General features: G+C 37.2%; 3 protein-coding genes across 3 annotated transcripts in view; 1 reads left to right on the top strand and 2 right to left on the bottom strand.

The window, feature by feature from the left end:
- The window catches only part of LOC115928326 (fatty-acid amide hydrolase 2-like), a 12,569-nt gene extending 1,904 nt beyond the window's left edge, over nt 1-10,665 (top strand). The window contains exons 3-8 of the mRNA XM_030995468.1: nt 208-427; nt 1,107-1,316; nt 4,359-4,478; nt 5,856-6,115; nt 7,983-8,238; nt 9,936-10,665. Of these exons, the coding sequence (XP_030851328.1) occupies nt 208-427; nt 1,107-1,316; nt 4,359-4,478; nt 5,856-6,115; nt 7,983-8,238; nt 9,936-10,294 (1,425 nt within the window). The 3' untranslated portion in view covers nt 10,295-10,665. The remainder of the gene's footprint in view (nt 1-207; nt 428-1,106; nt 1,317-4,358; nt 4,479-5,855; nt 6,116-7,982; nt 8,239-9,935) is intronic.
- An 8,954-nt stretch (nt 10,666-19,619) lies between these two features.
- LOC764524 (epithelial cell-transforming sequence 2 oncogene-like) lies at nt 19,620-45,932 on the bottom strand. Its single transcript, XM_030995467.1, has 20 exons — nt 45,463-45,932; nt 44,374-44,409; nt 43,469-43,708; nt 42,082-42,219; nt 40,531-40,633; nt 39,945-40,147; nt 38,830-38,966; nt 37,249-37,381; nt 36,353-36,468; nt 34,641-34,819; nt 33,801-33,893; nt 31,708-31,899; nt 30,881-30,987; nt 29,260-29,451; nt 27,768-27,985; nt 26,849-26,996; nt 25,547-25,777; nt 23,209-23,369; nt 22,176-22,348; nt 19,620-21,586 (listed from the first exon to the last, which is right to left on the bottom strand). Exons 1-20 carry the CDS (start codon nt 45,751-45,753, stop codon nt 21,456-21,458), a joined length of 3,222 nt encoding a protein of 1,073 aa, XP_030851327.1. The 5' UTR covers nt 45,754-45,932; the 3' UTR covers nt 19,620-21,455.
- A 4,773-nt stretch (nt 45,933-50,705) lies between these two features.
- On the bottom strand, nt 50,706-70,889 carry LOC115918949 (solute carrier family 35 member F2-like). Its single transcript, XM_030995466.1, has 6 exons — nt 70,728-70,889; nt 64,288-64,594; nt 62,230-62,389; nt 55,729-55,894; nt 51,793-52,000; nt 50,706-51,391 (listed from the first exon to the last, which is right to left on the bottom strand). Exons 1-6 carry the CDS (start codon nt 70,826-70,828, stop codon nt 51,095-51,097), a joined length of 1,239 nt encoding a protein of 412 aa, XP_030851326.1. The 5' UTR covers nt 70,829-70,889; the 3' UTR covers nt 50,706-51,094.
- Nucleotides 70,890-72,089: the final 1,200 nt, after the last annotated feature.

Genomic DNA, 72,089 nt, shown 5'->3' with positions numbered 1-72,089 from the left:
GGTTCCACAACTTATTTAGGGAAGTGGGGCTAGAATTGTAACCTCACCAGCCCATACTTAACATATTCAATTGGTTTTCGACATTCGAACATTATTTTTGATGCTCTTTGGAAAATGAAGAAAAAATTGAGAAATTCCAAAAATAGATTTTTGATGACATCACACTTCCCCACGCTATACTGTATTTTGGTTCCACTTTATTTTCAGGTTACCTGCACCCAGGTTGTTGAGGCCTACATCGCACGAATCAAAGAGGTAAACGACCTTCTCAATGCCGTGATTGTTGAGCGCTTCAACGGTGCCCTTGCAGAAGCCAGGCAGGTCGATAAGATGCTGCAGTCGGGAGATGTACCTGAGAGATACTCTCAGAAAAATGCCCCATTTCTTGGTGTGCCTATATCTGTAAAGGAGGCATTCGAAGTTACAGGTAAATATTATCAATATAGGGCGCTAGTTCAGAAGTCTGTCCAGACTTTGCCCCAGAACTCCGGCGTGGAGATACCCTACTAAAACATACCGAAAATCAACTAAATCTTCATCAATCGTTCAAATTATGGTCATGATTTAAAATTTGTCATGTTTCTGACCTTGGAGTATTTTTTCTAAAAACAAAGACTTATTGTATACACTTTCTCACTGGATTCACTGCAAACTGCTGCACAATACAATTGCATACTGTACCAACGCTGAGGTTCGGGCGTGTGTTAAGTTAGTGACCGTATTGATGAATTGCTTAGATTACAGTCGCTAACACATGCGCGTGCGCCTGCACCCCATCGTCGGTACGGTACGCAGTTGTATTGTGCTGCAGTTTGCCGTGAATAGGCAATTTGATATGTATTGTCTAGGTGAATAGATTGCTATGTCCCATTCTTTATGACCTTCTATGCTTCAGTGACCGCTACAAAGATGAACTTGTTTTTTTCTTGTTAATATTGTTTCTTATTAAAATCTGTACTTTATGAGCCTGTACATGTAGACCACCTGTCTATGACGACCACTTTTCTTGTCTCCTTTGTGCAGTCTTTTCTTTTAAGGTTTCATTATGTGATAATTTGTTGAATTCTATGAAAATTTGAAAAATTTAATCTTATCTTTTAATATAGGTATGCCCAACACCAGTGGTCTCGTGAACCGAAAAGGTTTGACGGCCCCACGTGACGCCCCGCCCGTCGCTAATATGAAGCGGGCGGGGTGCATTGTACTGGGAATGACCAACTGCAGCGAGCTGTGCATGTGGTACGAGTCGGCTAACTACGTCTACGGGAGGACGTGCAATCCCTATGATATCAGGAGGATGGTTGGGGGCAGTTCAGGTATGGTAACTTTGTTTACGCTCTGTATGTATCTTACTATAATTATGGTCACTACCCCTGCAGTATGCACATCGTGTGCTCTCTCTCTCTCTCTCTCTCTCTCTCTCTCCTTGCTTCTCCTCTCCACCTCTCCTCTCTTTCTTTACTCTTCACATATGCAGCAACATTTTCTTTTTTCCATTTCTCTCTTTCCTTGCTTTATTTTCTTTTGTCTTATATAATATTGTTTTAATTATTATTATACATTTATGTCTTTATCTGTCAGTCGTCACTGTCTCTTTTGACCTTTCCAGTGTTCACTATACTATATACGTGCTGTAGCAAGTTTTCAAATTACGGATTTATAATTGTATTATTATTCTGCTACTTTTTGGTAATGTATATATTTTTTTTGTTTTCAAGTCATTATTTACATGTTACAAGAATTATGTTTGTCATTATTTAACCAGTTCTTCTTTCTAGTGGATCCCTCCATTTCCACAGGTCTTAAAACTCTAAAAAAAAACATTAAACTGGTTATTTATGAATAATTTCTGTTTCAGAACTTTAAACCATGTAGAATGAATTATGTTATTGAACGTTCAATTATTTATTGTCAAAATTACCGTTCTGTTGGAAATGAAAAATAAAACAAAATCTGTAACTGAAATGAACTTAACCTATAGCAATTCAGGTTTTTTAAAAAGATACTATGTCCCTTTTGCAGCCAACCTCAAATGCTGTAGAACTTTGCAGGAATTATGAATATGTCATGTATGTCCTATCTATGAAATTTAAACTTTAGCAGTGTCCTCATATTCAAATTATGCCAGGAAACCCGTTTACTTGCTAGACTTCACTGTCAGACACTATTGAGTGACTGACTGGCTTTTTTTCTTCTTTGGTAATAACATACATGAAAAGAGTTGTAAAGGGTACACTATGAGCATTTGTCTACATCAATAACCCACTTCTTGTGATGGCCAAGATTAAACTGGTTGAATCTTTGCGCAGCATAAAACGTATGACCATTCGGTACAATTGTCTGAAAATCAAGACTATTACTTTTGGGCTCTATAGCCCTAAAGTCGATTTGACAACTTATAGTTGTTATTTTCCCACTTGAAGACATTTTCAAGCCCCACCTTTCTTAGGGAAGTTCTAAATTAGTATTATCTTTCAAATGCAGTTGGAATTTAACTTTTTCATTTTTTTGGCCTGCAAATGGGACATAGTACCTTTAACCTATAGCAATTCAGTTCAGGTTTTTTTAAAGGTCTGAAATGAGTCTCCATTTCCTCCTCAAATTGGCAACAATTTTTTAGTGTTTTCCATTCTTTCACAGTTTTTAAAACGATATAAATGCATATTGGATAATTACAATTAATCAACAAAAAATTGGTAATTTGTACATGAAATTAGTGATTATAAATGTCACTCTGCATTGCTATCTTGGAGACTGTCACAATCTCGATCATTTTCCATGTTTCAGGGTCTCTTTTTATAGCCTAAGCCAGGACAGTCTTTGTTATGGTAATTATTATCCCTTTTTAAAGGTAAAGACCAGTAATGGTCATGCGATTGCATTGTGAAAGAAACGTTGTGGAATCGATCAGAAAAGGTTGATCATCTAGCATCTAGCATCTGCAAGGTTCTGGAATCATCAAAATGATAAGAATTTGGCCCATTCTTCGTAAAGTTACAAGCACTATACACATAAAGATGTATATGGGACTACCCTATCTCTCTCACACGACCATGAGAGAAATAAATTTACCAAATATATGAATTAGTAGGCGGTTTCCCGGCAAATTTTTTATCATCATGTATTAGTCAAAACATATTCTTTCACATGATTGGTAATGAGAGCTTCCATTTCATTTTTTGAAATTGGGGCGTTACCAATACTGGTCTTTACCTTTAAATGCTCTGTAGCCTAGTTCTTTTCTTGCTGCAATGTTAGGCATGCACACAGGTGCTAAATTCTTTTATGTTGTGGGCTGGGCTGGTTCAGTCATACAGTTTTGGAGTCAGTCTGCAGCCAGCTCTCACACTGAGAGGACCTCTTTTCACGAGCTGGGGTAGCTCTGGGTAGCCACACCCGTTTTTCCCTTTAGGTGTCAGCAATTTTTGCTAGCAACTGGCTCTTTTTCCAAGTTTTCCATCTTTCCATAAGACTGTTTCATCGAGTTCCCATATAGAGTTACAATTGTTGGAATTTCACGGAGAGAGTGGCATTAGTTGGCGTCTCATTTTTGTGGCAGCAGTCTCCCGTTTCCTTCCCGCTTTGTCTCATCTTCACCGTTCCAAAGCGTGACATACATGTATGTTCCTGGTTGTCTGTGATTTTGCGTAGCCGGTTACTTTACTTCAGTTTCTTCTGATTTTCTCCAGTGAGGGTGAAATGCTCTTACTCATGGGCGGCACAATGTATCGCAACAAAAATGAACTCAAACTTTCCTGTGATTTTTGCACTTTCAGCTCATGAACAATCTGCAATTCAAAGCATTCTGGATCAAAAGAAAATCAATAGAATGTCACTAAAAGGTAATGCTAAAGCTGTTGCTCCAGCAAACTGGCGTAGTTTGCTGTGCTGGGCCCTGTTTGATCAAACTTGTTATCGATAGTAAGTGCCATGCACAGATCTATGGCAAATCTGCTCATAGTCTATCAAGTGTTAACTTTTTTTATTAGCTTATAACAAGTATTGTATCTTGTTATTGATTGGCTCTGGATTTGTGTACCAAGTGAAAGGCAAGTAATTTTTCTCTCATCATGGTCTTTAAATCTTTGACTATTTAAGTGCTCATGATTCTTTTATAAAGCTGTGTCGTTATAACCGTTTACATGAGACAAATTAATGGTATTCATATGAGCCTATATGGGAGGTGGTTGTAGTGTCTTATTTTAGCACTCCCTCCCCTCCCATCTCTCTCTCTCTTTTATCCTCTTTTATCTCCCTAAATTTTTCTATTTAATTGGTAGGGACATGTCCTCCCCCCCCCCTACTCTCTCCCATAGCTACACCACTGGGAATTGACAAATTTTTGGATTTTCTAACAGGCGGTGAAGGATCGATCATAGGAGCCGGAGGTTCAGTGATGGGCATAGGAGCAGACATAGGCGGCAGCATTCGCATGCCAGCGTTCTTCAACGGCATTTTCGGTCACAAACCCAGCTGTGGTAATGTTTACTCTTTTGACTAACGCTGTAGTGTAAATGATCAATGGTAGTTCTATGATGATTGAATAGAGTCGAATTCAAATTTATTAAAATGGGATCCACACTTTTTCGATTATTTTCAATGTATAGGTACGTACAATCAATAAATATAATTTATGTATTATTTTCTACACATACATTTTTTCAAAACGCTATAGGTACCAATAAACGGAAGGTTTGCTTTTTGCAACTTTTATATAATGGCTTTGCAAAGTTACCCATTTTCTGGTCTCGATTAGCTCCATGACAACTCTTTTAAAACATGGAGACAGATATACAGTATCTGGCATTAGAAAACGTATTTCGCTCCATTCTTGTGTTGGCTTAACGGTCTGTTTTGCGAACAAAAGCCTGTACTGGAAACAATGATCCTGAACCTCTCAGCATGTTGCCAAGTCAAGAATTTTAGATATTATATTTCCTAGGGTCAAACGCAGTGTGGTCATACAACAAAAATGGTCACAATAATGTGCAGAAATATTTTTCGTATCTTTTCATGCATTCGGTATATTTTTCAAGGTTCTGAATCAAAAGTTACTGAGCCAAACCACAAAATGTTGAATGCTTGTCACAACTAGCCTTAAGGGCTCACTCGATGAATTTTATGCCACTTCTACACCTAATTATCTCCGGAAATTCAAAGTCGGAGGTAAAAAGAACGAAATAATAGCAAATATCTTACCAGAGCGACTTTACGATCTCTACACAATGGTGTTGACCTCTGACTGCCACTTCGTAAATTTGCTGCTGCCGTATAATGCGCTGAGTATAACTCATACAGCACACTATATGGAAGCAGCACATATACATGTTTACCCCCATGTTGTGTATCGGACAGGTTGGTTGTCTGGACAGATCATTTCAAAGAACATTATGAGCAAGCATTAATTCATACAAGGTTAACGTATTCAGGCTGAATATTGATGGTAGTAATGAGTGCTACTCGATTATATTTTTCAGAAAATCCAACACTTTACTTTTGTTTAGTGTCCGGAACACACAACTCCTGTCCTACTATTAAAGGAATAGGGTGATTCGTTTAAGTCCATGTTTACGGAACCAACTACCAGCTCTTATTGATTCCTTAGAAACTTTCAATTCCTTTTAGTCTATTAAACCTGAAGACAGTCCTTTTTTTCAAAAGCATACAGTACCTGAATGTCAGATAACACAATTTTTATTATTTTGTAGTCTTATTTTGTAATTTTCCCCTCTGACTTTCTTAATTTCATAATGCGTCTCAGAAAAGTTTTAGTAGATAAATGGCGCAATATAAATGCTTTGTGTTATTATCATTATTATTTAAAATGTGTGCTACATCTCCTCGTTTCGCTGTAGATGTGGTCACTAATGATGGTCAGTTCCCGACTGTCCACACTGCGAAGGGAAACGAGCTGATGGTGACCGGTCCCTTGTGCCGATTCTCTGTTGACCTCATCCCGCTCCTCAGGGTTATGGCAGGTCCGCATGGCACGGCCAAACTGAGACTGGACGAACATGTGGACCTGCGAACGCTCCAGTATTTCAGCATGGGCACAGACGACAGGAAGATGCTCGCTTCCGGTTTGGATCCGGAGCTCAGAGATGCCCAACTCAGAGTAAGGTGGTGTTTTAATCCCCCTTTTCATGGCACTAAGTTAACCTCCAAAAAAGATATGTTGATTATTGGATGGCTGATTTATTTATATTTACAATGCTGTGTTGTTACACAATATTACCCCATATTGAAACACTACTTTTCATTTTATGAGGCCATAATTATCAATTAAGGCCTTAATTTACCAATTAAGACCTTAATTTACCACACTCTAAGCGATAATCACCATCATCATGAGTCAGCCCCATCAGGGATGAAGTTCACAAGCAGGTTCATAAGCAAATAATTGATGTATTATAACAGAATTCAGCATTATATTCTAGTTTAATTGCATTGTAACAAGTTTCAGAAATTGAATGTTTTTCCTGCATGGACTTGGAATAAATCGTTGAAATCAGACATTGTCCGATCACCTCTTTAAATAGTGCAATCACAAGTATTAGCCTGTTTTTCTATGTAATATATTAAAGGTAAAGACCAGTATTGGAAACGCCCCTATTTCAAAAAATGAAGTGGAAGCTCTTATTACCAATCATGTGAAAGAATATGTTTTGAATAATACATGATGATAAAAATTTTGCCGGCAAACCGCCTACTAATTGATATATTTGGTAAATTAGTTTATCTATTGGTATGTGAGAGATAAAAACGCATGTGTCGCACACGTGTGCGTAGTCCCGTATACATCTTTCTGTGCACAGTGTAACTTTATGAAGACTTGGCCAAATTTCTTATCATTCTGATGATTCCAGAACCTTGCAGTACATCTATGCTAGATGATCAACCTTTTCTGATCGATTTCACATCGTTTCTTTCACAATGCAATCGCATGACCGTAACTGGTCTTTATCTTTAAAGGCACGCACTAACAGCCATGGGAATGAAATTCTTAATATTTGTTGCAGGCAGGACACTCTATGAAAATGACTGACAAAGAAAGCAGACAAAATATACAGTTCCTCAGGTAGACAAAGGAACATCCCTTCACTGCTATTATGTAAAAATAGAAAAACTAGAACAGGTGTCACATGCATATTTACCTTTTTACATAATAGCAGTGAAGAGATGTTCCTTTGTCTACCTGAGGAACTGTATATTTTGTCCGCTTTCTTTGTCCGTCATATTCATAGTGACAGGAACATGGAACACAATTTAAGTTCTTGTGTCTGGTTGACAGCTTACAGTAACTAAATGTTATCAATAATACTTTTTTTATTTAATTATTAGATTTATATAGTGGCATGTAGTGCCAATTAGGACTACAAAGTGCTGTAGTAGACACAAGATTTCTTTCCTGGTTGCAAACTAAATTAACATAGAGAACAAACAAGACTGTTTACCAATTCCATGTCCTGGTGGTATTGTTCTGGACGCATCTTTACACACCACCAACTTTCACATAGATATCGTTTAACAGTTATTCAGACAAAGAAGCCCAGACATGTTACAGAATAAGAGACCAAACAGGGCTCTAACGGTTAGCCTGAAATTTGGGAAGAGCCTAACAACTAATGTCCCTCCTGGAAGAAATTAGTACTAAAGAAAATACTCAATGGTTTATTAAGGTGACCCAACATTTGCTCCAGGCTTTATTTTTTCAAAAGTGTAGGGTTTAGGGTTAGGATTGCCATTGGATAGGTGAGATTTACGACTAGGGTTGGGTATTGTGTTAAGGCCAGGATTAAAATTTGGAAATGGGTCTGTGTAAGATATTTATTTTTGAGCAATTGTTGCTGGAACATGTGTCATGGAGAAAATTTTATAACTGCAATGGTAATGGAAATGAGCTGATCCACAATATCGATGAGCATAAAATATCACAGATGGTGCTAATTTCCTATTTTCATCAAGACCTCCTTTATTCCTAGGCTGCAAAATACCTCGAGGAGAAACTGGACATCAGGGTGACCCACACAACTAACCGCCGATTCTTCTACTCCATGGGTATGTGGACGGCGATGATGACCGCTTCGGACGAGGAGAGTTTCACCAGCCAGTTGGGTGACCACGGAGCCCCGGTCAGTCCCATCATCGAGCTCCTCAAACGCTGTCTCGGTCAGTCGGACCACACCCTTCCAGCAATCCTCCTTGGTTTGATAGAGAACATTGACCGTGTCATGCCAGGTAAGGCGTTGACTTTTCTACTTCGGGGGCATGGGCCCGTATTCAATTCCATACTTAAAGGTATAAACCAGTTTTGGAAACGCCTCCCTCTCAAAAAAATGAAATGGAAGCTCTTATTACCAATCATGTGCAAGAATATGTTTTGACTAATACGTGATGATACAAAATACAAAGTACATTTACAAAATTTAAGGTTTTTACTTAGGATTTGGCTTTGATAAAATACTTGGCCAATTTTGGTATTCAGTTCAAGCTTTTGGCTAAGTATTTTACCCTAGATTTATTAGACAGCTCCCTACCAGACTTTTAGGAGGCTTTGAATGGCAGGCATATGGTTTTCTAACGCAGTATCATAACCTGCCCACAATTATATTAGCGGGCATTTATTGCGACTCATTGATTGCGCATTACTTTTGATTGACCGTGTGATGTCACAATGCTTATCAGTAAGTATTTTACTTAGATTTTGTCTTGGGTAAAAGTCTAGAATGAAATTTGAATACAAGACAAAATTTCTAAGTATTGAATTGAATACCGGCCCTGTAGGTTAAATGATAACAATTTAGATATCAGTGTACTTAACCTCATTGTCGCACTATTACACTTGTTAAAACATGCTGCAGAACTCTTTGCTCCATATTCTTCTAATACAGTTCCACTCGACCCTGGGTATATAATGAGTTAACAAAAGGAAACCTTGGTTCTCAGACTGACTTCCTTTGTGAAACACCATTTTGAACGAAAGTCTAAATCCAGTTTTAGGTTTAAATTTTATGTTTCTTTAAAGGGACTTGGTAACATTGTTAAGATGAGAGAAAGTGGTGCTAAGGTATTGACTTCAATGCTAAATGTACAATTAAAGATAATCTGAAAATTTGAGTGAAAACGGACCATTATTCATGGTACAAATTGGGAAAAACTGATCTGATCGATTCCTCAATTCTCCCAACTATATTATTGCAATTTAATTACATTTTAGGTGAATGGAAATCGTCACAAAGCAATAAAATGGCTCTACATTCCATTCCAGACATTTAAGTGTTGACAGATTTTTTATAGCATGTTTTATGTCTTTTTTTCATCGAAAAACGGTTGGGGAAAATTCAAATATGGTTGTGAGAATTTACTGTTAATCACTGTTAGAGGGTGTCTTACATCCACGCCTTCAAAGAAAACCATAGATATCTTTGTGGTTTGAGAATTTTTTCAGGATTTTTTGCATGTCAGAGGGATATTACAGTAGAAGGAATATAGTAAGTAACATTTTATACAAAAATTAAGCAATTTTTTTCATCAACCTTCAACAATGTTACCAAGTCACTTTAAGTATCGTTTTTTGTGGAAATGCAAGACTATTTTGTATACTTTGTACGTGTTGTTCTTCATTTGACATTGAACAAATAAATTTGATTTCATCTCAAGTGACCATAATTTAATTTAATCTGAGAGAACATAATTCCATCAAGTGAAAGTGAGTTGAACAGAAATAAAAATAGATCAGATATAAACTGAACTGAACTCAATTGAATTAAAATGAAGGTAGTTGAATTGAGCTGAACTGTATCTGGTGTGAATTGAACAAATTGAACAGCACAGAACTTGATGAAACGGAACTGAACTGAACTGCACCGTACTGAAGTAAACTTAATTCAATGAAACTGAACACTAAGTAAACTGAATTAAATTCTATTAAACAGGTAACATGGAGAAGCTTCTCAAGGCCTGTCAGAAACTCCGCAACGAGATCTCCACCATGTTGGGCGACAACGGCGTCCTCCTCTACCCTTCTCACCCCAAGATGGCGCTCTTCCACAACGCACCCATCCTCTACCCGTTCAACGTCGCTTACACGGCTATCTTCAATGCTCTGGGCTTTCCCGTGACTCAGGTACCTCTGGGACTCAGCACCAACGGGTTACCGCTTGGGGTGCAGGTGGTGGGTAACAAGTATTGTGATCACCTGACGATCGCCGTAGCGAGAGAACTGGAGAAAGGTTTCGGGGGATGGACTACTCCCGTAGGTATTTCTCATTTACATGGTAAAACATTAGAATGAGGACATATAGTTTGAAGAGAAAGAATACCTGTCATTTATAGCCACACTGCACTACTTGTAGCTACTTGCTCCCTCTATATAGAAAACAATTGGTCCCCCGTGATCCTCTTTTCCTTATGTTCATTGAGAGCTGAGTTAATGAGTTAACCACCTGTCAGTGACCATGCTGGGTGCCTGGGTCTAATCCCTCCTGGCCAAACTAGTGCAGACAGGCTTTAATAGGTAGGTCTTTGCATAGCCCTACAGAAAGTGGTACTGAAATAGGGCAATCATTCTGCCCAATCAAATCAGTCTTCATTTAAGAATTTCAGATCCCAAAGTTGCAAAGTACTCTTTAATTTTATTGATGATATTCATTGACATAGTTTGAATAAATTTTTTATTACATCTTAAACACAAGTGTGAATATATCTTCTTTTTACACTAGAATTGTTATATATTTCATTTTACATTATATTATTCTATTTAATTTATTGATGTTTCATTTTAATTTACAATACCTTCTTATACATGTATCACTGATAAGAACGAAAAGTAAAATGTTGAACAAAGTGAAGAAGAAAAAAATATCAGCATTTTGGCCGAGGCTGCATTCGGCTAGTTCATCAATTTTGCGAGAAAAAACGCATCCAGCTGCTCACGTATAGAATGGCCTCACATGAAATAAGGTTGAGTTTGGACACTGTTTGTTTTCCCAAACTTGAAAAAACATGAGTCATGGGTCATGGGTCATGTAGGCAACTGGTACATGATGAATATTATTTTTTATAATAAGATACAGAAATGTGAGGCGCATTACGCTTTTGTCATCTTATTTTAAGTTAACTCTAAAAAAGGCTGGGTAATTTTGATGCTCTCTCAGCCTAATTGGGGGAGGGGGGGGGGGTCGAAGTCTGACCACCACCACCTCTTGCCGTGACTCTCTCTAGTACATGTTTTCTCATAATCGTCCACATGCTAAAGGAGACAAAGTAACAACTTCATTGATTTTATGCAGTTTTGGATTGGAAAGAAAATTGCAAATCAATCAAATCTAATTCAATCATTATCTTCATGTTAAAGGCATCGTTTAACAATGTTACATCTGAGATGAATGGCCCCGGCTGGTCTACGTGTTATCAGTGTCTGTGAAAAGGTGTAATATTGAAGCCCTAAAAAAATGTGCTTCAAAATGATCATGAAGTGCCTCAAAAAAGTAAATTTCTTTGAGTGACCTGTTTTACTATACTCATTTTCCCCAATAGACTTGATAATAGATAATGGACACGACTTTTACAAGCCGATTGCCTGCCATATTATCAAGATATTTCAAAAAACGATTTCCCAGTCTATTGGGGGTACATGATTATGGTAAAATTGGTCACTCAAAGATTTTATACTTTTTTGAGGCACTTCTTGATCATTTTGAAGCGCTATTTTGTTAGGGCTTTAATATTACACCATATCACACTGATAACACATACTGTAGGGCCATGCGAAACTGTCAACATTGTTAAACAATGCCTTTAATAATGATATGTGATGGATCATAATTTAGAGTACCCACCGTGATGATTTAATTTTATTTTTTATACGTGAAATGCAAGACCAAATATATATATATATATATATGATGATAAATATTTAGGTGAAATAATGATCTGTCTTGTGTAAAAGCAAAGCTAAAACTGTGTGAACATAGGTGCGTATATCATTGAATGCGGCAACATGCAACGATAAATCATTGTTATAATCACGTCAATGTAATGTAAAGATTTTACAAAAATCTCTTCATGTTTTTGTATAGGTGCAATGTTCATGTATGCATTTTTGTATATAATATCTTCATGAGGTCCTACCGAATCTTAGAGATGGTACCTGCTGTAATATGCAAACAATTTTAATGATTATGTAATTGTTGGAACATCAATACATGTAGATGGGACAACCGCAATTGCCAAAAGTGTATTCTAATGTAATTTTCTGATGTAGGCTTACATAATACATATGTTCTATTGATCTTGTCATGCCGTGCCAGTTGCCCGGCCACGAAAGCCAACCGCACACTATACGATCTGACTACGATCCAATTTTATTTGAAGAATGTGCAGAACATTCAAACATGCAAAAATCTTAATGATTGAGGATCTGATTACATGTAGCCATGTGATTTAGAAAATCTAGATTTCAAGGTAGTCCACGCTTTCATGGAAGAGGATAAGCTCAATCGGCTCAGAATCTAAGTGACGTCAGTGTGATCGTCTCGACTGGAAGCCGATTCGGCTTTTATTTCTTTATTCTGACAAGACTTCAAAGCACTCAAATTTTGGGTCTTAGTATTCTCATCATTATTTAGAACCTAAATAAAATCAGGAAGATTTCTTTTTTTAATACATGTGTTTCCATATATGTAATACAATTACCATTTCTTTGAAAATCGGATCGTAGAAAATTGTGTAGTGTGCGGGCTGAAGCTATATCAAGCATCTTGTGATTTGTTTTGTAAAAGGGAATCTATTATGTGTGTTTGTTTAATCTGATCTTACGACGTATGTTTTCAAATTTTATTGTTATGATTTTTTTAACACATGTCTATGGACAATAAACTATTTAAAACTGATTCATATACTGATACTCATTTCCGTGTTGCACAAATCCCCCTCAGGTCCTAAGACTTTGGTTCTTAGTATTCTTAGCATAATTCAGAACCTAAATCAGGAAGGTTTCTTTTTTTAATACATGTATTTCCATATGTAATACAATTTCCATTTATCAAAAAATCGGATCGTAGGAACATCGTGTAGTGTGCGTTGGGCTTGAGCCATATCGGGAATGTATTATGTGCATTTGTTAAATGTGATCTTACGACTTATGATTTCAATTTTATTGCTATGATTTTCTAACACATGTCTATGGACAATAAACTATTTAAGATGTGATTCATGTCGTAAACTGATTCATATACTGATACTTATTTTCATGTTGCACAAATCATCCTGTATCTCAGGTCCTTTCCTCTCTCCTTACTTTCTTTTTTTCCCCACTCATTTATTTTCAGTACTCTGTCTTAACATTTTACCCCTCCATCCTTTGTGTATGGTTTGTGTCTTCAAGTGTCTTATGTTGGGAGAAACGTGTTCAGAAAACTTGAAGAAGGTATTAAAGGGCAAGTCCACTCCAAAAAATCTTAATTTCAATAGTCAGACAAACCAATTAAAAAAAGTTTGAGCAAATCGGATAAGTAATAAGTTATGAATTTTTAATGACATGAAAACTTTGAAAATCACAAGACAAATTGGCAACTCACTCATGAGTCTGTGTCTCACTATCCACTAATTATTTTCTTTATATTGATGATATAAATTTCCAATTTTCCCATGTTTTTGTGTGGATGCACTAATATAAGAGTAATTTTTTCAGTTAAATCAAAATATATAAAGCAATTGGCAAATATTGAGGCAATGCCGTCACAAACTGATAACCAAATTGGCAATTGGTGCAGTGATTTTTTAAGTTCCATAGTTTTTTATTTTAAAAAATCATAACTTACTTATTAGTTATCCGATGTTTCTTGTTTTTCTGCATCTATAAAAGCAAATTATTTTTGGAGTGGACTTGGACCTTTAAGTGTGGGAGCGAGAGTGAAGATTGCAGAGGTGGAATATCAACCAGAGGGTACTTGGAAGAAGCAAAAAAAGAGGGAAAGTGAAATAAAAGAGAAATGAGAGAGGAGAGTAAAGAGAAAGCAATGTATAGTTTTTACCCAAAAATATACGTACAACTGTATTTAAGAATTTTGTGATGGCAGTTTTCTGCTTTTTCACTCAAACAAATGTTTCACAGATAAATAACGACAACGAAAATATGTTTGATGGAATGATACAATTTGAATATATTGATTTGATCACGATGTTTCAAATTACGAGGTACACAAAAAAGCAGCTAAATAACAATTATTTCATTTGATTAGGATGGCATCTGTAGAAAAGGCAAATAGTTAATACTGGAATGTTTTGCATAAATATATAGCACGCTTGAGTATATATATAATATCAATGAATTTTCAGACCTGGAAAAACTGTAAAGTACAAGGTTTGTTGATTCGTGTTCTAGACGGTACATTCAGATTGACCTTGGCAATATTTTTTTATTAGCATATGTGGAATATGTCATGTTGCTAATCTTAATCTAGGAAGCCTAAAACCATGGATAATACTACTTTTCAAGGTTTTTTTTTTATAAGGAATTTATTTGTGACACCAGTTTTTATTTTTAAGTAATGCAATTGTCTTAATTAAATATCATGAGCTAATCAGCATACCATATGTACGATATACTTCATTGTCATTGTTCATCTAGAACGCCTAAAAATGGTGCAATGCAACATTATAAATATCACCTTTTAAAAACAACACATTCGTAGATTAACATAATTAGTAATATGCATATTTTGATATAGGTCTAGTTTTATCAAGACATAACTGGAATGACAATTTTAATATGTATTTTTTTTATGACGAGGTCAATCGTATCGAACGAAAAATAATTAGCTTTACTAGCATAATTAACCTAATCATCGACAAGACAGAATACATAGGTATTCATTTTTAATTTCCCACTGTACCGGTGATAAGAGCAGAATAAACAGTCATGACAGAGACTCAGTAAGTTAGTAAAGATATAGAGAGAAACGGTTTGGGTCGACTGAAAGATGGTATATATGGTGGCAAAGTAAATTTAGAATGTTGTTCTTTTCTTCTTCGAGTTTAAGTATTGGGAACAGAATTAAGAGAATTCCTTGTACCTGTTATCTGGACATATTAGTACTTTGCAATCTAACAATGCTTATACTCAGATGCATAGGTAATGAATTACAAAGTTACAATCCTTGCCTATTTAATCTAACCTCAGCGGAACGATGGTTGCAAAGTGGAATTCACTCAAGTTCTTCTTCGTCTAGAGAGTCTTTGTTAATGTCTTCATCATCTCCTCCACCTTCTGACTTGTTTGGATTGCTACGGTTCACTTCTCACTTACACTTGCAGTACACAGAGCAAGACTATCTCTCACAATGACAGCATTCTCATCCTCTCAATGACCGCGGTGACTGCTTATACAACATTGTAACAGGACAAATTGCCTCCCTTGAAATTAATGTTGAAGAAGCACTTAGCATTGGCAGACAGATGAAGACCAAATTCATCTCAAACCTGCCTGAAAAATTTCACACCAGTGTAAGCAGTCCTGTCAAGACCATGGAGATGATGATGAAGAAGGGAACCAAAGTCGACGTGAAGACGATCTTTCCGAGGTTGATCACACTATGCCCCAAAAAAGGCCTCCCACAAGGAAGTGTACTTGCATCACTGCTTTTTAACTTGTACACGAACGACCAACCGATCTATCTATCCAAACACCTGGGGGGTGTTTCACAAAGATTCTAAGTCTTACTTAACTCTAAGTTGGACTTAAATATTATGGAGAGCCATTTGTAGCCTTATAATGAAATACATTCAAAAGCAAAATTGAAGTATTTTAGATTTTTCATAAATTCCACATCGAGAACATGAAATCTCCCAAGATAATAGAAAATATGAATGATGTGAATCAACATTTTATGCCTTATAAAATGATTTTTACAAAATATTTGTTATGCTAACAGCTTTCCATAATTGTTAAGTCAAAGTTAGAGATAAGTTCAACTTAGGATCTTTGTGAAACACCCCCCTGGAGTTTCATCTATGCTGATGATCTCTGCATCACCACCCAGAACCAGTCTTTCGTGAAGCTGGAGGAGTCCCTCAACGATGCACTGGCCCGACTCATCCCATACTATGCGACCAACCACCTGGGAGCTAACCCTGACAAAATTCAGATATTAAAGTGCATTCTACCTCAAGAACAGGGATGCCAACCCTCGGCTAAGGATCAGCTGATATGGGAATAGCTGAAGCAACTCACAACCAAGTCTACCTAGGCGTCACACTGGATCAATCCCTTACCTACAAGAGCTAGGCTACAAGAGGACTGATGTCAGGACATTCTGGACAACAGCCCTTGCTTTGCTTCTCCTGCTGCGGAGTATGCATCACCAGTATGGAATAGGTCTGCCCATGCACCCAAGATTAAACCAACTCTAAATTCATCCTGCAGAGCTTTCACTGGTTGCCTTAAGCTAACTAAAAAGTAAAAGACCTCTACCTGCTTTGCGGTATAGCTCCATCACACATCAGAAGGTTGGTCTTGTCCCAGAAAGAAAAGGACAAACAAGAAAAAGATCCGCTCCGCCAAATCTTCCAATAACAGCCAGTGGGCAAGCGGCTGAAAGCCAGACACAGTTGCCTGAACACTGTAGAGCCCCTTGAATACCAACCCTCACAACCAAAGGATGACCTATTGAGGTTGTTCTAACCACTTCCAGACCCCTCCACATAACCTCTCCCTCAACCCCAAGGAATCCCTCGCATCCGACTCCAGTGAGATTTGGCCTTTTTGGCTAGGCCTCAACCGTCTAAGAAGTGGTTACGGACGATGCAGAGTCCTGATGCAGAGTCCTGATGCAGTCCTAATGCAGAGGTGGAGTTTCAAGGACAAACAATACTAAGTGCTTCTTCAACATTAATTTCGAGGGAGGCAATTTGTCCAGTTACAAAGTTGTATAAGCAGTCACCGCGGTCGTTGAGAGGATGAGAATGCTGTCATTGTGAGAGATTGTCTTGCTCTGTGTACTGCAACTGCAAGTCAGGAGTGAACTGTTGCAATCCAAACAAGTCAGAAGGTGGAGGAGAAGATGAAGACATTAACAAAGACTCTCTAGACGAAGAAGAACTTGAGTGAATTCTACTTTGCAACCTTCGTTCCGCTGAGGTTAGATTAAATAGGCGAGGATTGTAACTTTGTAATTCATTACCTATGTATCTGAGTATAAGCACTGTTAGATTGCAAAGTACTAATATGTCCAGATAACAGAAACAAGAAATTCTCTTATTTTCTGTCCCCAATACCTAACTCAAAGAGGAAAAAGAACAAAAGAACAACAACCTAAATAAACTTTGCTACCATAACCATATTTCAGTCGACCCAAACCAATATCTTTCTATCTTTGATAACATACTGGTCTCTGTCATGACTGTTTATTCTGCTCTTATCACTGTCCAGCGGGAAATTTAAAATGAATACCTACCGTATTATGTCTCGACAGACAGAAATCCACAAGGCCATTAGGCAATTGCCTGATTAATTTGCTAATTATGCTAGTACAGCTAATTATTTTTTCGCTTCAACATGATTGACCTCTGAGATAAATTTTGGTTGTCATAAAAAAAATACACATTAAAATTGTCATACCAGATAAAACTAGACCTATATCAATAAATGCAAATGTACCAATTATGTTAATTAGGTTAATTATACTACATTTACATGGAACATCTTTTCATGAATCAATGTGTTGTCTTTAACAAGTGATTTACAATGTTGCATTGCACCATTTTCAGGCTTTCAAGATAAACAATGAAAATGAAGTCCATACATTGTACATATGGAAATTAGCTCATTATGCTAATTGTGCCATTAAAGACAATTGCATTACTTAAAAATAAAAAGTGGTGTCATAAATGAATTCTTTGTCATAGAAAATCCTTAAAAGAAAAAATTATCCATATTTTTAGGCTTCCTGGATTAAGATTAGCAACATATTACATATTGCACATATGCTAATTAGGCTAATATAACAAATTGTCCAAGGTTACCAAGATGGCAACCAATCTGAATTTACCTCAATACCCATCTAGAACATGAATCAACAAAAAAACCTTGTACTTAACAACTTTTCCAGGTCATGTACATCATATTTGGTACTGTCTACTGGGCTAATATGAATTCACAGCAAACTGATTTTATCTTCATAATACATGAAAATAAATCATTGATACACTATTGTCCATAAAGTTAGAATAATGTTTTTTAATTATTGTGACATGATTTATTCTTTTTAGATAAGGTTTATATCTAAAAAAACTAGATGGAACTTCGATGGACAGTCGAAAGTGATGCCTCCGTCATAGAGCAATTTTACAAACCAAAACGAAAGAAATTTTTCAAATTCAAGTTCGGTTGTAATCCATTAACAGGTTCTCAGAATATCGTGATTACAAGCTATTTTTCATATACATGTATGACCCTTTGATCTTTGACCTCATGACCCCAAATGCAAGATACATACATGTCTTGAGTTTGATGATAATCCATCCATCGGTTCTTATGATAATGCAATCACAAGCTATTTTTGCATACATAATGAGCCCCATGACCTTTAACCTTGACCTCATGACCCCAAAATCTAATCAGTTCATTGCCTCAGCAAGATACCTACATGTCCTTAGTTTCATGGTAATCTGTCCATCTGTTCTAATGATGCGATCACAAGCTATTTTTTAATACATAATGACCCCTGTGACCTTTGACCTCGTGACCCCAAAATCTAATCAGTGCATTGGCTCTGCAAGTTACATACATTATTAAAGTTTGGTAGGAATCCATCAATTGGTTCTTGAGATAACGCGAATCCGAGAACGGGACGTACGTACGTACGGACGGACGGACAACCCGAAAACATAATGCCTCCGGCTACTTCGTAACGAAGGCATACAAATTTAATTGATCAATCTCTATGACTCTTTAGATTAATCAATCAATTTCTGAGAATATAAATACATGTACTATCCAGAATATATCATATTGTCACTATCTAGACAAAATTTATTCTAACTTAATGGACAAGTGTAAATATCTATCTAGTACATGGCAATTCCATTGACATGTTATTTACAACAATTGTTTGCTAGTATGTAAGACAGTTTTAAACAAATTTAAGAGTTCTAAAACATATTTCAGTCAGTGATTGAGACACGTTCGACTATCAGCGAAATACCAATTTTTACAGTACGGAGGAACCTCATTATAACTAGCTCTTTGGGACCAAGGAAAATTACCTTGCTATATCAGGAATCTTGTTAGATCAGGGTTGAAAAAAATATATATGTATATATACATAGAGCTGGGACCAGCAAAATCGGCTCTTTAAGACGAGGTTCAATTGTATTCCACTAAATGATCAAAGAGAAAACAGACTTTGTAACAATTAACAGACGTTACACAAAATGGATGGTTTTAAGGTTGAAAAAAAGTGATTTGGGGTGTCAATGAATCTAGTTTAGGTATTAATAATAATTGATCATTTAGGAGCACTAAAAACAAAGTACCATAGTACTTACATAGAGTGAAGAAACATGAAATACATACCAGTAGCCTTATAAAAATAGTTAATTTTTTTTTTTTTTTTTTTTTTTTTTAAGTTACTAGAAATATGTTTAAAGTAGCCTTATAAAAATAGATCAATCATATTTAGTTACTAGAAATATGTTTTAAGCCTCTTTTGAATAGAAGCTTATAATATCATACTATAAACATCTATACATTGTACTGTACATGGTGTAAAATAATTTGATTACGCATTTCCTTGAAATAGCTCAAATGATCGAAGCATAACAGACACAACACTTGTATCCGCTTTTTATAAACCTCCATAACTTTGCTCTTACATGTTCAGGATATCATGAAAAGGTCGGATCGGTGATGTTCAATGCCTTTATCATAATTAACTACAAATGATTACAATCTGAGGTGGTTCTGGCGTGGAATACTGAAGATCAGATGTCTCGACTAACAATTTTGCACATTGTGCCCTAAAAAATTAGTGTCTTGAAGATAATTGTGTCTGAATGTACCTCACTTTGACTGATATACCACTCAAAGGGAAGAGCTTGTCAAGCTCATGTTTGATTATGGCTATTGAACACACATAAATGTTTCCTGTAATATGGTACATGTTACGTAATGTACCCTATTGTACAAAAGGCAGCCTCTGTTGAAAGTTGGAACAATACTAGGAATGCTAAAAGGCACATCCACTCTGGCACTCGATCTGCACAATTTTATCATCAGCAACTGTTATACATTGTATAATATAATAAATATCCATGCCTAGTTCAATAGAACCGTTTACTACTTTCATAGATGCGTTTCAAACAAAACTTTCTCTTGACGACTAAAATGCATTGCCTGACGCATGCCCGACATAGCAACAACTAATTACTACAGCATACCTCGGACTCAAGTCCGACTTGGGTTCCGTGCGAGCCCTACATCTGGGATTTTATGTTATCCTTATTTTCTTCAAACTCCTTAGCTGTTTAACTATAGAATGCCAGGTAAAATTTCCTTAGGTTGATTTTTAAAAATTCTAGATATACATCATTTATTTTTTCAAGAGATTGGTACACTTTAAGCCACAACATCAAAAAGATGCATCTAGTCCAAGAAGGTAATTAACGTACTTGCACAAAACAATGCAATGCAAGCATCAAGGAAATCATTCTTAAAGGCACGATACTGTTGACAATTCCCTTTACTGCAGTTGTCCCTCGGAGATGACCTAAAGCCGTCGGTCCTCTGGTTTCTTCCTTACAAGCATTCACGCTTTCTTAGCAGTCAGGTAAAATAACCACCACTTAATTTAATGCGTTTTACAATATTTGCAGATTTGCAACTCTAAATAATCAGCATCAAAGGCACTACTTGTATTGAGGATACCATCTAAGCAGTTTCATCAGTTGAAAAGGCACTACGGTATACTGTAGAGATATAATTGAGTGGTTTAACTCTGTATTCCCTGCAGAATGAAACCCTAGACACTATTTGGTGATTGTAAGACACGCACATTGATCTTTTGACAAAATTTGACAGTGGCAGTCCGCCGTTTGATCCTTTACATGGGCCAAGCGGGTGAAGAGTCGACTGGAGGTGCACTTAAGGCATTGCGGCACAAGGCACTTGATGTATATTGCTTCTCCCCACCCAGGTGTTTAATGGGTAGGATGTGAGCACCATAAGTTGTTGTTGGGTCAGCATTGTGTGCTCCTCTAAAAAGACAACTTGCTGGAATGCTCCCCAGGGAGCGGAGGGGTGAACACAAGGTGTACAGGAAACCCTGGATTCCCTGACCAGGGGTGGTGATGTGTCCATAAAAAGTTTACAAGCATTGAGGATGTACCAGGCTACACAGAATGTTGTTGTTCATGTTGCCGTTGTTGGCGTTGCCGTTGTCATTGTTGTTATTGTTTCAGTCCACATCTAAAGCAGCTCGAATCGTTTCCTCCAGTATGCTGAGGAGGGCCACCTTGGATGAGTAGTCTTCGGCTGAGCACAGCAGCCTCTTCTTCGGTGAAATCAACAGGATAGCATGCTGGACATCTGTACATTGTAGAGAGAAAAGGGCAGAAAAGGGCTGGATTATCACATCTAGCATACATGTACATGTAAACCAGTCTTCACAAAAGACAATACATACAACAACAAAAATTGGAAAGGGTATATGGCAAAGAATAAAATGAAATAAAGAATCTGTGTGGTATGGTACACATATTTGCTATGACATTTTGTATAGTATCTGGTACATTGGCCATAGCAGTATGGAATTTCTTAGGCAGGGATGAGCCTCCTCACCCCAATTATAATATTACATTTTAAAATCTCAAAAAGAGGCAAGTCTATTCATATGTCTTTTAACAGGCAAATTCAACTTTTTAAAATGAAAAATACATATACTTCCTGCAACTACATGTATTGACTCTAATTATACTGTTTGTGAGCAAATTTGACCCAGGAATGGACCAATCTGAATCTTCAACTGTACGATATTGAAATATGTCAGCTCCAAATATTTCTTCTGACAATAGAAATTGCAAGTTTAAAATCTTGAAATGAAAGTGCACAGGGTTTTTTCTGTAATCTGTTATTATCTTTATATTCCTTCATCATCACTTGTGTGTGGTAGACTTACATTTGGAATCTGGCACATCCTGAACCTGCAATCTTGTCAGACTCAGAGCCACCATGAACCTGTAGAAGGTCTCCGAGCGGCGGGTGTAAGGCACATGACGGGAGCCCTCGTGGGTGACGACAAGAGCATCGTTGAACAGAAACAGGCAAAGGTCATTCACATGCTTCATGGGCCTGCAAATGAAAATGTCAGAATAACGATGAAGTTATATTACTAATATATATTCAAATAATGTTACTTTCCTGGGATCTGGTGATGAGGTAAAACATTAACTTATTATTAAGTCTGCATACATTATTTGTTGATATATCAGGTAAGACTTGGGCAAGCTTTCAGGTTGTCTAGAACACTCTTTGTTTAGAAAGTATACATTAACTTTGAATATGTTATTAAACCCGTCTATTGCAACCCTAACCTATTTTGTCTGGTTGGTCAGTTCATGGTAAATTTCCTTCACTAACCAAAATTCTAACCCCAATCCTAAAACAAACCGAAACCCTAACCCCTAACAAAACCCTAACCCAAACCTCTAACCCTGATCCTAACCACTTCTAACTACAGCCCTGGATAAAACACTATACACTAACCTTAAAGGGATCCGATAACTTAGTCTTAGCTCATGCTGCAATAATAATTATATACCTTTAGGTCAGTCAGGAACCCCATGACTTTTACAAGCCCAACGTCTGTCTGATTATCAAGATATGTATGATTGACAATCAAATTCGAATTTTGAATTTGCTAAACGGATTTCATAACACTACAGTCTATTGGGAAAAACGATTATGGTAAAACTGGTTACTCAAAGGTTTTTAATTTTTTGAGGCACTTCTTGATCATTTTGAAGCGCAATATTTGTAGGGCTTTAATATAACACTATATCACAATCACTAATAACACGTAGGGCCGTGCATCTCAGATTTAACATTGTTAAACGATCCCTTTAACCCAAAACCCATCCCCAATTCTAACCCTAACCATAACCCCAACTTTCGCCAGAAAATGTAGGGTCACCCACAGAATACGTGCTCACCCTTTGGATTCACTGGTCTTGCCGTGGGTTACTGACTCCATCAGGGCAACCGTCTCTAATTGTTGGACCAGGAACCTGTTGGCCTCTAGAAGACTGGGGCAACCGACGATGCGCTTCTGAAGCCCTTTCAAGACACGCTCTCTTTCACCTCGCTGCTTGTTCTATGAGACAAGAGTTTGATAAACATGCAAAGAGAAAGCAAATCAAAATTAGTACATTGTCTGTGTAATACCACACCCTTTCTTTCGCCTTGCTGCTTGTTCTATAAGATAAGTTTTGTTTAACGAACAATCAAAGGGAAGGCAATTAAAACAGAATTAGTACATAATCTGTTTAAGACCAGACTACTTTCCCACCTAGTCGCTTGTCCTGTCAGACAGGTTTTTGATGAACAAGTACAGAGAAAACTAGATGGAATTTTGACTGCGCGCAGTCGAAAATGATGCCTCCGCCATAGAGCAATTTAAACAAGTTTGGAGTTTAAATCTCCAGTGGTTCTTGAGATATCATGATAACAATCTCAATGTATGGAATTTCATAAGTTGACCTCTGTGACCCTTGACCTTTGACCTACGTGCTCCAAAATCTAATCAGATTGTCTTCCTATGGTGATACACACTATCATTAAGTTTGAAGTATTATTGAAGTAAGCTTGAGATATTATGATACACACTATCATTAAGTTTGAAGTATTATTGAAGTAAGCTTGAGATATTATGATATGGTGATACATACTATCATTAAGTTTGAAGTGAAAATTCTCCAGTGGTTCTTGAGATATCGCGATAACAATCTCAATGTATGGAATTTCATAAGTTGACCTCTGTGACCCTTGACCTTTGACCTACGTGCTCCAAAATCTAATCAGATTGTCTTCCTATGGTGATACACACTATCATTAAGTTTGAAGTTTAAATCTCCAGTGGTTCTTGAGATATTATGATAACAATCTCAATGTATGGAATTTCATAAGTTGACCTCTATGACCCTTGACCTTTGACCTACGTGCTCCAAAATGTAATCAGATTGTTTTCCTATACACCGATTCGGTTTGGGGGTTTTATGTACCTGCCCGCCGGTGGCGGCGCTATAACTGGGGGGCTTCTCCGATCCAGCTGACAGTACAGAGAGCTCGAGAGCGGTTACTAGCTACGTCAGTGCTTAATTTTCTTGCATATATTTTCGCACGCTGCGCTTTTGCATGCGCTGCTATGCAATGTAAGCTAGCTAGCTGCAGTCAGACGCCCCCCAGTTATGGCGTCACCTTATGAGGGCGCACTTCGACCAGAAGTCGCCCGAATCGGTGTATAGTGATACACACTATCACTAAGTTTGAAGTTTAAATCTCCAGTGGTTCTTGAGATATCATGATAACAATCTTAATGTATGGAATTTCATAAGTTGACCTCTGTGACCCTTGACCTTTGACATACGTGCTCCAAAATCTAATCAGATCGTCTTCCTATGGTGATACATACTATCCTTAAGTTTGAAGTTTAAATCTCAAATGGTTCTTGAGATATCGCGCTAACAAACTCAATACAAGGAATTTCATAAGTTGACCTCTGTGACCTGTGACCTACGTACTCCAAAAATCTAATCAGATCGTCTTCCTATGGTGATAAATACTATTCCCGAGTCTTAAGTTTAAATCTTAAATGGTTCTTGAGATATTGTGATAACGGTCAAATGGGACGGACGTACGGACGGACAACCCGAAAACATGATGCCTCCGGCACCACCTTCGGTGGCGGAGGCATAAAAAGCAAATCAAAATAATTCAATTGTATTCTCTGTGTTGCACTCAACCCTTCTTTCACCTCACAAGTTGTTCTATATGACAATGCTATTGGTGTTCAATAAAAAAGGAGAGAAAAATAAAATCTGCATATGAAGATTTTGTACTTGAGAATAACCTAATCTGATACAAAGATATTGTTTACAATGCAACAGATGAACTTCAACCATTGTACTCCCAGTGGACCTTTCTAAAAGCAAGAGATGGCAATGCAGGTCCCCAGGACAAGCTTTCCATTTTGTACCAAGTACTGCATCTCTTTTCTTTAAATACCACATTTCACCCCAATTTCTTATTCTTCTATTCTTATCAGTAAGTACAGTCCATACCAGAGAGATAGTATTGCCTGGAGAGGCAAATAAGGATATCTTTATGCCTCAACATCAAAGTAAACATCAAAGTAAGTAAACATCAGAAGCCTGAGTGATATTATCCTCAAATTCCTTCTACATTAATTTCAATTATTCACGGATTAAGAAATCATTGGGACAGATGACATTGCAAGAAGATGTAGCACAACTTGCACAAGAAAACTTTTACCTGGTCGATAAGATCTTGCAGCTGCCGGAATGTATCAATGGCGGTCATCAAGTCCTCTTTGTCTGGGTGGTCGTCGGGTGTGGCATGATGAATGGCTAAGAGGAGGCGAGTGTAGTGGTGGATGTGATGGGCCACGCCTAGCAACAGCTCATCCATAGTCATCATCTCGGAAGAGGCTGAGCTGTCGTGCTGTTTGAGGAAGGCACGGAATGAAGGCTCTTGCTCTCGACACTGGAGATAAGAAACAAATAGTATTAACATTAACAGAACTAAAGTGTTGCCCCTACAAGTTTCAAAACCCCCTCAAAAATTTACCACTTATCAAAATTACTTTAAAGATATAGACCAGTAGCGGTAAAATTGCGGTTCAAGGGTTTTGGGTGCAAAATATCCATTCAATATTGTTTAAATATTGCCTTCAGAGGTTTAGATGGCAATACTTCAACCTAAATTTGCAAAGGGCAGAAATATATGCCCAAATATTCAATGTTGAAATGACCGTGGCGATATCTATCCAGGCCGGATTCGATATGTTCAACAAATATATCAATTAGTAGGCGGCTTCCCGGCAAAAGTTATACCATCATGTATTAGTCAAAACATATTCTTTCATATGATTCGTAATAAGAGCTTCCATTTCATTTTTTGAGAGGCGGGGGGGGGGGGCATTTCCGAAACTGGTCTACACCTAACAATGAATGGTAGGATATCCCTTGACTTTGACAATTTCTTTGGAACTACTCTTTAACAAAAAATAACAAGTGGGTCTTATTTACCCAGGATAGCCCCTGGGGCTCCGTTTCATAAAACTTGTTATCTATAACAACTGCTAAATTTCTATAACAAATTTGCTCTCAGCCAATCAGATGCCATGATTTCAGTAGCTTATAACAGTAGCTTGTAACTTGTTATTGATATCAAGTTGTATGAAACAGGGCCAAACACTAATACTGCTCTACCTGCAGGCCCTGCAATATTCATCCCATCAAATGTCAGGTACCCATTTACACCTGGGTGGAGAGTGGCAAATGTGGATTAATGTCTTGCCAATGGACATCAGTGCCTGGCTAGGATTCAAGCCTTCGACCCCTGGATTGAGAGGCAAGTGAATGCCATGACACCTGCCGGAACAAAGAGTTTATAACTTACTCTAAAGGGGTTAGAGGACAAGGGTTAGGGTTAGGATTATCAAGCATACCGTAACTATTGTGAAGAGGATAATAGGGTTAGGGTTAGGGTTGGGGTGAGAGTTAAGGGTTAGGTGATAGGGATAGGGTTAGGGGTTAGGGTTACCAAGCTTACCTTATCTATTGTGGAGAGGATAATTGCATAGTTGTTATGGAAGTTGGTATAGGCCTTGAGTTTTGATTGGAACTTGATAAAGCAGTCTCCTAGGCACATTTGGGCACTCCAACTCTCTACTCGTCCTTTCAATTCTTCAAAAAGACCCCTGTCAAACATAAGACATGGTTTACACAGGATTTAATGATTAGTTCCTTATAGTTGAAAGCATAGCAAAATACAAGTGGAAGCTTTCCCCTTGCACTTATCAGAATAAAACAAAATTAATGAACAGAAATTCTGATTGAGATAACAAGGTACATGTACTAGCCTCTGTTCACAGCTAAGCAACTGCATTGTAAGTACTTAGTTCAATAAAAATAAAATGGGTTAGACTTGATAATTCAAGTCTGACTTGAATTCTGTGGGCAGTGTTTTTATGTTATCTCCCAGTGATAAGTGATACATTACATCAACTGAGCAGCGTTGAACCAATCTGACCTTTTGGCCTATGTGGGACTCTCCTTTAATACAGGGACTGCAGGTATGACCATCTGTCCAATTATCTGTTGACACCTGGGGTCGTTTCACAAAACTTGTCATCAGTGGCAAATGACAGTTTTTGTTATAAGCTACTGAAATCCTTGCTTCTGATTGGTTATCAGAAGACTCTTTGTCATTTGTCATTGAAACAAAGCTTTGTGAAATGGGTTCCTGAACTCGCTATCGTTCACAATTGCACAATACATACAGTAACAACAACAACAACAAAATACTCTATATTCCTCATATACTTCACCTTTAGAATGCTGGGTAAAGTTTGGGGAGCTTAGGGGGTTGATTTTATACATACATGTACTAGTTGTAAAACTTTTTATTTTTTGAGGTAATTGTTAATTGGCCCTTTTATATAGAGACAATGGCATAGTGAATCACATACCTTGTTACATTAAGTATATTATTTGTATCGGTGAAGATGAGACTGATATTCGTCTGTCCAATGATTGCATGGTTCGATCGAAGAGCTGCCGCCAGTCTCTCAAAGTAGACATTGTGAATGATGTTGAGTCTTCGCAGGTAAACCCGCTCTGAATCAAGGATCTCATTGGCCAGCGCTCTCCTCCGCTCCGACTGGGTCTTCCCAGGGGGGGTGGTCAACTGAAAATGCCAGGATAATCATAATAATATTAATAATACAAAACATTTTTATAGCCCCTTTTTGTAAAGCAGGTACAAATTGCTTACAAAAACATTAAAGGTAAAGACCAGTATTGGAAACACCCCAATTTCAAAAAATGAAATGCAAGCTCTTATTACCAATCATGTGAAAGAATATGTTTTGAATAATACATAATGATAAAAATTTTGACGGGAAACTGCCTACTAATTGATATATTTGCTAAATTAGTGTATCTCTCGCCTGTTGAGAGATACAAATGCACGTGTCGCGCACGTGTGTGTAGTCCCATATACATCTTTCTGTGTACAGTGATTCTAACTTTATGAAGACTTGGCCAAATTTCTCATCATTTTGATGATTCCAGAACCTTGCAGCGGGCATTAACAGAACAGGGGCCTGTTTCATAACAATTAAGTTCTTTATTCTATGACAAATTGGCCCTAAGCCGATCAAATGCCCCGATTTCAGTAGTTTATAACATTTATTGTAACTTTTTATTGATAACAAGTTTTATGAAACAAGACCTAGAAGAATATTACAGAGACAGACCGAGGATAATACTCATTTCAGAAGAGAGATTATTTGTGATTAATAATCAACAGATACATGCAGATGATCAAAACTAGGTCTGTAGTGAAATCAATGCGACTTCTAGATTCATTGAAGAAGATTCAAGCGAAGTTCCCCATTTCACTGAATGCTTGAGTTAAAGCCTATCTGCACTAGTTTGACCAAGAGGGATTAGACCTCCCTGCTAGGTCACTGACAGGTGGCTATCTCATCAAATCAGCTCTCAATTAACATAAGAAAAAGGGGACCATGGGGGACATATGATCACCACTTAGGCATTGTTTGCTACTGTATATAGAGGGCGCAAGTACATGTAGCTATAATTACATGTAGTGCAGTGCAAATATACTGAAATATACTGCATCTGATACAGAGAAATGAAGTCTGGGAGTATATAAGCCTCCTTAGAGAATTTTGAAATAATTCAGGCATTTTTCATTTCATTTTTTTTTTGGGGGGGGGGGGGGGGAGGGGGGCTGTCGACTGATAATTTATTCTTGTCCACAAATATGGAAATATGCTTCCACCAGCAATACAGTAATCAAGATAACAAAATAACAAGCACAGCTGGATGTGAAAAATGGGCACCCACAATTTGAAGAAAAAAAAATATTGTTCCTTTGATTTCAGGGGTGTTGGGGCCGATATTCACACATCTAGAGGCTAGTAAAACACAACTCACCTGCATAGATTGAAATGTCTGTTTCATAGTACTTGGTTTGGAATGTGTCCGTAAGAATGTTTTTGATTGGATGGGTTCAGAACGGGACTTAGTGGGTTTGATCAGCTCCTGCTCGCTCCCCTCATCGTACTCCTCCTCGATCTCCTCCTCAATGTCTTCTCCTATGGACAGATCATCTTGACTTTCACTTGCCTAGCGCGAAAGAAAAAAGGGAAAAGAAAAGGAAAGGATGTTTAGGTACAACGCGGGGAAGAGGGAAGCGTAGGTAGCACTAGAAGCCCCTTTTATTACTAACACTGATTGACATCCTTGCACGGATCCATGCAATAGTATACAAATAATACACAGCAGTCAGGGCATTAGTAAGAATTACCCACACAAGGTACCTTAGGAAGAGTCTAGTAACACACCCAAGGCGATAGCCGAGGGTGTTTGGACTGTTTCTAATTTTACTAATGCCCAAACAAAATGAGGTGAATTATTTGTTTTATAAGATGAGGTTTTATTTGTTTTATAAAATGATGTTTTATAACATGATTTTACTAATGACCAGTCATAAGTATTTTCTTATGACCGGTTATTAGTAAAATTACTTGTTAGGCAAAATAAATGCCTGGTCACATGTACACTCTCAACCAATCAATTGATTAGGATCTGCTTCATCATCTTATCCAGTAGTTTAATACCATATTCAAACTTATGGATGTTTCTGTCCCTTGGGCCTAGTGACAAGGTATTCCATTCAGCTGTTGAACTAATGAACAAACTACAATACTTGGAATCCAGTCTGCATACATTACTTGTTGCTTTCAGGTAAGCCTCTGGCAAGTTTTCAGACTGTCAAGAACAGCAACCTTTGTTTATAAAGTATGCATAAAATGGGCACTAAGCTCACTAGTCTCCTCATATTGACTTTGAGTACACATCGTAACCTATTTAAACACCTGGGTAGAGAGAAGCGGTATTGATCAAATGCCTTGCTTACGAGTTTCAAGCCAGACATCTTCTTGGACTGCCTCGTTGCTCCATCTGACACGCCATTGGTCATCCCTCGAGGCGGCACAGGTTGACCGGACACTTTCAGAAGAGTTTCTCCAAGGAAAGCTGCTGGATTAGGCTGGAAGCGGACAAGAAAAGGAGAGAAATATTAAAGGGATTGGGTATCTTTCTAAACAAAATCCTGGATTTAGCCCATGCTGCAATCATAAATTATAAACTTTTAGGTCAGTCAGGAATCCCATGATTGGAAATCGAAATTTTAAAAAAACTTTTGCACCACTAACTTATCTATTAAAGGTCTTCAGGAGACTGTGTAAGACTCACTTATTTGGTCAGGGTGCATGGCTAGTTCCCCCGAGCTTCTCTGAGTCTCTACTCTGACTGAATAGCATACACCTAGTCCATCCTATCTGATATCCTACATCACATTACCTCTAAGAATTTTTTTAGGAAACTGAGTGGGACTCATTTGTTGAAGGTACCACGGTCTGGCTAGTTTCTCAACAGTCCCTCATAGTGTAACCCTATCCTGGCCACATATCTTTGAGCTATCCTCCTAAAGATCTTGTACTACCAACTTATCCATTATAAAATGAGTTTTAAGAGACTGTGTGAGACTCACTTGATCAGGGTGTCTGGCTAGTTCCTCCAGGGCTTCTCTCAGTGCTTCCATGATCTGATCACATACGCTTAGTCCATCCTCTCCCAACTCCTGCAGAACTACATCACCTACAAATCACAGAGATAGGGGAATTAATCAAATAATAATACACTGCCATATACATTCACAGAGTCTGGTACATCTAATGACAAAATATTCAGTTTTACAAAAAAGAAATCAATCTCACAAACTTGAATGCGTTTGATATATTAGCAGACTAGCAGCTGCTATATTTTTGAAAATTTGTACGATGGCACCTTTTTTTTTATTAGGCATTCTTTCATTCATTCAATTTGATAAAATAGAAAAATTACCCTCTATGAAAAATGGTTAGGAAGCTAAAGAAATACAAAACACAAAATATAGACTCAACTTTGCACACGGATACTAAAATAAAATGAATTATTATCTATATAAGGCCTCCAGCTGGTACAATGAATCAGTGTATTCCATATCTTTAGCGCAGTACCTGGATGACTGACCAATATTATTTTTGTATTGCTCAGTCATCCGGGTACTTCAACTATTGACATCAATATCACACACAAAAATCCATATTTACAGAGGTAAGTTAAATTTTGTTATTTCGCTAGTCAATATTGGACTCGTCTCTGACTCGTTCAATATTGTCGCAGCTCGAGCAATATATTCTTGTATCACACTCAAAGCCATCCAATAAGTATCCAGATTTCAAAATTGAATAAAAAGAAGACAATGCCGATAGCAGCTGTGCAATGCCCTCTCTTTTTGTTCACATAAATAATCTTCAGCTGTTTAGTCCCACCAACCTGTTACCCTGTGGAGTAGTTGCTCTCTCCTCTGGACGAAGAATCCCCTGAGGTCTTCACTGCATCGCGTGGTTGCCTCGGCCACTCGACCAGCAAGAGCCTGCCAGGCCTGCAGGGGACCCGCTTGGAAGTAGAGGGAGTGGGGCGAAGGGTTGGGCCGCGTGTGGGCGGTGTCCAGCCATTCACCTGTGACTGTTGGACAAATGAGTCAATGTCCATTAAAGGCATCGTTTAACAATGTTAAATCTGAGATGCACGGCCCTACGTGTTATCAATGTCTATGATATGGTGTAATATTGAAGCCCTAAAAAAATTGCACTTCAAAATGATCAAGAAGTGCCTCAAAAAAGTAAAAATCTTTGAATGACTGGTTTTACCATACTCGTTTTCCCCAATAGACTGAAGTTTTATGAAAACTGTTAGGAAAAAGCAAAATTTGGTTTCAATTTACAATCATAAATATCTTGATAATCAGACAGGCGATCAGCTTGTGAAAGTCATGGGGTTCCTGACTGACCTAAAGGTTTATAATTATCATTGAAGCATGAGCTAAATCCAGGATTTTGTTTCAGAATCTGAGGCAATATTACCTAGTCACTTTAATTACAATATCTATAAGGGTGACCCGGAATGTTTTCTCAGTGTATACCCATCAGTTGAGAGCCAGAAGGATGTTCACCAAAATACTTTAACACAATATTAACACCTTTCTATCTCTCAACACCCTTTTATCTCTTAACACACGATACGATGGCTTTGTCTATGTCTACATAGCTTCAACTACATTTAACACCAATGGAAAACAAATTTCTGTAAATACATATCAACAATGTAATCTTGAATCTTGTACGTAATAACTATTGTTTATATAGCACCTTACCAATAGGAAGTAACCCTACTTATAAGCACTTAGTCTTTCTACAATATGTAACACTCAATTTAGATGAAAGGAAATGCAAAGGAAAAAAATGTTTGCTTAGAGCAATATAATTCTCTTTTGCTTTGAACAATATTTTAAATTTCCTAAAGCATGCACAAATGACTGTATCATATATTCTTTAAAAATGTAAAAGTAGAGCATTACAAGGAACCATCAATGTTAAGAAAACAGCATGATAATAGCGATTTTAACAATTAGGACACACTGCCTTTTTCATAGAAAAAAACCTTCCTCATATAATTTTGTTCTAGGACATTATGTTTGTACAGAGGGGACTGACGTCCAGACCGTGAAAGACTTCAGCCTGAACGCTAATTGACCTCCATGAAGTGATCTCTCACACACAGCATTATCAACCTTCACATTGGGTTTGACAAGGCCGACACAAATAAGCTGGTGTGCATAACTATACCTTGTGATTAGTTACCGGATCCCTTTAACAAAAATATATGTATATTAATTTGATTTATATGGGCATAAGCTGTGTATGGGAAGGGATACTGTGAGTGACCGGAGTCACTCGAATAACAATATTACCTACAGTGTATGGTTATATGCAGTTATACAGAAACAGTTCCTTAGCAAAAGCTGCACCTGTCTTCTAGAACTCACTTCCTTTGTATCTGAGACAGTTAGATTCAACAAAGCAATTCAAAACACATATCTGTTTATCTAAAATTTGAGTTTCACAGCCTGTAGATTACCTGTTGAGCTATTTCTTATGTATATTGCTTTATATTCATCATTGCTGCACCTTGATATGTGTGTGTGTTATAAATTCCTAAATAACGTTATCAATATGCATTCTTGTATAGCGCATATATCACATGCTGATAAAATATCTATATGCACTTCCAAAGGACTTTGGATATCTGTGTCAGCTCTGAACAGCTATCATTATTATTATCGTTATTTTGGCGTCACCTGTGCCTGGGAGGCGAAAAGCGAACTGAATCACTGTAACCCTGGGGTCTCTCCTCCTGGTATAACTGATTGGGGGTGTGCAGGTGGACCACTACACCGGAGTTCCCACTACTGTTATACGAATAGTGCAGTGGGTTCTTAACGTGCAAAGGTGGTAACTCTCCTCTACACGGGACCTCCATTTAACGTCCTATCCGAGGGATATGGTTGAAACTAGACTGAAACTTACCATAATCAAATCGAGTGGGTGAGAGAGTGGCGGGGCTGGACAAGCGGAGACCCAGCAGAGACGATAGACGGGACATCATCTCGTGGCCTCCAGCTGGATGTGAAAAATTGTAAATAAATCAGTTCAAAATGTGTTACGTGGACAGCAAAAAAATGTTTAAAATCTAGAGAAAAATTACTACATGTACCGTAAAGTGAAATATTTAAAGAAAAATAAGGAGATAATGAAAAATTTGAAATGCTTGTGAACTTGTCATAAATAATAGTAACAATGTCTTTTTTAAAACTTAAGATGACAGACAAATTTTCCTTCGAGTCCAAACATAAACTTAGACATGCAGGCTAGTTTTTGAGTGGTGAATCGATATCCCGTGTGAATGAGCTACAAGATACGGCTGTGTGAGCTGAAGGGACAGGTGAGCTTCTGCCGGCAAAGTGCTATGTGAAGAGGCATAATTTATCAAGACTGAAAAAACTCTCTTCCCTTCAAATTAGGAACGTAGGTTAACTTCAAATAGTAGATCCTATTCTTTATTGGCATTATGTGATTTATGTTGAGATACAGAGGTTTTCGAAAACCACTATAAAGTAGCATTTTGAGGACTCAAATATCCTGTACCTGTCTTATACACAGAGATTTACGGTATTGACCGGTAAGCCGGCATGGCTAAAATCCCGACTACAATTTTGACCAATCAGATCAGATGGCTAGATTTCTAAAGAGAGGTATATAATGTAGGACATTGACAGAGTGGCAATTTTCACCGGAGCATCTTTGTAGGACCACCCTGGTGAACCGGTGGACATGTACCGGTAGGTTACTGTGAAAAGGTGACCTCACCTGTAGCCTCGAGCGGGGCAAAGAAATCCATGGATCCGCCCTCTTTGGCCGACTCGATGCACTGAGAGAAAGACTCCCAGAAGTTCTTGATGTCCGGATGTTCTATCATCTTGGCCGTGATGGCCATCTCTCTGATGATTCGCACCGAGTCCTCTCCAAGAGTGAATAAACCAATGCTCCTACAAATAATGAAAACAATGATTTTTTTTTAATAAAAAAAACGCAGAAGGAAGTTACTCTGTATAAATTATAATAGCCATCTCTAAGATCCAATGTATAAAGTTTGCTGCAAGAACACATAGACACATTGATGCTCATATGGCCAACAAATGTCACATTAGCTGCTAAAACCGGTGTGTTGGCTCAGTCAGTAGAGCGTTCGCCTCACAACCGGGAGGTCGTGGGTTTGAACCCCGGCCGCATCATACCAAAAGACGTTAAAAGATGGGAGTTGCTGCTACCTTGTTTAGCGTTCAACAATAAGGGATAGAGCAACGTCGATCTGGCGCTGCTCAGTGGCTGCCGGGCTCACGATCAATTGGGCAAAAAGAATTTCCATTTTCGGTTTAACTTAATAAAATTTGGAGTGGACTTTAAAAAGATTATTATTATTATTATTATTATTATTATTATTAAAAGTGGCATTACAGCCAGTCAAAAATGACATTATGTAATATGTACAGAAGCTTTAATCTCTTCAAATTTGTTGTTACATCGCAAATAAAAAAAAACCTATAGAGATAAGTAAATAGTATAAGCAAATCAATTCAAGTTCATAATTGAAATGAAATAGATTCAACTGCAGTACGCTGGTAACCGCAATGTTTATTATATTTTCATTTTGTTCTCTCGGCGATACCATAGTACTGTTGCTTCCAGCTAGCTAGATGGGCAATTTCACGTTACTCGTTTGTAAATTTCGCACCGCATCAAAGATTGAGTTTTCTTCTTCACTTTTCAGGTCAGTAAATAATATTTCTGTACAATTAATAGAAAAATTTGTAACCTCTTGTCACGTTTAAGACTATATTGGGGAATATAGCTTCGACCTAAACACCCCGAGTGATTTCATTCCGTTCATGCTACAGCAAACGGCATAACCTCCTGCTATACGCTGGCATCAGGCCACTCCAGCAAAGCATAGAGAGTCAATGCTAATGCATATTGACCTCTAGCGCTGTACTACATGCTAATAATAATAATAATAATAATAATAATAGCCTAATAGTCCACTCCAAATTTTATTAAACCGAAACGGAAATTCTTTTTGCCCAATTGATCGTGAGCCCGGCAGCCACTGAGCAGCGCCAGATCGACGTTGCTCTATCCCTTACTGTTGAACGCCTAACAAGGTAGCAACAACTCCCATCTTTTAACGTCTTTTGGTATGACGCGGCCGGGGTTCGAACCCACGACCTCCCAGCAATTGCACACATGAATAATCAATACACACATTACACACAAATGCACACAATGAAGTTTGACAGTAGACTCACAATTTGAATTTTCAAATTATTCTTTCTAACATCAGTAAGGTGAAAAGATTGTATTTTACTGCTATTTAGGTGTCATCAATTGTCACTTAAGTACCGATTTTGAGTGTAATCAGTTGAGATTTGTACAGTGGTGTTTGAAATGTTGAGAATCAATAGAACAGGTTTTACTACACAGCCAGGATAGTAATGCAGCTATGTTTGACATGAATAACTTACCTGGCTTGATGTGACCCTACAGTAGCTTGTAACATCTCCAGGAGGGACTCTATGGTGCTGCCATTATACTCATACACTATGGGTAACACGTCTGGTTTGGCCGCTGACACAAGGAGCTTTAATTGAAAGGACGATGGAATAGAAAGGGTTTCTTAGGTTGCTTTAAAAGAGAAATGAAGTGGCACAAAAGAGATGTATCCAGGGCCCTGTTTCTTAAAACTGGTTATTAATGACAAGTTACAATAGCTGTTATAAGCTACTGAAATCGTGACATCTGATTGGCTGGGAGCAAATTTGTCATAGAAATTTCGCATTTGTTATTGATAACAAGTTTTATGAAACATGGCCTTTAATGCAAAAAGCATAATAGCTAATGATGCTTGTTATTATATGTTCTTTGTTGACATATCTGAATGATATATATTTTGAATAATATTCATTTTGCATTCTGGAAGCTTCTTCTAAACGCTTCCTAACGTATCAATCAGGAAAGGACCTGCCAAATCTTGCTTTTTTATTTTTTTTTGGGGGGGATCATTTATCAAGGAATGAAAAATGTTAATGAAAATATGAGGCCCTTTGTGTCATGGAAGATATATGATTCATTGTATGAAATGATTACATATAGACAAATGAGAGCGCAAGTTAGCATCAGCAACATTAAAAGCATTTTTTTTTCTGCATTGCACAAGACATCCTCAAAGTTTTTTACAGTGCATATTCATTTTGATTAATTTGAAAGAGCAACCCATTTTCGCAAAGCTTTTTTCAGTGTCATTTTCATGTAAGACATCATTCCATACACATAGTTCTTGACATACAATACCGTAGACACCTATAATTGATTTTTCAGAGTACAGAGAGAAAGAAGAAAATGTCAATGCTTGAACACTTACTTGATAAGCTGGTACTTCACTAGATATAAGCAGAATCCTGAAAGGGGAATCCCCTCTGATGACCTTTGACCCTACATCATGTTTGGACGTTTCCTTGAATGCAGAGTAGTCTCCACCTCTAGATAGATCAGGTCTGTAAAACAAAAAGGTCAAAGTGGTTTCAAAGTGCCTGAAATAGTGACCGGTGTTTGCTTCTGCGTCAATCGCTCCAGGCTTTATTTTGTCAGGGGGGATGTTTCACAAAGACTAAGATCGACTTTAAGTTGGACTTAACTATGGCAGGACATTCATGCCACTGTCTGCTCTCACCATTGGTCTCTCAATTATGATCTCTAGATTTGTGACCATGATTTGTAATTTCCTTGAGAGACCGATGCCAGTAAATGGTCAGAGTAAACAGTGGCATGAACGGCCTGCCATAGTTAAGTACAACTTAAAGTTGATCTTAGTCTTTGTGAAACACTCCCCTGGATATAAGATTAGGGTTAGGATTTAGAACAAGAGGTCTCTAGACATGAACAGTCACTAATGTTGAGGCAGGGGCATGCAAATCGACCAGTGATGAAATACGCGGATGTGCGACAGTGTTTGAAGCACAAAAGAAAACCCCTTAGGTCACTCAATTCCAAGGCAACTTTATGAAACAAAAATTGTTGTTCATAACATTCACACAACAAACATCACATTAGGGAAGTGAACTCGATCCTCCCCACACACACAGCAAAGTAGTCATTTCACTATTAAAAGAAAGAGCCGATATGAGCCTGTCATGGTCATTGTTTCACAAGATCATCATAAATACAGTGTGTCCTCCCTTGATCTTAAATCAAATTCTTCTACCTGTATCTCCACTCACTATGAACATGACTGACAAAGCAAGCGGACAAAATATACAGCTCCTCAGGTAGACAAAAGAAGATCCCTTCACTGCTATTATGTAAAAATGTGTAGAACAGGTGTCACATGCATATTCACCTTTTTACATAATGGCAGTGAAGGGATGTTCCTTTGTCTACCTGACGAACTGTATATTTAGTCCGCTTTCTTTGTCTGTCATGTTCATTGTGACTTGAGTCCAGGGCAAGTCCAAGTATTTTTAATATGCAATACTATGTTGCTGGCTTACAAGTGTCCTGAATATCTTAACTTGACTGACTGCTTGGACAAAACAACATCACATACCTCATGCACTTGCAAGCTACTTTCATTTTCATCTTCAATCAAGTCACATTCCACTTCCATTATAATGTCAAATCAATAGACTGGTTTATTAACATTGGTATTCAAGTTTATGGATGTTTCTTTCCTGGGGACCTAGAGACAAGTTATTCCATTGACCTGTTATTCATGAATGAACTACCATACTTGGAATCCAGTCTGCATTCATTACTTCTTGCTATGCAGGACACGCCTCAGGCAAGCTTCCCTACTCTATTGCAGGTCCTCTCAGGACCTAGCCTATACAATAGGGAATAAATTGTTGGCCTTTTTTTAAAGGAGACAAAAGTCATGGTCTTAATAGACAGGTGGTATTTCTATACAGATGGGAATTCACTAAAAGGCAGGTTTGAATGTCAATACCTTCTAGAGACTGGCTGAACTTGAGGTTTCGCCCAGGCCTTGTTGATCTTGTCTGGGCTCTCACTCAGTTCTATTGCTATACAGGCTGATAGCGAGGTGGCTAGACTCCTGCCGTTGCCTATCGTTTCTTCTACATCCTGCAAAAAGGACGATAAAAAAAAAATCAGAAAACAAAACTAATACAATTAATAATAAACTAATACGTATTTATGTAAACAATATACAGCGGTTGTAAAGTAAACAAAAATAATGAACTGTTTTTGTATTGTGCAAAAAAATATCATGTAACATACCTAAGTCTGCACTTCTACAGTTTTGATATCATTACCCTAGCTTATAAGCACCTGTAGTTCATTTTTTTAATTCTGTCAGGTGTCCATTTCAAACCTGGGTGGAGAGAGAACATCCATCGATAAAAATGCCTTGTCTAAGGACACATGCAATGAGCTGAGATACGAACCCGTAAACATTATATTGAGAGTCATGTCAATGGATGGCTATCTAACAATACTCCCATGTGTGAAATCTTAAAACACTAGATGGCAAACAATATCAATGAAACAATATCAGGTGTGCTTTGGGGGCTTTGGAAAATGTGAAAGGTGGCAAAAGGGGGACTTGAATTTAATTTTGTAAGCCAGACCTCATTAATACCAAAAGTACTTCCTCATGATTCAAATTTTATTCTTAATGATAAATAGTAATAATAATAATAATAGGTCCATTTTATACACAGCCTAGCTACTATATGAATATATATTACTGCACTTAATACAAGGTATCACATTATTATCCCGGCTATAATGAGCCGCCATAATAAGGCGTTAAAGCATTCAAGGAATTTCTTCTTACCGGATACCTTTTTACTTAATATCCTGGATTGAGAGTGGCAAATCTAGATTTTAGTTTTACCGAAGGACATTAGTGTTGCGGCGGGACTCTATTGCCATAAATTACGGTGTATTATACAAGGCAACCTTGGCTAGCTCTTGCTATTTGTTAGCTCCATTTATCAAATTTATAATGACTGCTATGCTGTAAAACAATGTAAATTCAGACAAAGATACCCAATCCCTTATAGAACTTAGAAGACCAAAATCTGCAGCTCAGGGTACCTGGTTCACTCTATGCTGTTTCTTTCTATCGCCGGACTCCAGGCCATATTCAAAGTTGCGGGCAGGTTCAGTCCATGATCGCTGGTGCGCCTTGGATAGGCCAAAGGTCGGGTTGGCCGAGTCCGCCATGCTCTTGAAAGCCTTCTCAGTGTCCTGGGGTCGTGGATCAGGGTCAAGCCATGGCCCCCTCTCAGCATAGGGATCTGGGATTGAAAGAATGATAATATCAGGTGCATTTACTTTAATTCCATCTTTCATTTCATAACTATAAGTTACAGATTATGATGGTGCCTATGTACATTGTAGATCTCATCAAATCATAGGGGAGTTCATGAAACCTGACCAATAGCTTAGTAAAATATAAGGAATTAGTTGACACTGCTGTACATTCTCTATGGAAGCCAATATTGTATCTGCATGTGTGCTGACCTGCGCAGTATGGGAGGAAGGTCGCTATCTACTGTCATACATTGTATTTGTGGTAGGGTTGATTCTTTACACAACCTTTATTTATACAATTTCATATATATTTCCTATAGTATGATGAACAGGCAATTAGATACTTGAGGAAAGTGGATTGACTCACGTGGATTAAGAGGTGGTTCCTTGGTCCTGCCCGCTTTCAATCTCCTTAAATACTCCTTCTCCGCTAGTGTTGAACCGTCCCCCAGCTTGCCATATCTGTCAGACTGGAAGAAAATAGAAAAAATTATACAACACCTACGTGGATCCTGTCATTTGATTGGAGGATTGTTGGTCACATGATATTCAATAGATGTTCTATTGCACGGGCGTGCATTTTTGGTTATATTCGCCGAGCATTTTTGGTTATATGCAGACTGCGTACCTGCGTACTCTGCTATGCGCGTATCCCTGCGTGTATCTGACGCGAAGGCAATCTTAATGTAATCGAGGAGGCTTGACTCCAACTTTAATTTATCTTTAATATAAGGAGTAAAGTATAATTTGTTGATTAAAGTTCTATTAGATCTTCTTCGATGTTGTATTAAACAAATAATGAATGTTTTTCATTCGTTCAATAGTGTGAATATTTTCATGAGTTGAAAGACTAACATTCTATTCAACGAGGCGTCAGCCGAGTTGGATAGAATTAACGTTAATCTTTCAACGAATGAAAATATTAGCACTATCGAACTCATTACCATTATTTGTATACTATTTCATGGACATCGAGCCTTATGATATATCCTCACCTGAATGCTGTAACTTCCACTAAATTAATTTTTACATTCAGTAATTAAATCTAGTACTAAAATTTAGATCTTCTTTGATGTTGTATAAAACAAATAATGAATGTTTTTCATTCGTTTAATAGTGTGAACATTTTCATTCGTTGAAAGATTAACGTTAATTCTATTCAACGTTTTCATTCGTTGAAAGATTAACGTTAATTCTATTCAACGCCGAGTTGAATAGAATTAACGTTGATCTTTCAACGAATGAAAATGTTCACACTATTGACGCCTCGTTGAATAGAATTAACGTTAATCTTTCAACTCAACTCATGAAAATATTCGCACTATTGAACTCATAACCATTCATTATTTGTATATTATTGCATTCTTAAAGCCTGTCAGTACTAGTTTGGCCAGGGTGGATTAAATCACCCTGCAAGGTCACTGACAGGTGGTTATCTCATCGAATCAGCTCTCAAAGTCTCAATTAACATAAGAAAAAGGGGATCATGGGGGACCAACAGGCACCGATTAGGTATTGTTTGCTATATATAGGGCGCAGGTAGCTATAAATAGTGCAGTGGGGCTTTAAAGGCCAGGTGATAAACATTTCAACTTCTTTAGTGACCATGTGAAAGCATCAAACATTAACCATTTCTCCTCGATTACTGAATTCTCTAATTCCTATAGGCTTCATTAGAACACGAGCCACAAAGTTCCCAAAGACAATGGGTAATTGAGATAAAAAGAGAAGTTTTTCAATAATATTAAAGAGTAAAAATTTGGAATTTGCCACCTTTTTGGAATCACTACAGGATCAAGGAAGTATGCCCAACTCCCCCCCTTTTTTTTTTCCTTGCCAGCAATTTGGGGCAACATTGTCCCTGCCCCTCTTTTACAAAATCCTGCATCTCTCTCAACAAGTTGACAGAAGATTGTACCTTTTCATTAGGCTGTGTAACATCCAGTGACCTGAAGCATTTGATGTAGTGTTTCTTCCAAGCTCCGAATTCGTTCTCTCTGGGGACATACGGCAGGAGCCAGCCGTGTCGGAGGCACTTGTGTATCCACAGCTCATCCTGCAATCAATCAATCAAATAATGATAATAATAATAATAATAATAATCTTTCTAAAGTCCACTCCAAATTTTATTAAGTTAAACCGAAAATGGAAATTCTTTTTGCCCAATTGATTGTGAGCCCAGCAGCCACTGAGTAGCGTCAGATCGACGTTGCTCTATCCCTTATTTTTGAACGCCAAACAAGGTAGCAGATAGGAAAATGAAATGTTAAAGGGATAGCCCACCCGAAAATCTTAGGAAATATGACTTTATGAATTTGATAGTTCATAAATACAAAACTTACTTCTTGTTATCAGATTTTCTTTCAAACTTTCACTGATCTGTCTCTCTAATCTTTCCACTTCTATTATCAGCAACTTAACATCAAGAGTTAAATTCCTCTTTAAGTTTACAGAATCACTATCAATTGAGACTTTGATGTATTTTTTTGCAGTTTGGGGCTTCAAATTTGCCATAGTTGACAGCTAGAATAGGGGCTTGTTCAGATATATGCAAGGCACAGTAAAATCACTGCGTTCTTTTTTCTTCAATATGTGTTAATAAACGGAAACTGCTCCTACCAAAGGACTTGCCCATACATGTAAACCCTGAGCTCTGTGTCAATAGATACAGATATGTGAAGCCTCTTCCACTTTACGTCATCATCATAAAACAACCGCTGCAATTATTCAGTGTCATATCTGAACGAGTCTTGACATTGAAAGTTAAAAGATAGATACAATATATGTCTAAAATACTAAAAGCATCAATTTTGATGCCTTAAATTGCACAGTAAATTTTCCATTACTTGCAATCTAATAGCCAGAAGGACATCTTCCTGTCTGAAAGAATCCCATTAAATCTTGTGGAAGACACCTATCGAAATTGTTTTGTTAAAATCCAATATATAGAATGGACACCCCTTTATTGATACCCTACTTTTGAATTTAACATCTTATATTCAAACCCAGACTACAAGCCTGATTGAGTTTAGCATCTTCATAACTCTTCTGAAAATTTCCCATAACATCAAGATAGTTCTTCTAGATACAATCAAACCTGTCTACAGCGACCGCCCAAGGGAAACACAAAAGTGGCCTTTGTAGACAGGTGGTCTTTGTAGACAGGTTCCTTTAGTACATGATTCAATGAGAAACCATTTTCAAGGGAAACAAAAAATGTGTTTGTTGACGACAGGTGGTCTTTGTAGACAGGCGGTCACTTAAGCAGGTTTGACTGTATTTCATAACCACTGGCCATTAATTACCTGTTCAGTGACAAACTTCCAGTGCCAACAGACCATGGATGCGCGGCTGAGGCTACGAGGGTCTAGGAACGAGAAGATGTAGAGGCAGAGGAACCGTGGCAGGATCTTGGTGAAGTCCACGTGGGTCAGGGGGATTTTACTGTCGAAGAACTGCTGAATGAAGACAAGCTGGCTACGCTTACAATGCACCAGCAGGAACTGCAGGAATCGCTTCCGCTGGGAGTCGGTCCACAAGTCAAACTAGAAGAGTATAGCAGTAATTCATTATTTCAGTAATAATAATAACAACAACAATAATAATAATATAGGGGAAAAGAAGAAGAAGAAAAAAAAAAGAAGAAAAGAAAGAAAAATAGATGTAGATTAAGCTTTCACTGAAACAGTTCAATAATCTTGAAGCATTTGGTACAATAAATACAATGTGGCACAGGGAATATTAAAAAAATTGTGGCATATTACTAGCTACATATTACTGTATCACAGAGTTAAAGCCACAAACCTCCCTGGCACAATTTCACAAAACCGTAATTTATAAGTACAAATTCACTGACGTCCTATCAAAATGACGCTGGTTCTGTGCTTATATCAGTTTTGCTGGCACACTGATTTCTCATCTCCATCTTCAAGGAGTTCCAGAATATATTTCTGAGCATCCAATTCTCTCATGATCCCATGACAGTCCTTCAAAACTATATTAGTTTTAACAAGGTTTTACTTTTTTTAAATGCATCATGTGATTATCATCTATCAATTTCCATATCCTTGCTTGATGAAAGCCTAAATTATTCCAAGTAGGTCTAGTGTCAGAACTTTAAGTGCATGTATTTCTGTTGGATCCATTGGAGTCCGACTGCATGAGCTAAACTAAAATTTGAAATACTTTTGTTAGTTTTGTGTACACATACCCAATGAGCAGTTAAATCTCTCCTTTCCAAGTAGAGCTGAAATAAAAAGAAAAATGTAAGGAATATGTAGTTAATAATCACAAGCAAAGTACATTTTACATTTTGCAGTCGTTTGCATCTGTTCCCAAAAAAATGAGCTTACCCACAAAGGTTTGGAAAACTTAATTTTGAGAGAATACATGTTATCAAAATTGTAAGTATATAGTGCAATGATACCAACTGCTTGTACATGTTGTATGGTATTTGGACTTCCAATTTATGCATTTATTACCTTACCTTTGAAAAATCGCTTTTAGTTTTATGGATACATTAGTAAACTCTAGTTCCTGAATGAAGGACTCTGTTTTCATGACCTTTTCTTTCGTTGTAGTACACACCGATCCAACATAGAATACAGAGATTGTGATATCTCCAGAGTTTTTTTGCAATTAATTTCTTTTAGTTGCCCCATTTTCGTAGTCTAGAATTTTGCTGTTCATTAACTTCATTTGGTATTAATTTATTTAAATGAATTTGTGTAGAGTATGAGAATTCATGATCATGGACCAAACAATTTATTCCCAGACAACGAGGCCCGAATTCACAAAGGAGGTTTGTCGACAAACCTTGGTTTTCGTACGTCATATGACGTGTTTTTACACGGTTTTTACAAACCTGGTTTGTAAAAACGCGTCAAAACGCGGCAAATGACGCACGAAAACCAAGGTTTGTCAACAAACCACCTTTGTGAATTCAGGCCCGAGTGCCCGGACACCTGATTATTTAAGACAGCGTTTTGAAGAAGTTTTCAGGCAATATTTCATTAATCTTTTAACTTATGAATAGGTCTAGACCTCTATGCTATGCTAGACAGTATTATAAAATGATATAGACCTAGGAGTAGGACGATTATTTATGATGGTCTAGACCGTTGGCGTTAGGCCTAGTGCTATTTGATGCGAAGTTTTTGTTAAATGAAAAACACCCCTGGCCCATCATTAATCTCGTCATCATCATCATGTTCATAATCATTCTTCTTCTTCTTCGACTTCATTATACCGTATTTGGCCTTGCCTGGGATTGGCCGATTTTCATAATTATTAGAATCACCTGTTCGTTTGATGGTTTATGTAGAATAGGTGTCCATGTACTGTTCTTTGTTTGCAGTTTGTTTGTCTTGAAGGTGGTTCCTGAGCGCATTGACGGTGTACTCATCTGAAGTGGCGAGACCTGCGCCGTTTTCTTCAGTGAACGATCACCAGAGTGTTCTGCCCTATACTTCAGCACCCTATCAGCAGGTGCTGTCCCCGAAGCTCCGGCGGTCGCAACAGGTAGCGACCTGCTCAAAGGGTTGCTGCTTGTCCTCGGTCGCGGAATTAATTTTGTTGAAGAATTCGACATTTTGGCAATGTTTTAGTGATTTCCTTTCCACATGAACACCTCATGAGCAATAAATTAATAAAATGTTAACGTTCCTGGTCCAGATTTACGCAAAGAGACAAGGCAATCGCAGTTAATTGTCACCATGGCCACACAAAGCTACTTTGCTTAACGGTTGCAATTTATAATATCCGAAATATATCGGCATATGTTTTGTTTTGTGTGTACTGTTCCGGTATCCGAAATAATTGCCATACATGTACCTTCGAGGGGGAGTCCCACGGGGAGGGGGAGGGTTTACATAGGCCTTCATATCGCCAGCTTATCACTTCACACATTTTTGTCATCAGCTAAAGTTGAAGGAAAAAATATGCACCATTTGATGCACCTATACGTAGACATGTATCTTTTAGGCAATCTAGTTAGCAGTTTAAATTTGAGTGATTTTCTGTTTTTACAAGATGGCAAGGTAGCTAGGGGACATAATTGTGAATATATGTTAAATATCTTTTATGTCAATCGAAGACAAAACGTTTGAAGTCATTTTGGTGCTCCCATCTTTCAGGAAATCAAGGTAGCAGTTTCATTCCCAGAAAATAATAAGAATTTAGCAGAGGAAATAACTTTGCATCATTTATCAAACCACTGTCATAATGACGGATGGCCAACATATTTCACTCTTTCATATTGATATCATACGGATGAAAATGTTGTGCAACAAAAATTAATAACCCCCCCTTTACATTTTCTTAAGATGTAAAACTTAAAATTTAAAACACCCAGTGTCAGGCTAATTTAAGCTTGAAGCTTGTCGAAACTTGTCAAAAACATTTTATATGGGTCTGCAGGAGAAAAAAAAAAAATCCATATTATTTTTTAGAATGATGATATGAAAAAATGTGATGCATGTACCGAGCATCTTTGTACTACATATCCTCCTAATATGTAAAACAGCTGAGAAATGAATCATTGAAACATTTTTGAAGGAAAGAAAGACTTGACAAGTTGGTTTTAATGATGGTATAATAGTACAAGATCGGTTTAATGATGTCAGATAAACTCAATTCTCGCTACCCTAAATAGGTACGAAAATCTCGAAATTCGCGAGACGAGGTAATTTTCACTCTCTCGGGTCGTCACTACAACTTCCGGTATAGAGTCCCATCCCGCTGGCGCTAGCGCCTGTGTTCGCTGTGCAGAGTTTTCACGCACGCTAAAATCGATGCCAATCAGTGTAATTTGTACAGATTATAATATGCAATGGAAAGCTTTGGGCAGAATTAGTGACTTTAGCACAAAAGGCCGTTAAACTCTACCGTGAAAGAGAGGGTTGTGATCACGAACGCCTGCACAGGAAGCTGTAATGTCGAAAAGCTATCCCATAATGCAATGCGCGTTTTCAGGATTTTCCCCGGATCTCGGCAGAATCGCTATTTGGGGTAGCGAGAATTGAATAATGCATGATAGTACATTTGTAATAAATCAAGATTATCACAATTATAGATAAAAATACAGCAGATTTTTCTTGTATCTGCCTACCCAAGGTCAAGCACATCTATGGCTGGTGTTACAAACAAAAAGAGGAAAACTAATGCCATCAAAACAGTCCCACTTAAGAGCATTTACATTATTTTCTCCACAAGTGATGGGGATGCAACATAAATAGCAGTTATTCATTTTAACCTGCTTATCATGGGATGCGACAAGGATGCATCATTGAAGAATGATTACATAACTTTTGTGAGCACCTACCTATCCAGTATTTCCCTCACTTGATATCAGGGTCTGGGGGTATTTCACAAAGATCCTTTATTGAACTTAACTCTAAGTTGGACTTAAATATTATGGAGAGCCATCTGTAGCCTTAAAATAAAATATATTCAAAAGCAAAAATTCAAGTATTTTAGATTTGTTTATGAATTCCACATCAAGAACATGAAATCTCCTTGATATATAAAATATGAATGATTTGAATCGACACTTTCTGCCTTTTAAAATAACTTTTACAAAATATTTTCAAGGATGCGAATGGCTTTCTATAATTGTTAAGTCCAACTTAGAGATAGGTTCAACTTAGGATCTTTGTGAAACAAATGACTTTTATCTGCTCATGCACAGACTAAACTGACTTTTTGAATTCATAGCATCAAGTATAGCACATGTATACGTAGCAATCCCCATAAACTTTGTTTTGCTCTTCGTGTAAAAGGGTTCTATGTGAATATACTGTGTTCAAAATTAGAGCTTCAAATCTTCCTTTTATAAAGAGATATTGCAATTTATTTGAAATAAACTCTCACCTAACAATAAAATGTCCTGTTGAGTAGACTGTTTAATGCATGTACAGTGTGTATTAAACATTCGCATAGAATTAGGCATGCATTGAAATCAAGTCCGACTCGGGTTCAGAGCCCTATACACTGGGTTTTATGTTATCCCTTATTTTCTTCATACTCTTTACCAGGTAATCGTTTACCTATAAGTTGCCAGATAATGGGGAGGGGGATGCTTGGAACACTTTCAATTGGTTTCTTTCTGGATTAATTTTCACCTGTCAGAAACAGCCTCTTGTGAAAACGGGTAAAATGGATGTTTCGCTCTCTTAAATTCATAACATAATGCAGTTGTTGAAAACACTACATTGACATGTGTATACAGAAGTTATGCAAAATACTTGGCAACATTTCATGGCAAAACTCACTCAAGGCAAAATTGTGAGTAATGGTACAGTCAATTTTGGATACTTTTTACACAGAGGTTTTCAGAAAATGAGAGGAATCTAAGATTCATAACATGAGTTTGAAGGCCAAAAAAATAAGAAATAATTCCTCAAAAGTAGTAATGGTTGGCAGCTATGTATGTACACCTAATATGACTTCTACTCAATACTCATACTGATATTATATGAATACTCTGCACATTGCAGCAGTCTCCAAATGCATGTACAATGTCTTCAGGCTTTTTCAGCAAATCAAATATATAATTTTAAGATTAAAAGAGCAAAAAGTGTTTTATTAAATAAACAAGAGCTAATGTTCATGTACGATAAACGTAAAATGACTGTGCAGTGACATATAATTTATACTCGTAATGTACAATCATAATACATGTATACCAAATCATATCAAATAAAAATCATATTTCATCTAATTATTCATATCTAATGCCTGCAACAAGATAATGGTATTTTACGTTGACTCCACGATACCCTTTTACAGTTTCATACACAATATGATTTAAAATGTGAGCATCAAATGCAGTTATCTTACAAGACATACATGGAGTGCTTTATACATGAATGTACAAAATATGCTATTAATTTAAAAGCATTTGAATTTGAAAGCTCATATGTAAATATGAAAGATATATACATTGTATACCCAAATAATTGTGCGTTTTTTGGGGGGTGCATCTTGCCTCTTTGAGTAGACGTATCTTAGTTAGTTTAAAGCTTGTCTGCACTAGTTTGGCCAGGATGATTAGACCTCCCTGCAAGGTCACTGACATATAGTTATTAACGTAAGAAAAAGGGGATCATGGGGGACCAACAAGCACTGATTAGTAAGGCTGTGAATACTTGAGTCCACTGTTGACAACTACTCGAGTACGATTTCTTAATTAGGCATTGTTTGCTATATACATGTAGAGGGCACAAGTAGCTATAAGTAGTGCAGTGGGGCTTTAATCACTTGACTGTTAATGCAGTAACCCAGGGTTCAAGCCCCAGCATGGCACAAATATATCCTTGAGCAAAGCATTTTTATCTACATTGCTCCCCTCCACCCAGGTGTTAATAGAGTGTACGCTTTAGGTCAACGTGAGTGGATTAGCATGTGCACGACCATAGCCCAAGCAGCTTTCATTTTCCCCACAGAGCTAAACAGTACTAGAATCCAGAAACCAGTGATATGATAATACTCTAAAAGAAAGTTATTATCATCATTATGATTACTTGTGCAAGAATGAGAGGGTATGAGATGTTTGATATTTATTAGAAATAAAGGAAAAATTTTCTTTTACATGATCAGAATTTTAAAAAATTGTATAAAAGGTACATACATTATATCTAAATCTCAAGGTTAAATTCAATAAGAAGCCATTCCCTTTGTCAACAGCTTTTCAATTTGATGAGGTATTGTGCAAAGTTTGCTTTGTATGATTGCACAAATATCAAATTTCTTGCCCTCTGCCGTAGAGTCAGTGATCATCAACTTCTTGACCAGAAAAAGGCCAGAATCATAATTTTGTTCAAGCAATTTGAGATAATTCCTTTCCCTACAATTCATCTTTCCCCAAAATGCAGGACTATCAGCCAGTACCAATCATAACTCTATTACTATTACAACTGGGCCCTGTGTCATAAAACTTAATATCAATAACAAGCTACTGTTATAAGCTACTGCAATCATGGCATCTGATTGGCTGAGAGCAAATTTCTCACAGAAATTTGAGAGAGAGGGCCCAAGTCCACAAGAGCAAGGCATGAGATCGCAAATACCCTCCATTTTATGCACACAAAAATGATAAATATAACATATATTCACCACCTAATTCAGAATTCCCCTCGTGCCATTATATTTTAAACTGCGGCCTTGGTGGAATATATCATCTCTCACAAAGTTCTTAATTTGTCAGTTGATACCCTTTGTTATATCCAACACCGGAGCATGCAATATATGGATAATATTGTGAGGCAGCTGTGGCTGAATACTCTATGTACTATGAGAGACCAATCCATGTGTGTGAACCTCCTTTAACATGTGGTGGTTTTTATTTTACCTGACTACCTGACTACTAAGAAAGCATAAATACTTGTAAGTAAGCAACCAGACGGCCGACAGCTTTAGGTCCTCTCCGAGGGACCTGGTAATGAGGATTAATGCCTTACCAAAAGGCACTAGCGCATCGCCTTGGTTTCGAACCTGGGTCATCGGATTACGAGACCACTGCTCTACCGACTGAGCTATCGCGCCTTCAAGTCTCTCTCATTATCAAGCACAGAATAATGATCATCTTTACAAAAGAAAGATTATATACATAAAAATATTGCTCCTTCTGTAACAACTCCCCCTCATTCTCGGCATTTCCAAGCGGTTTCCTCTTGGCGCAAGATAACAAGATCATACCGCTGTTGCAGGTGTTGGTCTGCCACATCTGGCCAGAGTTGACAAGGGAACAGGGAACGACTCCCAGTAAAAACTTGATGGCAACTTTGTTGAATCCAATCCTGGCACCTTTCCTGAATCCAATCCTGTTCCCGGATGAAGACAGTGATGCTGTATCATACGATTATAATAACTTACAAAAAAAAAGAATACAAGAAAAAAAGGCAACCTCCAGACGCGTGAGATTGCCTACTCCTTCAGTTCGAATCGCCATTGAGGCTCTTGCTAAATTCTTTGTGCAACTGCTCCGTATCATCATCCCTAGGTGTTGCTCCTTCAATGTCCACACCATCGGTCAAGATCGTTGTCGTCCCTGCGGCAGCATCATCATCGTCGTCTTGGACCCTGATGTGGGTAATGTTTTCCGATGACTGGTTGTTGTGGAATAGACTGTATGACCTTGGACCCGCGGGAGAGTCCTTGGTGGGTCTCAGAGAGTAGAGGATGACCCCGGCGAAGATAAGGCCAAAGCCAAACAGGTAAAGCCCAGAAAACTGAAAGATGACAAAAACAGTCATGATAAGGGTTGCAGCATGAGACTGTGTATGGTTTCAACTTTGCGTATGTCGCAATACATATAGTACATTCAAATCCTACAGCTGTCACTTTTAATATAGTTTTGAAAAAAAATATTGTAGCAAATCATTAATTCATTCTGCAAATATTAGAAATGGTTATATTTATGGATATTTCAGCCGTCTCCCAACCGATTTTGATCAAACAAAGATGATTTTGACACTCAGTTTTTCAATATCTCCCCCCAAAATTATTTTGTCCAGCCCCCTCTGCAATAAAACTCAACTATTCCTTTAAGGTGGAAATTCCCTTTACTGGCAGATCTAGGCGCTGCTCAACGCTTTAGGTATTGTGGTCAAGTGTCAAATTTGAGTCTTACCGCGAAATGGAACACAAAGATGCCGATGATCAAGGTGTACATATCGGCCGTCAGGATGGACAGGTTGACCACTGTGGCGCTACTCCACTGGATGACCACAGGGAAGAAGGAGTAGAGACAGAACATGCAGGCTGCAAACCCAAGGAGCAGCAGGATGGCCTCGATGTTCCAGGAGAATGAGGCCAGCTCTTGGCGCTCCAGGGCTACCCTAAAATATCAGAAAATAGACGAGAACAGAGAACTCATTGTTTATTAATCAAGTACCGTAAATAACGGTGTATAAACCGTACCTTTTTGCCGCCGAAAAATTCCCCTCCACCTGGCACTATGCCTGTCAATGTCTCCCAGCTCAATAATCGGTGTGTTGACTCACCACTCGGAAACTAGAACAACACTCAAATTTGTCTGTCATCTTGGTTGGAAAGTAATCTTTCTGATAGATCTCAATATGTAGTTTATAATAATAATTCCTCCAATTTTTCTTCTATTACACGGCGTACCACAAGGTTCTATCCTAGGTCCTCTACTGTTTTTTTGATTTACATTAATAATCTTACACATTCAGCTGCACCTCGCAGTTAAATGAAAGGCCTTCCCGCGTGGGTTTTTTAACACGAACCTGACTTGCTGCCGGCAAAAAACAAAAAACAAAAACGCGGGCAGTTTATACTTAATACACCGATAATTACGGTAATAGTTTTTCTCTTATTGGTTAATGACAAGATGTAGGTATTAAAGACCCACAGTAGTGGGTTCTCATGGGGTATTTGACACCGTTTGGGTGTTTACCCAATCACTTTTACGATAGACAGGTTGCATGTCATGCAATGTGCCCAAACCCATCAATGAAAGAAATTATCATAATTGTGGAGTACAGGATGACGTTCTGCTTGAAGCAAATGTTTGTGATGTCACAAGCATCACTTTATAGAAAGGGTTTGGATTTGGCCGCTTGAGGGCATAGTAAATCTTGTGTGCTGCCAATTCTCCACGTTATGGGGAAGTTTGTCACCCAGAGTTGAGTATGTTTTCGTTTAATTTGTGATACAAGTTCAATGATGTGAGTAGAAATTATTGTGTTATCTTGAAGTTTATGAGTTATATTGTCTTTATAGCCAGATAGCTTGATGAAATATAAAGTTTATAACACTAATATGAGGTGATGAAATAATGACATGAATGAGTTCTTCATGTGAAAGATTGCACACGTGTACAGTGTACGTTACATGATTGTAGTGCACGGTCGTGAATATTAATTTTCATGTAGAAGTAACATGAATGATATGACCTTGGGGAATGACAAAGTCAATGTCAGTGAGTTTTAGTGTATTTAGTCAGATTTATAGCGAAGAAGGCATTGTTTGTTTTTGTTTAGTAGAATTACAAATGGCTATTAGGAGTGCCAGGGTACATTTAATTTGATACATGATATGTTACTTTCTAGTCAGTTTATGCAAGATGACTTATTATTGTTTATCTTTATTAAATTGCAGATTGAACCCTGCCTGCTTACAGTTCAGTGTTACCAATAAACAGTGGTGCATGGTCTCTTTTCTTGGTTCTTGGGCATCTGGGTTGGTTTGGCACGCCATATCACACGCCACAATAATGATATTTCAGTCACGCTCTACATACATGTACATATACAGTAGGAAGGCAAGCTGGAGTAAGAGTCTTCATTACAATGCCAACAGAGAAAAAAATATCCCAGTTGGTCAACCCTTCAGGACTTGGCTAAAGTGATCACACATTATTCTTCAAATTGGCAATAATGATATTTTCTTTCATTACTACATTGTTAAAATCATATATGTAATGGCTCTGAAACTGATAAGAATGGGCAAGAATGTTGCCAAAAACACCTGCTTTGTTAATAATCACTATAAACTTACTGGTATCTGTAAAAATGATCATAAAAAAATTCTTGCATGGTCATTGTATGGTATGTCGTCAATCTATAAAGCGCATAATAGCTGAGAATCTCTAGGCGCTTTTTGTTAACAGTGCAACAAAAACAAACTTCAAATTTATGTTACAAAATGCTCAAACTGGAATTCTTCAAATATTGTGGTAATAATGACATTGGAAAAATCATACATTAAAATATAATTGATCAATTAATAGTGATATTATTGATCACAAGTCATATCAAGTATTCTTTAATATCATTTTTCAATGTACATGTACACCTGTAGTGAATAAACATAATTCTCTCTTTATAATGTGACACATTTCTAAGGAATCTCTTATACAATGGTTTCAGCTATTCAAGTGATCTTTAAATTCGATTTAGGGTATTACAGGGTACTCAAGCGCAGCTAAGCAAAGTCTATACAAATAACACAAAAGACTATGATCTACGGGACCTTTTAAGGCCAGGGTTATTTCCTTGTAATTATGCCCCATGCCTCACCCCCCCCCCCCCAATTCCTCTCCTTCAATATCCTCTCAATTCCATTGGCCTGACTCACTATATGAAACTCTATTCACTTCCATGTAACAAAAGATAATACTAGTAACTAGGCATTGTGGCGTGCGCCTGTAATTCAGCTGACAATGGAAGTTACAAACTGATTCAGCCGTGGACGCAGGTTCAAACTGAGCCACGTCTTTCAGATGGTGACATTTAAAGGTCGGTCCCCAGACGTATATAATCATATCTGATTTATTAACGTCTGTAAAAACCCAAAACATACAATAGGAGAGTACTAGCATCTACATTTATTGTAACCCTTCTGCAACAATCATCCCACGTTTTGTAGTTTGGTTCAATAATGTTTGATTTGAAACCCTACAAAATACGCCGGAAGCATGAGTGTAAAGAGTAAATTTTCTGCACACAATGCATCCATTTGTGTTTCATGACTACATTACAATTGATGCCAGGAATTTTATTAAATGAAAATAAGCTTTGAGATCCTTGAATTGGCAACACGTTTAAGAGATTCAAAATTATTGTTTTTGATCAAACTTTGCCATTTTTCAGCTTTTCATTAACACTCTTGCCTATGTATATTGTGTGGTTTTCGTGGAACCTGAACAATATTTTAGTAAATTCAGATATTAGTTGAAAATGCTGTACATTCTCTATGGAAACCGGAAGAAACCTTGTCTCGTCTTCACCAGTATGGCATCTATGCATGTGATGACCTGCGCAGTGCGGGAGGAAGGTTGCCTCTACTGTCTAACATCGTATCAATGGTGGTAGGGGTGAATTGTCTAAAGGGCAGGATAGAATGACTTAGAAGACTGGTCTTTAATAGCTAGACTGCTTCAGAAATCAAACCATTTCAAATTTGAGCACAGTACTGTAAAATTACTAAGGCCAGTCTCAATTATGCGCTACAGAAGCAATTTTATTTGGGAACAGTACAAAATGGGAATATGCTTTGTTCTTTGAAAGAATAGGGTCATAAAGTTCAAGATAGGTCAATGATTGAATCACTAGCAAGATCTAAGCTTCCGAATCCCCATCAATATCATCATCACATACACAATTTATAGCCAACTATTTGATAAGATACAGCAATAAAGATTCTTCAAAGGGATTTTATGATTAGGGGTAAATAGTTTTATTGAGAGAGAACAAACTCTACAGAAGTCGTACCGGTACATGTCATGAATAAAAAAAAATCTTAAGCAATGAAAATTCAGTTTAGAAGAGGCGAAATCTGGATATGAACTTTAACTTGAATAATTCTTTCAAGGTACCATGTACCGGTATACAATTTTTTAAAATGATATAGGATAATATGATAACAGAATTCATGTATAGTAGCTCAAGCTGAAGCACATCTCTATGTACAGTATCTGAGCCAATGATAATGGAAATTTAGTTCTATCCAGGACAACAATATAAACTTATATGAGCATTTAAAAAAAAAAAATCAAATAATAGCAATAAATGAATGAAAATAACTAAAATGATCTACTCACAGCTGTATTCCAGAGACAAACGTCCCAAAGAGTCCCACCATGCCCAAGAACTCTGTCCGCGTGTACTGGCGGACCACATACTCCTGTGCTACGTTGGAGACGCCATACAGACTGGCACCGAGCAAACAAAAGATGTCTCCCAGGAGCTTGTTCGACGGCGCGCTATCTGCAAGGACATTTTATAAAGTACAAAGGAGTAATCAACAAAATTCTAATTACCAGTTTAAGGATTTTGAAATAAATGTTGATTCATTTTAAATCATCATAATCTGACATTTTCTTTGAGCTTGCTTTTCCTTTTTCCAAAAAAATCATCATCACATTAATTTTCTGAATTTCCCCTGTCCACGTGTACAATAAACACAAGACAATAGGACATAATAGGCTTATGAAAGCAACGAGGTAACTGGGTCATTTCACGTTAAGTGTACACTTTTTGAAAAATGGGGTTTTCCCCATTTTGGCATCTTTTAAACAATTATTATTTTATGTTGGCCATTTTATTTGATGGACCTTATCAACAGCAACCTACAGTTCAATTTTCATAACACTGCAAACATTATTTCTGTTAATTTCAGCATTTTTAGTGCATTTTTAACGGAAAAGGGATTCTCATTTCATAATTTTGATAATGTTCATTGATATCTTACATGAATCTATTGAGAGTTGTGTAAAATTTTAATGTTTTAGTGTCAGCACAGCCACTATGTAACATCATAAAACTTATTTGACCAAATTTGACCAATAAATGTGAAAATGATGAATATTTTTGTAAAAGGCATCTTTTCCGTTAAAATTAAAAACATGTCCTCTCCATAACATTGAGGCCAGCAGCAGTGACTTAAAATGATATATATGGGCCTAAACTCTATTTAAATAATCTTCAGAATGTTTGAAAATGAGGACATGTCTCAAATCAATGAACAAAATATGTGATATATATTTTATTGCTTGGTTAATTTGATGACTTTATTTTCCGTTAAAAGTGTGTCCTCTCCATAACAGGTATTTTCTTCATATATTAAAGCACTGAGGCTTGCACTATCTATGGCACTGGTATACAATAATAATATGCCTCCATTTAATATCATGAAATGTGATTTTCCATCTACATATCTATAGATGGTCAGTATCTCACACTAATGCAATGTTAAACTGAATGTCCTCTCCATAACAGAGTTACCCATTGTTAACAATGTACAGAAACAATTATTTTTTTTATAGTATAATCACTTCCTTCATGTAAGAAAACATTGATATGTTGTTCCACTCAGTATAAGAATTCATTAAATATCATGTCAACAGCTATAATTTTATTTTGGTATTGATTTTCATTAATTCCTCTATGTAATTGGGTAATTTCTGAATGCAAAGACAGAAATATTCTCACAACGTAGTCTGATATTAAATACATTTTAAAGTGCAATATTTGTAAGTGTGTAACTGACAAAATCTACTGATCATTGCAATCATTTACCACCCTGGTAGCAATATAATGTATGCCATTAGGTTGTTAAGGAGAGGACACATTTTTTTAACCAGGCACTTCAAGCAGGTAAAACAAATCCTCTGACCTTTGCCCCATATACATCCATCCCTATGTTTATGTAGTCAATACATTGGAGCATGGGAGTGCATGCACATAGCAGTGTTTTCCTTGGACCAACTGCAATGCACCACTTTTACTTATGATGATGTGTGATGTTGGTCAAATTATGCAGCCTTGACAAATATAAGTCAAAAGATTACAGTTATTGAGTGACCATGATTTAAATTTTTACAACATTTAACAATTTGTCCACTGATGCATATTGTTTCAACACAATAAGGAGGGTGGACTAATGCACAATTTGGAATGTAGATTTCGAAGAGGACTTTAATACTTGCATCACATATTATGCATGTATTTGTACGATGCATTAAGCCAGAATATGTCACTGCAATTTAATATAAATTGTGATAGGTACCTGTACAGGTAGTCATGTTTGTGGCAATATTCTATGGCATACATGTATGCTATAATATGTCAACTTGGAATGAATATCCCCAAAAATATGCTTTCAAGGGAGCAATAATCTAGTTTCTTTCAAATGGATTGAATATCATTGATCGTTTAACTTATAATCTTGCAGACAACATTGAAATTGAGCCTCATTACACATTCATGCTCTCAATTCTTTCAATTGGTTACATTACATTGAAGGTTTTCACCCTCTATTGTTCGTTTTACAGCAAGAATCGGCACAAGACATCAAGGAAACACAAAGAAAAGAATGATTCATTAATCTAAAACGTTAACAATGGCAAGTGAACATAATAAGTACAGTGAGACAATGTGTCTTGAGGTGGAATGGAAAAGGTGGACAAATAAATTTGCAACAAATAAATGGGCCATTCCATGAGAAGAAGGACATGACATCAAAAAAAGAAATGTACCTCTTATGTTAATTCTTTGATTTATCACTAACCTTATGCCATGGATGTTCATAAAACATTAGGGCCTTTCAAATTCAATACAATTTTTTTTTCATTTTTGTTGATTTCCTAAGATCTCAAACTATCATCAAAAACGTACATGTGGGACTGTAGCTGAAAAAAAACCCAATTTATTGCAGATTACACGGGATTCTTGTAATATTTTTTCCTGAAAATTTCGCTAAATGGAAAAAGATGAATATATTTCCATATTCTAAGGGGTCCTGTGATATTTAATCTATTACATAGGGGTGAAAATGGCCTCCGGACAAAATGTAAAGCGAGTTACCGTAACGTGAGTTACCGACATATTTGCTTCCTGCATTTTACTAGTCCATTGTTTCTTATCTTTAATATTGTGATCTTATACTAGTAAGTCACAACCTACTATCAAATTAAAATAGGAAAGATTTTGTCAAGATTGTCTAGTATGAGGAGAAAAGAGGGTCTCGTAGAATTGACCATGTCCTTTTTTTGTAACGCGAGTTACCGAAATTCAATAATCCAAGAATCTAAAAATGTTTGTTCTTCAATTTTCTTTTTTGTTTCATTCAGTTGTTCTATATCTACCCTGTCCATGTTTGAAAAAAGTATCTTGTAGATCCTAGCAGTTCTAAAGATATAGGCACATTATCGTGTCAATGTACCCATTAAGTGTAACGCGAGTTACCATGGAATGGCCCAAATCAGTTAAATGCCAAAATGGTTGATCCAAGATTATTGAAGATTTTCAAAAACTTTGACAAACTTTTTAATTTTTTACAGACACCAATTTCCTTTGCTGCAATATTCATTAAAAAAAAATCCTACTTGAATTAAAATGATATACCGGTACATGAAGCATGTGAATGTTCTTTTTTAATAATTAATTTATCAATACTGATACTCACTGTATCCAATGCTTAGCTAATGAAAGCTTAATTTATAGGTAAAATGACCTTTGGTCTTCGACCTAATGACCCATCTATGCAAAATTGAGATGAGGAGGGCATTTCCTTACACAGCTTTCAAAAGTATCATTTGTGTTTATTAAATTTACAGGTATAAGTGCATCTCATGATTGGACTTAGAATTTTTTATTTATTTTTTTTTTTTATTTTTTATTTTTTTTTTTGGGGGGGGGGGATCACCTACACATTATATTTGTAATAGATACACATTTTATGTTGATGATCCCAGCACTGTTGATGGTTTATAGCAACAAAAAAGTTAAAAGTATATATAAAGAAAACTATATCACTTTACGACACTGATGTGTAGATTTGATCTGAAAATTTCTCAAGAACAGTCAATATATGAAGGTATAGACTTTTTGTTAAAGACAAGCAAGTGCCTTGTTATCTGTGAAGAAAAAAAAAGTTGTTAAAGACAATTGTTTTGTTATCTGTTTAAAAAAGAACTGTGTTAAAGACAAGCAAGTGCCTTGTTATCTGTTAAGAAAAAAAAAGTTGTTAAAGACAAGAAGTGTCTTGTTACTGTTGAGAAATAGAACGGTTTTAAAGACAAGCAAGTAACTTGTTACAGTACCTGTTATTCATTTATCAGTTAGGACTTTCTGATCAGTTATACCAACAATTATGGAAACCTATATTCTCATATTGTTTTTGCAGGAATTTAAAGTAAGATGTTTTTGTTTGCTTATTACTCACTATAAATACTAGTTTAATTGACAATATGCATGGTATCGGGACATTTCCTACCTTATATTGCGTTATCTAACTTGGTATATGAAAATCAAAAATAAGGACTGGTGAATGTATTGATTACAAAAAAAGTAAATTGCATTTAAACATTCAGATGTCACTGTTAAACAAAGTGTCCTCTCCATAACATACAATGTATATATCAACGAGTCACTCTTTGAGAGTTTGGATTATAGACAAAATAAATAATAAGACTTGTATATAAAAACTGGTGTATCAATAGACAATATCAGTATTGTTTTTATTGTAAAATACTGTTTAAATAACATGAAACAATGTATGAATAACAAAACTTTCACGCCATATATTCTGAGATAAAGTTGGAGTTGTAATGATGGTGAATAATTTGAAGTTTATCCTCTCCAATATATGTCACTTGGCTCATATAATGTTCCAATAATCTATTGGCATGTTCTTACAGAAATGTTAGAAATGAATGATGCATAGCAATTTACATATCAACTAATATAGTAAGAGTTCATATTGCTAAGATTTGTTGTTAAACAAATGTCCTCTCCAAAACACGTAAATGAATTAAGTTTGGAAGCTCATATTTGATTAAAACTTGCATTCACTTGTTTTTTTTTACACAGCATCAAATAATTTAGACATAAATGCAACACTGTATACCAAATTTGAAGTCTATATAAGAAGAAGGACAAGAAATTCTCATGTCATTAAATAAATTCAACCTCCCCATAATTCAGTTTCCTATAGAATACACTAATTTTATGGCAAAATATGGCTTAAGTGAATAGGAAATAAGTGCATCAACATCTGATAAGTATAAAAAGGCATATAAAAGTACAGAAAACTATGTGTATACCATTTACAGGTATAATAAAGCTGATGTGTTCTTTGTTAAACAAAATGTCCTCTCCAAACGCCTATTTTTGTTACTGTATTTCAATCGAATATTTCTATATGTAAACATGGACTTGACGCTCTATAATTTTACACATTTCTGACATATACCCTAAACTTTCAGAATCTGTGCATCTTTTGCTCTAACAACAATTTTCATTTTTGACCCCCAGTGAGAAAAAAAGTGTACACTTAACGTGAAATGACCCAACTGTATCGTTCCAGAACTTGACACAGGAAAATATTCTGTAAAAGCTGTCATAAGGGTGACCTCTCTAAAAGGTCATCTTTCATGTTTCCCTCTGGAAGTATTAAATTATTTTAGGACCTGTCTTTATAGAAGTCACCTGTCTACAGTCTGGGGCCACTCAACCTTTTAGTCATTCCCTAGTTGGCCTCTATGAACAGGTGTAACTGTTCAAACCCAAATAAAATTTCCATGATTCGGTAACAAGTAGGTTATTATTAGGAGCAGGTGATTCTACATTGCTGTTGAAATGATGATCTCCAACATCTCAGAGAAACACACACAAAATAAAAAAAAATAAACTTATGGGGCATTGCAATCAATTGCAAATCCCCCAAATCAAGGGTACAGTGTGTAAGTCTTGCAATTAATTGCAAATTTGCAATTGATCGCAACTCAACTTTCTTGCAACACCCATTAGTAAGAGAGAAAGAGAGAAAGAGAGAGAGAGAGAGGGGGGAGGGGGAGAATAAAAGCTAGATCTAGTTAACATAACTTTAATCTTAACAAAATCTTAGGAAATTTAGGAGACTAGTGGGGCGTTACAAGAAAGTTGAGTTGCAATCGATTGCAAATATCAGTAGCAAATTTTTCAACTTGCAATCAATGGCAACTTTCCTGCAACGCCCCATAAGAATCACCCAAACTTGCTGCTTTCATTGATCTCCTATTCACCAACTCATACCTGCTCATGCGCAAACATTAACATTTTGTATATATTTGTATCAAGTTCATATGATTGAATATCTTTCTTTTGTTCATATTTGTACGCATAGACACAATCACAAAAGAACTATGAAAAAATGGACAAGGTGTATGCCCTCACAGTGACCTCACATTGATCAAGAAAACATAAAAGAAATAGTATGCCGACATTCATGTAACAAAATTAAACAATAGCCATTAGGCCTGTCCTCATCAGCTCCAGTTCGCCAAATAACCCGCTATCTCAACTATCTCGATTGCAAATTAGCCAGGTAATTTGCATCTTCATCAGTCCGCAGTTGCAATTAGCAGGATGTTTAGCTTAGAAAATATTCTGATAAATCTTGGTCTTGTTTCCAAAATATTCTGCCATTTGGGAAATAGCGGGCTAATTTGCGCTTGTCCAAGCTAGTTTTTGATGAGCGTATCGGTCTGGTGAAGACAGACCTATTGTGGATCGAAAAAGTACATTGAACCCTGCCTTGAATGAATGAATAATTGGCTTACCACCGCTGCTGGCTCTGCCTGAAAGCACATCGGCTCCAATTAGAGCCCCCAGGCCAGCGATGCACGTTACCACGCCAACGATGTGAATGATGCGATACCGAGTGCGCAGGATGAGGAAAGAGAGCAAGATCACCACTGGGATGGTGATGCAATCCAATAGCTAGAAAAGGAACATGAGATGTATTCAGATGAAAAATGTTTTGAAAATATTCTTGTATAGTATTCATTTGTAAAACCAATTATAGTGGGGGCTGTTAGGGCTAAAAAGGGCTTGTTGCTCAGATTCTTCTAAAAGCACCAAATTTGGTCCTTACATGTACTTTCAGAAACAATTGCTATCAAGTCATTACCTATTCCTATGGTAATATGTGAGATTTCCTATTCAATTTTAAAACATACTTTCTTGTTGTTGTTTCTGTTTATTCAATACATTTTCAAGATTCTTCACAAGTCTACGGACAAATATGTAGAGTTTTCTGTAAAATGCATAAAATTAGCATTTTGCATTTAATTAGGCTATAACGACAAAAATTTGCATATTAGGAAAAAACTAATTATACCATCTTGTTCCTTACGTAAATATCTACAAATATGCAAATTTTCGTGTTCATCGGACATTCAACGGCCGAGATCATAGGGGGGCCTCACAGAAGTGAAAACCCGGTGGTAGAATATTCACTGCATATATCCTTGGATTAAATCAAGCCAGATTTAGCTTAAAGATAAAGTCGAGTTCTGGTTATCCGATTGCATTGTGAAAGAAACATTGTGGAATCGATCAGAAACGGTTGATTATCTAGCATTTAAGTATTGGTTTGTACTGCAAGGTTCTGGAATCATCAATATGATAAGAAATTTGGCCCAGTCAGATGTACACAGAAAGATGTATTCCATGCCATATTTAGATTTTAGAATAGTGAGGCATTTGAAGAGCCATGCTTTTCAGAGAACATTTTTTATATGGTGTTCTTCCATACACACTTGCATATTACAATGATAACGCTCACAAATTATTTTCCATCTCTTCCCAGAACTCGACAACCTTCTCTTTAATCCCTTCATGAGTATAAGAGCCAATTAATTAAGTGGTTGATTTCACATGCATATTATCCAAGGTTTATTAATCAAAACATTGGCAAACAGAATGAATGTGAAACCCTGGTAGCACAACAGTAATTCCATAAGGGTACCTGGGAATTTAATAGATGATGCTGTAATAGACTGGTTTACTAAACATATTAAAATCTACTGATGTTTCTTTTCGGGGGACCTAGTGATGAGTTTATCAAATGGCCTGTTATTAATGAATGAACTACATGTACATTACTTGAAATCAAATCTGCATTCATTATATGTTGCTATAGATGTCGGGCAAGCCTTGAACAAAGCTTTCAGGAAGTCAAGAATCCGTGTTAAAAAAGTATGCAAACTGGTCTATTGTTTGCACTCAGTCACTGTGTTGATAATTTTCCTTCAACAGCTAATGTGATATACTGTACATGTATGAGACACTCAAACACCTAACCTACAATGTACAGGGTAAATGGACAAATGGACATTGAGGTGCCTAATTTTGAAAAATAAATCTATGATACTTCTGTATTTTGTCCCATACGTCATCAAGATCAAGATCGACAAGTACTGTAGATACCAGACGATGTTGATAGCCCTAATAGAGCTTACATGTTTACAGAGCAGAAATATATGAAAGAAGCCGGACCGGTAAGTCGTACAGGATTGCATGGTGTCTCCCTTCGATCTTATAACTCTTCTGTTTATCAAAATGTTAGCTAAAAAATTCATAAACTAATCTAGGCCTACAATGTAAGTCTTTTCTCTCTCATCCAAGTACTTTGACCACTGATCTGTGATAACCAGTGTACAATATAAGTTTCTGTTTTCAGGATCTCTTTTTTTAAGTTCATGGTGATATTAAAGTCGTTTTTTTCTTCTCAGTTTACCAGATCACTTTTGGTTCTTTCAAGCGCTAAATCGCTCACCACTCCCGTATAGTTGATTTTATGCTGGTGAAAACACATCAAAAAGTGGGTAATGTACCTGTACACTTGTGAGAGTTGTATACTGATACGCCTTCACCACCAGATAGTTTGCCTCCACGTCGACGAGCGCTACCAGGATGTACTTCCACCATCGCTTGGTGAAGATGTGGTAAAAGTTCTTCTCCCTACTCTTGCGCAGGCACAGGAGGGTGCAGTAGACCAGCGCCAGGAGGAGGTAGTTGGCGAAGCTCTGGGTCGTCGGGGCGTTGATGCCGTGGGTGTCGTTCAGGATCTGGCTCGTGACCCCTGTGCCACAGATGAGCAGGGACAGGACCTGACCCCCCAGGAAAACCTTCAGGAACGAACTGCAAATGAAAAGGAAAGGTAGTCATGAAGCAGCAAAAACTTTGTAACAGGTTCAGAATATTTACCTCAAGACTGTACCATTCTCCTTTCCCTCTTCTTTTCATTTACAACTCTGTCTTTCTCTATGCCTCTTCTCCAAGCTTTCATACAGTATATATTCTCTGATCAACTTTTCTTTCTTTCTTCTTCTTCCTTCTCTTCCTCTTTCTAGTCCTGTCTCTTTTTCTTTTCTCTCTTTGCAATGTACCTTTGATGACACAGAAGTTTTTAATGTTTTTAATATATGTAATATATTTGAGTTTTATTTTGTTTCATTATGCATGATTTATGGTTGTACGTTTCAGTCATTAATATTTTGAATGTTATTGTGTTGTATATTGACTTTGTAAATTGAGCAATTTCAGCTTTCCAGCTGCATGTTCTTTTATTGCAATAAACCAAACCAAATCAAATCAAATCAAATCAAATCAAATCAAACTATGTTCTTAACAGTTCAAGAGAACTACAAACATAGGTACTGTATGTATGAACGGAGCATATATTTCAAAGCATTACATCAGAAAAGTGATATATTTCTATGCTTAAGTGATGTGCCCTATATCCCCCCAAAAATGCCCTATTAGTATGGAACCTTCTTTTGACCTGTTTAGCAATTGCATACATACAGTTTCTCTTGTCAACTCAAAAGCCTGCCAGACATAGCAACAACTAATGAATGCAAACCAAGGGTCATTTTATGAAACCAACTCCATGACAGTCATATCTTTGCCCCCGACCTACAGATATGTCAGAATGCTAACAACCTGTTTCACATAACCATGATAAGCGACAACTTCATGATTTAGATATTATCTGCTAAAAAGTTTAGGCTTCATCTTGATCCATCATATTTAATCCTGAATTGGTGATAGATCCCATTTCCACATTTACATGTAGGTACCTCAGCATAGTCAAAAGCTCCGACTTGACATAGAATTTGCACGTGAATGCGATTGTGTCTCGTGCGAATCACCTCCTTGGTTTCATGAGACTTGTTGCACGTGGCGCTTCATCCAATTCTATATTTTGTCTATACAAAGTACTCCCGTTATTAGAGTATGGCATTTTAGCCTGGCCCCCAATGACATGTTCCCAGCACTGGCGTACCTATGGGGGGGGCAGGGGGGGCAGAGTGCCCCCCCTGACGGGCTCCAGGGGAAAAAAAAGAAAAAGGGGAAAGAAAAGAAAAGGAAGGAAAGGAAAGAAAAAGAAAAAAGGAAAAGGGAAGAAAAAAAGGAAAAGGAAAGAAAAAAGGAAAAAGAAGAGAAAAGGAAGAAAAAGGGAAAAGAAAAGGAAAGGAAAATAATGGGGAAATTAAAAAAAAAAGACCATGGCCGTACGCTCTAGGGGGGGGGGGAGCAGTTGACCCCAGATATTTTGAAAACGTACAGTTTTTTTCCTGAATATGTAGTGTAGGCCTATACCAAATCCTTCAATTCTACTTTTGAAAATGCAAAAGTACCCTCATGACCAGTTCGGTCGCTCGAACTCCCTTCACTCCTTTTGCTTTTGAGATTCTTCAAAAACTTTTAACGCATCTTTCCCCCTCCCCCACCAGAAAAATATTCCGCATACGGCCCTGAAAAATTAAGACAAATGAAAATAGGAAAATATAAGTGATATAACAAATTCGAAACTCTTCGCTGGCGCGAACTGCTTGCTAGCCTATTTTGTATTAAATGTTTTCACTTGCTCGTCCCCCTGAAAAAAGAAAAGGATTAGCATTGCCTAGAATACAATTGTGCCTGCCCAGACGGGCCCCGACCTGCAACCATGGCAACAATAACACACATAATACCAAATGTTACTAAAAGAGACTAATTCATTTTTCTCGCTCGCTACACTCGCTCGCGAATAAAATGAATAGACATTGCTTTGGAAACAATTGTGCCCACCCTTGACCTGCAACAATATCATTAAAAATGGAAGAGTTTTTTTCGCCCTCTCGCCAAAAAGGAATTGAATCGCGTTAAACGCGATTGCGTCCATCCTGACCTGCACCAATAAAAACAAGTTTATTTATTAATTTCTATTAATTTTTTTTTGCTTGCTCGCTATGCTCGCTCGCCAAAATGGAATTGACACCGCTAACGTGCCCGCCCCAACCTGCAACAACCAGTTAATAATTATGTACCAAACGTTTTTCAAAGAAGTTTTGGTGTGCTCGTGCTCGCCAAAACGGAATTAACACAGAAGCGGATCTAGAGGGGGGGGGGGGGGGGGGGGGGGGGGGGGGGGGGGGGGGGGGGGGGGGGGGGGGGGGGGGGGGGGGGGGGGTTGCAACCCCCCCCCCCCCCAAAAAAAAAAAAAATCCGGGACCATTTTTTTAAAATCTTATCTTTTTTTTTAAACTTGTAATTTTATTTTATTCTATTTCTATGTATTTATTTCATTTATTATTATTATTATTATTATTATTATCATTATTATTATTATTATTATTATTTCTTTTTGGGGGGAGGGGGGGGGGGGGGGTTGGGCGAACAAATGTCACAGAGTCCCTTGCCCCCCCCCCCCATCAGCTTTTTTGAGGACACGGGCCACCGCCGAAGTGACAAGCTAGGCCAGCGTTGCCGATTCTCATCCCCAAAATCCCTACATTAAAAAAAAAAAAAAAAAAAAAAAAAAAAAAGAAAGAAAAAAGAACGCACGCTGGAGAGAAACCCTTTCAAGTGCAAATATTGTGAGAAGATATTCAACTCATCTGGTAACTTAACCAAACACATGATAACTCTGGATATAACTGTGTATTTAACTGTTACTTGATTTAAAAAGACGTTATCATGCACTGCTTTTTATGGTCTCCATCGTGTTAATAGATGCCAGGAAAACATCACTTACGGGGTTCAAATAAACACCCAAAAAAAAATCGGCTCGCCGCTTCGCGGCTCGAGGACGATGCTCTGCATCGTCATTATTGGTCAACCCCCCCCTGAGCAAAAAGCTAGATCCGCCCCTGTAACATCACCTTAGACATGATCGCGTAAGCCCTGACCTGCAACAAACAAATCTGAAATTTATGAACCAATTATCATTACAAAAATTTTGCTCGCTCGCTACGCTCGCTCGCCAAAATAGAAATAACACCGCTTTTAATAACCACGTCCCTGACATGGAACAATGAACCCAAGTTTTATGTACCATATTTTCCCTATAAAAGAGAAGTGATTTTTTTCGCTACGCTCGCTCGCCAAAATAGAAATAACACCGCTTTTAATAATCACGTCCCTGACATGGAACAATGAACCCAAGTTTTATATACCATATTTTCCTTATAAAAGAGAAGTGATTTTTTTTGCTCGCTCGCTACGCTCGCTCGCCAAAATAGAAATAACACCGCTTTTAATAATCACGTCCCTGACATGGAACAATGAACCCAAGTTTTATGTACCATATTTTCCCTATCAAAGAGAAGTGATTTTTTTTGCTCGCTAGCTCCTGGAATTATGTGCCCACCACTAACCTGCTACAATATCATTAAAAAGAGAAATGTAGGGGGTTGCCTGCCCGCCAAAATGGGATTGACATTGCCTTAAACACGATTGTGCCCCCCGACCTGCAACAATGAAACAAATTTTATATAGCAATTCATTGAGAGAAAGATGTATTTTCGCTCGCTAGCTAAGAAGGGTATAAAATCACCCTAAACACAATATTGTTCCCGCGCCCTGCATGGGACAATTGAACCAAGTTTAAGTGGCAATTATTAAAAAAGAAGTGATTTTTTTCTTGCTCGCTACGCTCGTTTGCAAAAAAATGAAATTAACGTCGCTTACAAGTGAATGTTCCCACCCCCAACTTGCAACAATACCAGTTTATATACCAAACGTTACTTAGAGATTTTTTTTTGCTTGCTCGCTCGCCAGAAGTGAAAATTAGCATCGCCTTTTTTGTTTGTTTCGGTCGCTTGCCCCCCCCTGACGGAGTACCCCAGGTACGCCACTGGTTCCCAGGAACAAAAACTTGAACATATCCAGAGAACCGCCACGTGTATTGCACTGAAGCAATCTCGTAGAGTGATGCCATACAACGAGAGACTCCATTCTCTTGATTGATGTTCACTAGCTTCTTGCAGAGACTACCTTTTGTGTTCATTTGCCATGAGGTGTCTATACGGTCAATTTGATTGTTCAGCTCTGCTAGAAAATATGCTAATCAACCCTTACCGTCCCCACACTCGGTCCTTTAGCCATCTTCCTCCTCTTCTATTCTCTGTCCTTCTCTCCTTCAAGGCGAATTCCCAGACTTTGGGACACTCTTCCTTCCCATCAGTGTCAAAGATGAGGCAGTGGTATCTTCTGTCTTCTTTCGTTTGGATCTCAAAAGCAGCAATCTTAAAAAGTGCCTACCGGTAGTTGTGGTGTTATCTCTTCCAGTTATATCCATATTACCTCACTACATACCTTCCAACTAATTTCCAGTTGTTTTTCTAAACAAATATCATGCCATAATGCTGTACTATAAAATAAAAAAATAAAAATTCCATTGAACTTAAATACTCTTACTTATTTATTAAATATAAATAGGCTTACTGATATAAAGACACAATTTCTTTAGGCCTACATTGTATATCAATTTGAGGAATTGTAACTTGATAAAGGAGATTTGACGCATTTATATAGACGTTGCAGTTTGTCAGTTCATTAATTATTATTTATTTCTTGTTTTCAAATGTGTTGTAGTTTGTAAGTGTTATAATTATAATGATAATGTTGATGACGATATAATAAAAATAATGACCGACTTTGGCACCGCACCTCTGGCGGATGACTCGATTGCTTGCTGCTTGATTTTTGTACTCCTTTGGCTTTAACATCATTATGTGGAGAGACTTTTTCATCGTCTTTCTACTTTTTTTCATAGATATGTGATATAATCATTTTTTTACTCCATGCATTGAGAATAGAGAAATCTATTGGTTTTCTCATTCTGCATCATAGTTTTGATAACTTCAATGGAAATTTTAACCCGCATCTATCGACACGTTTATTTTTCATCATCTTGCAGTATTATCACATGCGTCTGTCTCTTCAATAACCAAACATTAACATCTTCGCATCATACGTTGTGCCAACTTTTTTTTATTATCGTCATCGTGCAGTTTGTTTGAGTCATCGCGAAGCAACAAAAAAAAATAGCGCATTCATCGCGAGCGATTTGATTTCTTCACACATCATCTTCTAACTGATCGTTTTGTCATCAAGGATATCGTCCATTGACCGCCTGATCATCGACATCATAACTGAAATCATCCAACAAATACTTCATCACTATCGTCACCGACAACATCATCAACAAAAACAGTGCCTTAATCAAATATTATCACCGACTTCATCTTTGTCATCACTTTTATCGGCATTTTCACCGTCATCATCATTGCCGACATCATCGACTTCAACATTGTCTTCATCATCAACATGGTCATTCCTGACCTAGCCCTGGATGCTAACTTTGTTTGATAGACTCTATTTTTATTTTGAACGCTTTGCTGAAATATTTGATGATCCTTTTTGTGCTTGTTTTTGCTGATTGATAATTGTTGTTTTTTGTATGATTGTTTATTCATTTGATCTCTTCTTCTTTCTTCTTCGGTGCAGTCTGCTTTCTTTAATCTTGAAGATTCTTGCAGAACTTTGGTGTAGATCTAGTTTGTGTCATAGGGATAGACCCCCTAGGCCAAATTTTGCCGGGGATAATTTTTATGATAACGGACGATCCTCATTCTCGGACCAGCGCCTCTACTGATACTAGTTATGGCTTATGAATATATGACAAGATGGCCAGCAATTTATTATTAACACACACCTAGAGTTCCCTAAGGAGGTGTTCTACACACATCAACCACGTGCAACTAGACCTACAATCTACACCATGGACATGTGTTAATGTCTGGTTTCTACACAAGCAGCCGACAAAGCTTAGCCACACAAGTACACACGCTGGCCATTCATTTAATACACAAATGCAAATCCTCAAAAACGTGCGAAGGGCTAACCGAGCAGTTCCCACGCTGACTTGTAAAATTAGAACCCATAACAAGACTTCTGATCATTATCCAACAATGTTTAACTTAATTTCCGTAGATCTACTTACAGTGTATACAGAGGTGCAAATATTTTCTTTGTTTTAGTCCAACAACTGGAAGGAATTTCTTCCGTAGTACTGACGTACGGGACATCGTTGCCGAAAGCCATGATGTATGTCGCAGTCGAGTCTGGTCTGATCTGATCAGCGGCGGCGCAGCGGCGTTTTTGTATGTTTGTTGTATGTACTGTACGTTCTGTGAGCCGCGTTTTTTTTTTTTATCTATGCAAGCCCAGGGAATTGTTCATTAATCCCAAAGGGTGTGCTGGGGATGAGTCTAAATGTGGTTACACTTCTGAGCCACTGTCATTTTTAGAAATGATTTCGACTCACAATGCTTTTTCCTTAGATTATTATAATACTCATCAGGGGCGGATCCAGGAATTTCTTACCGGGAGGGGGGCACAAAATGGCTTATTTCCAGTGGGGTGCCCTACAAACACGTACAAAATTAATAACTTAAAATAGTAATAGTAATAGTTACAGACAGATAAGAAAAAGAAAAATAATAATAGCAACATTATAAACTGATGATAGAAATGATAATCAGTACAAGAAGAAATGGAAGAAGGAGAGGAAGAAGGAGAAGAAGAAAAAGAGGAGGAGAAAGAAGAGGAAAATAATGATTGTAGCATTTCTACTATCACTATAATTCCAATCATATAACATGTCATTCACTTCTCTTCTCTGACTGAGCTAGAACCTGAGCTAGAGATAAAGCTCTTTTTTATGGGGAGGGGCAGAAAGAAAATAACAGACCAGGAAAATCATGTCATTTCAACAACATATTTCGTAAATCACTGGTATCAAGCCACGCTTGAATTTCATTCAACTGCCCCCGCTCCCCCCGCCCCCCCCCCCCCCCACATGATTGGTGATCTCTTTACTTACCCAAAGTTTTGTGTTTTCTCTCTTTGAGTCCGATATCTTGGCAAATTAAAAAAAGTTTGGCGAGAATAATGTTAACATTTAGTGTTGTTTTTTTCTAACTAAAATAAATGGTGTACCTTTCTGTTATTTTTCTTTATTTGTTGGTTCATTTGTATCTGGAATCTGACTATTATATTCATATATTTAACCTGTTTGGTTTATTTGATTTGATTTGATTTGATCGGATTTTTTGGTTTCGGCATCTTTTTTTTTCTTTTTTCATCATACATTTTCATGAACATAATATGGTTTGATACAATATTTTAAGTGTATATAATTTTATACAGATAATGAACGAATTTAAACAAATATATTGAATGCATAATTAACATACATTAGATGCAGGAGGGCTACAGAAATAAGCAAAGTAGCTTGACGTATTATTCTGTTAATTGCATATTATGTAGCCCATTTGTTTACTATCATTAATTTTTATTTCAA

Source organism: Strongylocentrotus purpuratus, unplaced genomic scaffold (genome assembly GCF_000002235.5).
Source record: "Strongylocentrotus purpuratus isolate Spur 01 unplaced genomic scaffold, Spur_5.0 spur5_scaffold_21, whole genome shotgun sequence".
Classification (NCBI taxonomy): Eukaryota; Metazoa; Echinodermata; class Echinoidea; order Camarodonta; family Strongylocentrotidae; genus Strongylocentrotus; species Strongylocentrotus purpuratus.
Note: the sequence above shows the minus strand (reverse complement) of the source record. Positions and strands in the feature narration are given on the sequence as shown.

Excerpts from the sequence above, each read along its gene's own strand:
- LOC764524 (XM_030995467.1), bottom strand. The coding sequence starts at position 45,753 with ATGTCGAATTCTTCAACAAAATTAATTCCGCGACCGAGGACAAGCAGC. Across the intron at positions 34,820-36,352 it reads GTAGGGTCACATCAAGCCAG|GAGCATTGGTTTATTCACTC; the intron begins GTAAGTTATTCA and ends CATTATTTGTAG. Across the intron at positions 22,349-23,208 it reads AAGACCAGTGAATCCAAAGG|GCCCATGAAGCATGTGAATG; the intron begins GTGAGCACGTAT and ends TTTCATTTGCAG.
- LOC115918949 (XM_030995466.1), bottom strand. The coding sequence starts at position 70,828 with ATGGCTTTCGGCAACGATGTCCCGTACGTCAGTACTACGGAAGAAATT. Across the intron at positions 62,390-64,287 it reads CAACTCTCACAAGTGTACAG|CTATTGGATTGCATCACCAT; the intron begins GTACATTACCCA and ends TTCCTTTTCTAG. Across the intron at positions 51,392-51,792 it reads TCTTTGTGTTCCATTTCGCG|TTTTCTGGGCTTTACCTGTT; the intron begins GTAAGACTCAAA and ends GTCATCTTTCAG.